This window comes from Lycium barbarum, chromosome 7, assembly GCF_019175385.1.
Source record: "Lycium barbarum isolate Lr01 chromosome 7, ASM1917538v2, whole genome shotgun sequence".
NCBI classification, from domain to species: Eukaryota; Viridiplantae; Streptophyta; class Magnoliopsida; order Solanales; family Solanaceae; genus Lycium; species Lycium barbarum.
Window position 1 is genome coordinate 16,547,492 of NC_083343.1, and position 72,089 is coordinate 16,619,580.

Here is a 72,089-nt window from a genome sequence, read left to right on the forward strand (position 1 = left end):
ATATTCCCCTTACATATAAGGTATTTAGGTTCAAATTTATGATATCCGGGTATAATTGTTTTTTAATACATAAGAATAGTATTTTTTCTATAGAAAAAGACAGATTTTTTTTAATGATTTGGGTGAATAGGTTTTATTCATGCTTTACTCACATGTGGACCGGGTCAATCCGTTTAATATATTTTTAGAACATCTTTACCTAATTCTTTTTATTATTAGGCATAAAATTGGACCGTTTTGATTTTTTCAAGAAAGGGATTCTTTATACTTTTTGCACGTTTTGCCTTTTAGGAAAATGAATTGTACTTATGGCCCAACCCACCCAAGAGGGCTTATGTTTCAAAAGGTAAGATTTTTGACTTTAAAATCCATTTTTTGTTTTTTAGGCCCAAAATACTTTACTTGATCTATTTAAAACGTGGGCATTGGCCCAGAAAATTTTAACCATGGGTTTATTATTTAGAGAAAATCGATTGGGTCTTGACCCAAAGAAACGGTTTTGTGTTTTTAAAGGGACAAAACTGCGTGGGCTCTGGCCCAAATGTATCTTATTTTAGCCATTTAAAATATGGGCCTTAGTCTCGTTTTCTTAACCACGGATTTATATTAAAAAAAACCAAACAAATTTTTGTTTAGCCCAAATAGTGGCTTCTATAATTTTTTTTTTCAAAAGACCAAATTAAATGGGCTCTGGCCCAAAGAATGTTTCAATGAACATTTGTTTTTCTTCAGAAAAAACTCAGGTGGCTTTGGCCCAGAAATATCATTTTTACCAACTCAAAACCCAGAAAAAGAGACATGCTTCAATAGTTTGAAAAAAACAATTTTTTTGCCTAATTTCTCATCCTCTTAATTTTACACAATACGTCGTACCATTATTACTTTTACAAAACCTCTTTAGTTTGTCATTTATTAAGACCAAAAGGAGTTGTTTTCTATTTTAAATCTTCCAAAAATCAGTACGCATTTTCTTTTCCAGAATTTAAAAAAAAAAAATAAAATTGGGAGCTAGAGTCAATCTAAACGACATATGCACCGTTTTTCCTAAGATGCCTAATTCGCAATATAAATGATTCCAATAATGTTTGTGGTTTTTTTTTACAAATACAAATACAATACAAGAAGCACTTAAGTGAGATAAAGAAGACATAAATATAATAAGGAAAGTAAATTGGGGTGTACCAAACCCCAACCATTTTCACCCATGGTTGGGTCATGCCATTTTAACCCATGACTGGGCCTTCACTATATTAGCTTCCCATTCCTTTCTTTTAAACTCAACGAAACTTGAAAGAATTTTCCCTATTGGGCTGATCCAATAGGGTGACTGGACCTTGGCCCAAGTGGCCATGCAGTAGAGAGGGGAAAGAAACAAAAGACTCCAGTTAGTTTAAATTTTACTGTTTCTGTCATACATATACTACACACACATAATACACAACACACTATTCATTTACTGGTCCTATTATATACATAAATATACACATGTACAGGCAATATATCCTATTTATTCATAAGCCCATATAATGTGCATATGTGCTTTCCATGTCTTTAAACTCAAACCCTAAACCTGGTTGATGGGAAGGCCAAGTCATTACCCCCCCCCCCTTTTATTCTTGATGCCGCACAAGTTCCAAGAGGTTTCACAAACCTCCAACATGGCTGGTCACCAGGGAAGGCTTAAACTAGACCCTCCTTTCACCTAAACTGCCTCTCAACCAACAATAACCATGGAGGACACAGATCCACATACACACACATGGCTTGGAATAAATAGGATAGGCACAATATACATGTATATAGAACAATTATAAGTCAGCAAGAACAGATGAGAACTAGGAGAGAAGAGATCAATAGACTCAGCAGGCCAATTAATCTCATGAACCAAAGCCAAGACATCAAGTATGACTTAAACATGGAAAAAGAAAGCAATCCGCACGGGCAAAGTATGGCTAAGAATGAACTTAAACCAAGTAATCACAACACTGACAATCACATAGGGGCAACACAATTCTTAATAGTATTGAATCAAGGAGATGTGGTAAAGTATAAAGACACACAAGGATAGGGTAAATCAGCTTCTTGACATCGCACAACCAAACAGATTTGGCATTCATAAAGTACATGTAAAACTATTTAAGCAAATCCTCAAATGAGCCTAGACATTTTATGCATAGTTCAAGTAAAGGTTTTTGTCACTTTTTAGGAATTATATTCTAAAGTCTAGGTGATCCTCCTAGAGAATAAACAGAAGGAACCAAACTATAATCCTAACAAGTATGATATGGCAAATCCAAGTAGGTGGAAATCAAAGCTCTTTTTATTGAACAACCATCTACTAGTATGGTGTTGCATTACTCCCAGCAGAATCCAGTTTGAGACATAAGCAAAAATAAAATCCAAGCAAGGATCAACTGTGGAAAATTCCAAAGAACTTTCAAGTCTTAATGGTTCTATGTAGAGGACACAACCTTAGTTACAACAACAACATTTTTCACGCACAATTTAAGCAGGTAGAAGGGCCAAAAGTCCCATGGATGCACATAAGATTTACATTTTTTAAGTTCAGAGTTTGAAATTCTTTTAGATCTTTTCTCCTTACCCTATTCTATTGCAGAAAGATCCAAGTTGATTTTAAAGGAATGCACATAACTTAGACATGTTCACAAACAATGGCCTATTCCTGGTTTTCATTCTTTCAAAACTGGACAAGTATATCATATCCTTAGCTGATTTCTGATGCTGCATAAAGAAGAAAACACATCTATCCATTATGACTAAGTTCAGTTTTTATCTTCTACTTGGGCTTTAGACTAATGGACTCAAAACACATCTCAAAAATGGAGAACATGACATGTTGTCCAAAGTATCACAAAGAAGGGGTCAAATATACCCCTCAGACTGTACTGCCACCTTAAATGGATGCAAACCACTGGTTTCCTTATTTTTAAGGTATTATTATGACATAGGAAACAGGTAGAGAACATGCCATCTTTCAAACACAAGTTGGACTCAAATCAATATACATAGAATTCACATAAAGGTCCTGGTTATGAGCTTAACTTAACCAAATATCAAAGAATCTGTTATATCTTATCATGTTATCTTCATAGAACTTTTCTTTCCTTTTTTGAAAAGTCTTTTCCTCTTTCCAGTTTTAATGCAATCTTTCAAATTATCATATATCATCTAAACTAGTCAAACCACTTCCCTTAAGACACATCAAAACAGACACAACAAGACCAGGTTTATTAATCTGAGTGAACAATTGATAAATGCACAAGAAACTCATTTTTTAAGATCCATTTTAACTTAATAAAATGGCAACGAAACACCAAATGTGCAAAGGCAAGAGGTTACACCCTATAGGCTTATGAAGAATGCGATGACAAGCTCTTAATTGGGAAGAAAGATACTATGGGTCAAGTAATGCTTGACTCTTTCTCAATCCTCTCCTAAGATGCCTTTAAAAGACTTTCCCATTTAGCCAAGTGGTTTTCAACCCCCACATCTACACTTATGGTTCCTTTTATTACCCTTTAGCATATACCAAAAGAATGACTGAACAGTTCACAGGTCAAAGCCAAATATTTTTTTAAGGTTTCAACCACATATTTCCCTCTTCTTCTATCCTTTTATCCTCTTCTTTTCCTTAGACTAGAATTATAAGATTTTTCCTATTTGTTTTCATGTTTAGCCTAGACAGTCAAGGACCATAAGTTATTATCACTATATCCTTCACTTATGCACACAAAAAAGCAAAATAGAATTCATGTCTCAAAACAAAAGCCTCAGTCTCCAAGCTGTTCAAGACTAGACAAATCAAAACCAAATTGCTTCATTTCACCCTTCTTTTAATACTTAAAACTTGTTAAGTTTTAACACTTAGGATCATCTACCAAATGAAGACCTATACATGAACGAAATACAACATAGATGCAAGAGTATGGCATATCAGTCCACTTTCATAACAAGTTTACCTCACTAGTTAGATAAAATAACTAATGAGGATAGGGCTAACAACAGGAGATCAAAGATAGCAGAACAGACTCCCCCCCCCCCCCCCCCCCCCCAGGACAACTACTTCCTTCTATTTTTATACCTTCCAATTCCAACATGATCACTAACCAAATTACAAGTTAATGACCATCTTACTAACTAGTTAGGATAATTAGATTAATCCTAATTAAACTTCAAATGAGGACTTAGTCTTACAGTTCCTAGAGTTGACCCTTTATTTTCATTTTTCCTTTTTACCAAACTCTGAACTTTTAAGAGTAGACCATTTTCAGATGTAAGACTTGTGACATGAACTACACAAAACAAGTTATGGACTCTATGTGTTTAAGCAGCAAGTTCTAACAAGAAAACTAAAGCCTTGATCAAACCAAAGAATAGAACAGATTTCACACTCAAGCACTTAGTCACATTAGTTCTAGGATTTGCTACAAATCATAGACAATTAGTGCACACTCTGGCTTACATTAGATGATAACATAACCATAGGTATTGCCATTAACAGTCTACTAATCCACAAACTCAAACTGAACCTTATTCCCTTTTTATCTGAATATTAATTGATAAGCAAGCCAACCATTAATTAATCCTAGCTTTACTCTACTTCATGTGAGTAAGATCATTTAAGAAGGAGGGAAAAGGAAAAATGGAATAACCTACTGTTGTATCTTCAAAGGATCAGCAAACAGATTTAACTTACACCTAAGTATTTATTTATTTCAAAAGAAGAGAACACACCAGGAGTTGTACCTAAACCAATTTGTTAAGTTCAAGCATTCATAGATAAGATGACTTTGATAAGGGACTTTACTTCACTAGTGAGGGTAGTTCATGACTGATTAGCAAAAAATATGTGGTTTCTAACTATAAACACAAGCACACATTACAAGTAAGCTATCCATATTCATCTAAATCAACACACAAACTGCCATATCTCGTTTAAACAACACCTAGGATTTGAGTAGAGGGAAATAAGTTGAACTTTACTACATTGGTTCTACTTAGGATTATGGTTCACAGACTAACATGACTTCAAGAGGGAAAGAAAAGAAAAGTGGATTTTTTCAAAGTACTCCAAACACACCCCTTCAAAGTAAGCATGGAACATTAGAATCACATGAATAAACGAACCAATAGGAAGTCCAAACAGCCTACTTCACCATGAGTTTCAACATAACATTCACACTAGTTCTATTGTGCTATTGTGTTTGCCTCAAGTAGATCCATAAGTTAAGCACACAATCAAGTAGGGCAACCATTAACAATAAGAACCAACATTAACAAGCATCAAACCACAAGCCAACTTAACTAATATAAATACACTTAGACTAGGCAAAACTCTAAATAACAAGAATAAAAATGAATTAAAATTTACCTTTTATGTGCGCAGCCAAGAAAAGAACGAATTTGGGAGCTTTGTGCTTCAAACCTCAACAACTTAGCCACACAAAAAATAAAATGAAGTAAGGAAAAATATTTTAACTGAGAAAACCCCATCTATTTCAGTCAAAGTTTTAAATTTTTTACTAAGAAGCTTTTTTGAAAAATCGAAACTTTCCAACTTCTTTTACTTTCAAATTTTCCTCTATTTCTCTATCTACTATTTTTTCCTTGTTTTTCCGACCTCTGTTTTTGTGAGAGTGGGGTTCTATTTATAGAACCCCAAAAATTCAATCAAAACTAACAACAAACAATGTGGGATAAATCTCTTCCAAACCAAATACTCAGTAAACAAAAAACCAACGACCCAGATCTAATGATTTAGCAACACATGTGGTCAGATCTGACCTTTCTTAGGTAGATCTGTACCCATAAACATGAACCAATAGAAAAATGGGAGAAATAATAAACAAAATAACTTGAAAGCAAAAGAAAATCATGAGTTTTGACTGAAAAATTTGAAAAATAAGTAAAGCAAGGATTTATTACCATATTCGGGTAGAAAGAACACGAAATCAGGTGTAACAATTAATGCTTTCACCACAATAACCATGCAATAGTTGTATATGTCAGCCATGCTCTGTAAACATGCCATTTTTGGCGAAGAGAGGCAACGGAAAGTCAAAGCGGCGCTAGGGTTTCACGGAAATAGAAGAGAGAGAAGCGGGGGAAGGGGAGGGGGGGTTTTTTGCAAAAAGGAAAAAATGAAACAAAGGGTGGGGAGTATACCCTCTTAACCATTTAAGAATTGGGCCGGGTCTCAGCCTGGTCTTAGGCTGGACTCGGTCCAAATTCTGAATATTAAAAAGGCCCAAGTGTTTATGTATACACCAAGTGTGTGTGTATATATTTATACACACCTATTTATATATAAAAAATAGAAATTAAAAGGGTTAAATAGTTAATTACTTAAATTATTTAAATTACTCAAACTTCATGGATTAAAAAGAAATAAAGTATTTGCAAAATTTCATTTTCTTGATAATTTTAAATAATTAAAAACCCTTTTTCTCTCTTTCTCTTTTTTAAAAAAATAAATAAATTTAACAAAATCTCATAAAATATCATGATAATACTCATTAATTTCTAAATAAATTTATGATGCATGAAAATCCCTTTTATTAATTTAAGGGAGTGAAATATTGACTTGGACAATTTATAAAAATCATTTAAATCTTTCAAGATCATTTTATTCATTATCCGGGGACTCTGAATGATTGAAATAAATTACGGGAGGTCAAAAATTAGGTGTCAACACCAAGCCAAACTAAGACAATCTTTTTGGGACGGAGGGAGTAGTATTTAATTTAGTTTCCCTCTCAAAAATTTATTTAGAAGCACTGCATGTGGATGATTTCCAACGATTCATTTAATTAGCCATTGAAAAAGGAATCGGTATGACAGAGATGAAATTAAAAGTATGTACAGAACCAACAAACTTAAAAATGAACTTTTTCCCTCCACCGAGAATTCCTATTCAATTTACTTTGCTTCTCAAGAAATTCAATAGAAACAATGCATGTGGTCAAAGATGAGTTCTAACAATTCATTCAATTAGCCATTGGAAAAATGATTAGGTTTGAAAGAGATTGAATTAGTTTCCTTAGAAATATATATAATATGCTACTAACAAATCGTTTTAGTTTCCTTGTAAAAAAAATCAATTGCAACAATTCATGCTTGAACAATTTGAATTCATGTGTTGATTTTGAACTGCGATTGGAATTTTCTTTCTTAGTTTGTTTTTCAATAATAAAAAAAAAAATGGAGGATATGGTACTATTATAAGAATAATTGTCTAAAACTCCTGCTATTATATATATATATATATAAAAAAAAAAAAAACTACTTAAGCTACTACTATTATAAAAAAAACTACTATAATTGTTGCATAAATGTGGATAATGTTGCATAAAATTAGAGAATTAAAACTACAGACAGAAAGGACTGACGGAGGATACATGTTACTATAATATGCACACTTGCTTAAAACTACTACTACTAGTAAAAATTAATCAATGACGGCGGGATCTTGCACTGTTCGTTCATCCCAATCAACAAGGAAGCATACACCCCCTTGATCATTTTGAACCAACCAAAATCTAAGGACAAACCCTCTCCTTCTTCGACCACAATGAACCAGAGTTACATGCCACATTAATCCACGACAGCATAGAATTGTAAACTCTGGTGATGGAGGAAGGTGTTCATACATACTTGAAGGAATATACTGCAAAAACATTAAGGTATTATTATAATAAAATATGAACAAAGAAAGGTAAAGGTTAGAGTAAGATTCAAAAAAATTAACATACTAAATCATCATGGTTGATGTAAGAATCTGTCATACGCACTTCAAACGATCGCACTTCAAACAATTGGTTGTTCATATTTTTGTTCTTCTTTTTTGTGTGTGAGAGCTTAGTATTCATACATAAAATTGGATTGGAACTCCGTATATATATACATGCCCAACATAGTAGTCGAAATTTAATTTACCCTCCAATTCATTTTAGATTCTTGCTCAACAAATACAATAAAAAAAATTCATGTTGTCAGGGGTTGCATCATTAATGAAACTTTTGATTAAGAAAAATAAGAATCGGATAGAAAAACAGAATGGTGACAAAAGAAACAACACCTTGCAGAACGTTCTATCAACATCAGACTGTGCTCCGTCCGCTCAAATAAATAGAGTAGTTTCGGAAGCAGAGGAATGCGGAAAAGAAACCAAATTTCAATTTCAATGAAGAAAATTTGATTGAATGCTCAAAAGCCCAGTTCCAGACCCTAGGTTAAATTACCAAATTCCTTAATAAAAACAAGGTAAAAGAAATTCGGTACAATTAGTGACATGCATGAACAATTTCTTGCTACGGAGTAGAAATTTCATTGAAGAAGACAGGGCCCAAATACGAGACTGCAGTCCGCAATAGGAAAAGCGGGGTGTGGTGGTTTCCCAAAAGTAATAGAAATAGTAGGTATTCCTCCGAAACCATCAGGGTCTATTTCAATGGCAACCGAATTCAAGAAATCAGCAGTATATATAACACGGAGCAGGAATTTTATCGTTTTGATTTAGGGGATTCCTTTCCGGAAACACTTCGTCCGAATTAAGGGGAATATTACGACCTTGAGTCCCAAGCTTCGGAAACTCTGCCGTTTGAGATGCTACATGACAAAGAGGATCGTACTATTCATTATACTACTTATTCCATCGTTAGGGATCGAACAGTAATCGTTTTCTACTAACTCCATAAAGGTTCTATGATGTTTTATGATTTCCTTACGGATGAGGTGCGTTATGATGCCAGTTGCAATGGAAAATTATTAATCTAGGAGTAAACTCGAAGAAAATGACAGCTAAAATAGCTACCATCTATAGCTGGTTACAACTAGCTACAGCTACTATAACTTCCTCAACAACCTGTGACTAACTCTAACTACTTGCCACCTCAGCCTAACTGATTCTGCAGATGCCAACAACTTGCTATTCTTGTATCACGTTATGTGGAAGATCATCCCAACTTGCGGTTGTTTTTGCGCCTTCCCATTCCCAAAGGGTTACCCGTACTAGTCTATATTGTCAATATTACCAAGCCGATCGTATGTGACTCAATTTTGTATTGGTTCAACAATGACCTGTGCTTATATGGGTATGATTATTATCATAAAAGATGGTTTCAATCCAATAGCCTTCGACAAGAACTAAAATGACCAGTTTCACTGTATGTTCCTCATATGCTTCATTGTCCAATTATGATTGACCTGTCTAATGGAACATTTCTAGCGATCGCTCATCTTGGTATTAGTGAATCGGGAATGGCAACCCTTACAGTTCAAAAATCGGCAGACTCTCTAAAGGTGAAATTGAAACTCTCCAAAAGTGTACCTGTTGAGAGTTCAAACAACATCCACCCCCTGGATGGGATGGCTATGTAAGTGCACTTTGTTATTCATGCTTTACCCCTTTTATTAGTAGCATATATTCTTAGTCTGAATTGGTTTGTTCTTTTTTGCTTCTCATAATTCTGATCTCAGGTCTTTCTTACTCTCTCATGTCTTATAAGAGATAATAATCCTTGTTGTATGCGCTTATCGTGGTTGTCTACCTTATGGAATTCATCTAGCTCTCAGGACATAGGTACAAGGTTAATGCAGGGGACGGTCTGCCACCGTTCATTTATATCATGTAATCTGCATATACATGAAAAAAGCCCCCCGTTCTACTACATGGATGGGTAGCACGAGAGGAGCTGTCATTATTATCTCCTACTTTTGCGGAGCAGATGATCTCCTAAATTCTGTTCATGTCTTGTCGCTCCTCACATTCCTCTTGTTCTTTCTGGTCATCCTGATCCTGTCTACCTATCTACGCCTATTGCCTCGGCCAATAATTCTTTGTCAAAGCCTCTGAAGACATTTCCAGATAGAAATTGTGCCCTGCCTAAGCGACCATCTTGATATCCCTGCAGATGTTGTCCTTGTTGTGGGTTTCCAGCTTGAAAACCTTTTTTTTTTATTTATTTATTAACAAGCACTATGGTTCTATAGGATCTTTTGTATGCTCTCTGAACCCAATTTTCTAAGGTACCCTCGAAGTTTGATCAAGTCTTTTGGCACTGTCTTCCAAAACAACAAAAACCTCCTCATTTCATTCGCTGCAGACCTGGTGAGCAGCTCCCGCAGAATAGGCAATGATGTCACCCAATCTTAACTGTCCAATCCTCTTATGGCGATTTGGGAATCTTGAACCTGCACCTCTTTCTTACTGAAATTGCTGGTTCAGGACATCGAGAATACATGATGCAATGAAATCCCCGACCGGAACATTACTCGACACAAAGCTATAGGAAGTTACAAAAATAGAAGATGGAGAAGTCTCTGAAAAGTATAACAAAGCTAAGAAGGAAGTGCCTAGCATTGTTACTGAAAGAGATCACTTTGCTGGTTAAACGGGATCTTTTCCTATGGGAGCAAATCAAGCTAAGTAGTTGCGATTTTCTAGAATATTTAAAAGATTCTAACATATTCTAACAGTACAAATACAAAAGTAATCAATTATGTAATTTTTGCTGCAAATTAATTCTTTTAGTGGTTTATTAGTTGAAAATGAGAGCTTAGTTATGTAATCCATGTCAATGGCCTTGTTGAAATTTATATATTGATGAAGTTTCTATGAAACATAGACGTAGACGTATCGAACAAACAACAGTATGCTGTATGCTTTACGCAGAAGATGGCCATTGTCATCTTAAAACTTCTAGGAAAAATTAGAATGTTAACAGAATCAATATATTCATCAAGTAAAACATCTCATGAGGTAAAAAGAGAAACTGAAAGGGAATTTGGAGGTGAGGAAATTTACATGATTTGGAAGTTTGATAAATTGTGGTTCTAAATGCTCCCTCTCTGCAATTGGCATCTTAGTTCTTCACCTCTCCTCACCTTTTTCCATTTTCCGTCTCTCTTTGTTAGATATTTGTATTTTTAACCTCTAACAATATAGCTATTTTATCATTTTATGAGCGGGGGGCAGGACAAATCAATGCCATAGTTCAAATGCATGTGTTCATTGTGAAGTAGACAACTTCGGAAATAGGATGGTTTACAAAAACTGTGGTTAGCGTTAAACAGAGCGTGCTTAACGCTATCACCCATTTGCATCAGTTTTAAAATCTTTGAAAAAAGCTTCATAGCATAATTTACGGCAGTGACAACTGTGCACAGGTAAATAGATGGTACGGAACATATTTTCTAATTTTTTTTTTCTTATTTTGAGAAGTCAAAACAGCCTTGTTAACCATATGGCTGGATTTACAAGCTAACCTCTATCAAGTAAAAAACTTTACATGTTCTGAGATCCTCAAAACCCTACACATACTACTGGTATGTTCTTCTGCTTGTTTTTATTTCCAGGAAGCAACTATGTTTCGATGAGTACATTTATCATTTGTCCCCTTGCATATTCACTGAATTTGCCCGCTTTGCCTCGTAAATCTTCCACAGCAGCCTTTATTTTGTCTTTTGCAAGCATGCTGCAGTGCAGTTTAACGGGCAGAAGAGAAATGCTTTGCCATCTACGTGCTTATTATTTATTTATAACTATTCTATCTCTTTATCCTTTAATCCTCCATATGTTTCCCTTTCAACTATGTAGTGGCTACAATGGAAGAAGTAATAGCACATTTACATCGAAAGGTCTTGAAACAAGCATTAATATTCTTTCTGACGACCTTGATCTTGAGTTTCATGAAGCACGCACTTTTGGCATGTGCCTACTGTTGTTCATTCTTTTAGAGATTGATATGTTGAGAGAGTATGTAGAGAACCTCGAATGTTAGATTAGTCCATTTCGCTCGTCTAAATGGTTTTTTAGTTTCAACAAAAAATTAGAGAGAATGAGCACACACAAGAGCGAAATGGATTGTAAGGATTCATATGACCGACCCATACGAGCTTGAGATTTAGTCATCTTTGTCACTCATATTTGTCTTTTTCGTTCTTGAATGCATGAATAATTGATTTAGTTGATGAAAACTCAATACAGAACTTGAGTGGAAAAACTGAGAACAATTTTCTCTGTTACGTTATTTTGTACATTGGGTGATTACTTTATGCCTTTCATCTTTTGCGATTCTTTACACTCCCTTTTTATCTATGATTTAACTGTCTACTTTGGGAGGGGGAAAAGGGGGACAAAGAAACATAATTCGCCTAGTATAGAGGCAGTTTTCAAATTCCTTAATAATGCTTTGATTTTGGATGTCCTTCTCAAAAGAATGCTTTGACTTCGGTTATGATTTTTAGCTTAAATGGGAAAAAGGTAAGTAGTATGAGATTCTCTTTCACCTGCTTCTTTTTCCTTACCATCTCACCAATTAGTTCGTGATGAGTTTGTCATACTGACAGCTTTTTCATTTTTCACTTATTGTGTTGAAGTTTGAAGAATGAAGAAGGGGAGTCTATACTTGGAAAAAGCAAACATACAATGGAGAAGACTAATGGTAAGACGTTTGTTCGATAATCGCATTTTTTATTTGCTTTTTGTTTGGAGGAATAGTTTTATTTCAGTGGTTTCCCCCTTACCTCGTGAAGTTAAATATGAAGCTACTTCAAAGTGCATCCATTTGAATTGTTGTTATACCTCCGATTTACCAACTTTTTGTTATCCTGCTATTTCATTTAGACCAGTCCCCAAGATGCCTTTTGTTATCTGGCATTTAGAAGGGTTTCTTCTTCTTCCTTTTTTTTTTTTTTTGGGTGGGGTGGGTTTTGGTGTGTGTGTGGGGGGGGGGGGGGGGGGTGCAGCTACTACTTTCTAGAGTCTTGAAATTGCAATGAGTTCTTATTTGTAGTTTTTTAAGTATCATTTATTAATCTTTTATGCGGCGGGAATATATCTCTGACCTTTCTTTTTTGTTGCCGGAACTTTGTTTTAGGTTCATGTTGTGCAATTTAACGTCTACAAGCTTTGTACTTCAGCTTTGTAACTCTTTTCATCTGGAACCAAGATTTTTACATAATGATAACACGCCCTTGAAGCACTTAGAGTGCAACTTGCACGGTCAGAAATGGTAGCACTACAGTAATGAGAACTATGGTGTCACATAGTACAAAAGGAAAAGAAGAAACAAGAGCTTAGAATAGAACAGCATGAAACCATGCTCTATATTTTTTTTCTTTTTGTTTCCAATTGTTAATAGCTTCTTCGTGGTCTTTGTAGATTTATACAGTTCTTAAATAAAACTAGTGGATATTTGAGTCTCTGCATTGTCTGGATCCTCAACTCCAATTTTCAGTTCTACATCTTCCAGATCATTAGAACTCACTAAAGTTGAAGCTGGAAGTTCCTTTTTTGTATTTTGCCATCTTCGCATTCCTCGAATATTGCCTTTGGTGACTTCATGCCTTCTGCTTGTTATCTGGAGTACATTTTTATGTTCTTTTCATGCTGAATAGAGCATCTGTTTTGTACTCAAGAAAGAAAATGGCATCGATTCATCCCTTTTTAGCCAGGCAATCTTTGAGTTGAGAATTTTCACGTCTAGCTAAGTCTCTTGCAGCCTCTGCTTCATTGATAGACTGCTTTAAGATGTCTCTCAATCTGTAGTTTTCTTCCCTTGTTGCTTTAAGAGACTCGTTTAGCTTACTGGTCTTGTGTAGAGCAAGATTTCGTTCTTCTTCAAATTCTTTTATACACGTGATGAAGCTCATTTCTTTCCCATTCCAAGCCAAAAGTGACTCCTCTGCCTCTAATTTCAATCTGTTTGTTGTGTTCCTATATAGTTCTGTTTCCTTTTTCGCTTTATCCAAAAACATTTTGTATCTGGCCTTAGTGCTTTTGATCATCTCTTTGATTTCATTATTCAAAGCATTGGCGTTTGATGATGCAATCTTCTCATTCTCTTTTGCCAGTTCGGGTTCAAACCTGAGATTTTCCATTTCCTTATCTATCGAATTGGAAATCTCCCCATTGCAAGAATGATTAAGATAACCGCCATTTTGCTTGGAACAAGTGTCTAAAGTTTCAATCTTTTCATGAAGAGTCGCTATCTCAAACTTAGATTCTTCGAGTTTAATCTTGATTTGTTCAAACTGCCTAGTCTTTGATAACCAAGCATCAAATATTTTGGACTCCGATAACTTCATGTTCTTCGATTCATCTTCTAATTCTTGAACTCTTCTTCTAAAATTAGACAACCAAGCTGTCACGCGTATCTTGTATGCTTTTACATGATTAAATCCCTCTTTCACTTTTCCTAAACTAGAATCTTTCTCTAGTAACTTGAGCTCCCATTTCTTCGCCTTTTCGAGCTCTAACTTCAAGGAATTGATATTCTTGTCTTTCATCTTCAATTCTTCTTGTTTGTTACTAAGCAATTCCTTCAAAGTCTTAACTTCTACGTAGTATTCTCTTGATTTCATCTCACTAAGTTCATTAATGGCTCTGTTCTTTTCTTCTTCAACTAATCCTAATTGCTCTCTTTTATCTCTCAGCTCCTCCTCAAGTTTCGCCATTTGTTCTTGCATAACAAGTCTATTGGTCTTATTCTACACACACAAAAACAAATAAAAAAATAAAAAAATTAATGTTTTGGACAAACCTGTTATGTATATTAATTTAAAAAGATATCACTTCCCAAAAACGGAAAAATCAAGAATTTATTTGCATAAATTCCTCGAGTAAAGGGTAGTCCAGTGCACTAAGCCCCCCCTATACGCGGGGTTCAGGGAATGGCCGGACCACAAGGGTCTATTATACGCAGCCTTTACCTTGCATTTCTGCAAGAAGCTGTTTCCACGGCTTAAATCCGTGACCTACACGTCACATGGCAGCAACTTTGTCAGTTATGCCAGGCTCCCCTTCCATAATTCCCTCGAGTATACCTTAAAATTTTTAATTGAAAATATTACTCCCTCAGTACAGTAAAGAATCGGAGGTTTGAAGTTTGGGAGTCAATTCATCCTTTTTGTGTGCGTTTGCCACAATTCTGAGCTAGTTGAAGCTGGTTATATCAATTCTCCATGCGTGTGAATTAAATATCAATCTTTTTTTACATAACATTTTTGCAAATTTAGGACCTAGAGTAAAAACTATTTGATAGATGAAGTATCAAAGATGAGATAAAATGGTTATAATACCTTAACATATGACTTTTTTTCAAGAGAAACAAGTGCATTATTATGAATTTGTGATCCCAAAGCATCACATCTGCAAAGCTTGGATGCAGAAATTGTTCTTGAAAATATTGAAGAATGTCTCCTCTTTCCATATTCAATGGATCCACCTCTACAATTCCTCCAAAAACATCAAAGATTTAGTCTTTATGATCATGTAAATTCATATAATCTATAAACAGGACACAACACAAACGTATGAATCAATAATTTTAGGACATAAAAGTAATTACAAATAAAATTCATGAAGACATACTATAAATCCATGGGAGATAAGTGTTCAACCCCGAAACAGAAAACGTCAGTTGATATTTTTTTCTATCTAAGCTTTGGAGGGCGGAAAATAAGAGGTACCTTGACTTGGAACTTAACATCATATGTATATGTTTGGAATGACTATTCATTGAAGATTCTTGATCTTGCCAAAAATCAGAAAATATATCACAATTTCCACTTTATGTTTGCTATGAATTACAGATAGGGGGTTTATATTTGCAACTCTGCTGTAACGGCCAAAATCCATATACTGCAACATATAAATAACATTAAATGTTGAAGAGACAATATGTAATTTAATAACATGACTTCCTTTTCACACAAATGAAAAGTTTTAACCTTGTATATCTAATATAAGTAAATAAATGTCTCACCTTTCTAATAAGTCTTGAAGATGACGTGATCACACAAATCTATATATAATATAAAGCTAGCAATAAACAAGGTGATGTGGCACCTCTCTTTGGCCAAGGATTCTATTTATCTTTTTTCTCCTTTTTTCTTCATTCTTTGGTCTATTATTATAATTAAGAATGACAATGAAAAACTGCAAGAAATGTATTGTATTAAAAATCTACATCCATAACCCCCCGTTGTTAAATGTGTTTAATTACACCTCTTTATAGGTGGTTATGTCTTTTCAAGTCTATAACCTTCCATTGTGTGATGTTTTATATATTGGAACTTTCTTTTCGTTTCCTCACTGCATTGCATCTTCCTAATGTAAAAAGAAAGGCCTTGCGGGGTGTCATTATTTTGGACTTTAATCTTCGTCAGCTAAAGCATGAAACAAGATGCTTAGACATTGTTTCTCAACGACTGATGAGAAGTTTGGATATTGTTTCTCGCTTAGTATCGATTATTGCAGTCGGGAGCATAAATGGTTATATATAAGGGTATGTAAATATAGGGACATATATGTGATTTTTTTTCTTCTGTGCTTTTTGATGATGGACAATTTTGATTAATATCAGCTTGATATTTTCTTTTTCTCTGGGCAATGTGAATACTAGATTGAATAGATGACCTTTTAGGTTTATGATGAGTATTGTTTTTCTTCTGACATGTAATGAAATCTCAATTGGATGATATAGTAGTATATATATACTTATTGTCATGGTGAGTTTGATAACCATTTGATATCTTTTTCCATCCGATATTTTGTAGATACTGATTTTGTTAATTTACTTTCATACATAGAAGCTTGAATAGATGATAATTCTTTTGGTGCTATTGTTATGACGGAGATCTTAGTGATATTCTTTTTCCTGGTATTTTGTAGAAACTGAATTCTGTCATTTTATGGATCAGGCTGTCCCTTTTTTTTTTTTTTCTTCTTTCATTCTATTTTTTTTTTAAACTATTCGAAAGAAACGAGAAAATATGGATCTTATGAAATATAAGTGACTACAATTCATATTCAGAAGCAAAATACAATTGAAAAGGCATTAGAAGGAGAAGAAAAAATTGGCAACATTTATTTTCTGATTCTGCTTATTCAAGTTCATTGTATAATTGTTTAAATGATTTTTTTTAGAATATAATTAATGAGGAATGTTACAAATTTCTTCCGATAGAGAATTTTATAAATGATGTTAAAATAACAATAACAACATACCCAGAGAAATTCCACCAAGACCAAGTGAGGTCTGGAGATGGTAGAGTGTACACAGACCTTACCCTTATCTCTTGGAAGGTAGAGAGGTTGTTTCCGGTAGACCCTCGGCACAAGGGCATATATGATGTTAAAAGATCATGAAAAACATTTTATTAGGAAATAATTAGTTTTTTCATATATTTATTATAAGACATTAAAATTTAATAACAATAATTTTAGATAACTTCATGACCACTCAGCGGGCATACAGTTACACTAATCTAATATATAATTTTGCGAATGAGGAAGGTGATGTATTTTGATCAGGAATCCTATTTGTATTTTTTTAAAAAAATATTTCCCTTATTCTTTTCATTTAACTCATGACACTACATTAAAGAAATAATTGTTTCTTAAAACTTCTATTAAAGGATCCAAACGTTTCAATCATAATAATTCATTAATTTGTATAGAAAATAACTGCTTCTACTAAACTCCTATTAGAGATAATCGAACAGGCTCGATCACTTCTTCCATGTTTATCTCTAAAATGAGAAGTGTTGAGATAAATAGTAAATTCACCAATAGCTGTTGAGGTTCTTTTTTTATTGATTGACTTCCTCTTTGTATTTATTGTTTGCCAGGTTTTGTATTTCTTTCTCCAATTTTCTGCAAGCGTTATTTTTTAGTTCATTGCCTATCTCTAATTCTGGAAGTTGACTTTTGCACATGCATGCCCGTAATTTAAGACATTTATTTCTTATTCTGAATGTTATTTTTTATGCATGCGTAATCTGAGAAAGCAATCTTACATACTTTAATTTCATTGATAAAATAGAAGCTTATGAACTAATAGAGGTTGTGTTTGTAAAAATCTCCAACTCTCCATTCAATTTTTTTTTTGAGACAATTGCATTGTTGCTACTGAGTTGCAGGTAGTGAAGTTTTAACATTGTTGATGCTAAAGAAACTATAATACGGTATTATGGGTACTGGCCATATTTACTTCTTAATCAGTCGTTCCTCTGAATAAATATAAACTTCCGTTACCCATATCATTATTATCTTGCTCTGTAGCTTATCGACAAGACTTCATTTGTTTGTGTGTGTTGTAGGCTTGCGATACACATTTCCTTAGTAGATGGTACTTCTCCTAAAAAAATAATGAAATATTTTTTGTGAGATTGTTGTTGTTGTCGTCGTCTTTTATTTTTGTTTGAAGTGATAATATATTTCAATATTTGAATGTGAGAAGAAAAAAAGTTAGTCCGTAAATTTAATGAGATTTTTTGCAACCGCGCGTAGCGCGGACAAATTCACTAGTTAAATAGTAAGATACCTCCTGCTTCTTTCACTACTATATTGTTCCTAGCCAATGCCTCCTTTGGCATGAAAGATCAAATGATATTTTATTTCCTACGAATTTTTCAAACAATTTTACTATATGTAGAGCATGCTTAGTGCAACGTCTAACTTTGTCTAGGGGCCGACAAGCATGATTTTTTTGTTGGAAAAATTATGTAATGTAACTGATTATGATCTAGAATTACACTTTATAGTGGTATTTTTAAATAATTATAAAAATACATCCCGTTGCTTAATTAGCTGCTAGTGCATTGATAGACGCTCCATTTTCACTAAAAAGTGTCAACTAGCACTCGACGTGGTTAATTTTGTACATAATCTAATTAGAACTTTTATTAGTGATTTTAATTAGATGGATAAACGTTAAGGCGAATTAAAACCTAAATTAGGGTTAAAATTAAAACTAAATGAGTAAAAATGGTCAGCCTCGGTTTTCCCCCTATTAAACTTCAATTTCAGTGTGAATTATAATTTAGCTTCTGATTTTGGTAAAAGAACCTAGGTTTCTATAAAATTTTAGGGTTATAAAGAAGGAGAAAGGTGAATAAAATCTCAGATGGAGAAATGAAGAAGAAAGGGGAAGAAAACAAGAAGATAAAGGGGAAACAAAAAAGATTTTAAAAAAATTGGGTCAGCTCAATTAGCAGTTAGAGACGACAAGTTGATCCATTCTTATGGGGGTTTTCAGCAATAAGGTGTGTTTTAAACTTGTCGAGCAATTTTAAACATTTAGTCAACTCAACAATATAAGGTGTGTTTTAATATATAGGGAGTGATAATTTATGTGTGTAATGAAAACACTAGAAAGTTAGGATAGGTAACTTGCGAAAGTGTGATAGTTTAGGTGTGTTTTAACCTGTCCATTCAAATATTAATTGGTTGGATCATATTGTTTTATGCTTGTTTAAATCTATTTTTAATTATTTGAATATGAAATAACATGTTTAAAGTCCCAGGTCTCTACATAAATGGTTGGATCATATTGTTTGATGCTCGTTTAAATCTATTTTTAATTATTTGAATATGAAATAACATGCTTAAAGTCCAAGGTATCTACATAAATAAAAAATACTCCTTCAGTTAACACTAAACAATACTTCCTCTGGTCCATTTCACTTGTCCTCCTAAATAGTTGTCATTTTAGAAAGCAAAATATAATTAACTATTATTGGCTTCCGCCTTTGCCATTATGCAATAAATGTGTAGAGAGATTAATGTGGTGAAAAAGAGAGTATAACTTGAGATCAGACAATAAAACAGAATAGTTTAGTTAAATTACTCTTTTAGTTAATGTTTTCTTAAGTGACGTGCAAAAAACATATGTCAAGTAAAATGGATCGAAGGAACTATGTTACGAAATTAAAAAAAGGTGGTGGCACACCCATAAATGAACAAGAACTATATCCACCTCTAAAAAAAAAATCTACTGATCTATATAGCAAAAACTCGAATCGTACCCGTAAGGGTTGGTTGGGTGAGTGGTTTCTCACATGGGAGACCTGGGATCAATTCCCCTCACCAGCAGCCTTCTCAGTCAAAGCTCGTCGAACAAGGCTTGCCTAGTGCGGTTACATCTTCTGTGTGGTTTACGAGCTATTACACAGTGAGCAGGTTACCCAATGTGCACCGAAGGGTAGCAGCTGTGGGTTTCCCTGGGATTTTCAAAAACACTCGAATCATAACGCTATAAGTGAGCAAAAAGATACATCTTGAACCAAAATAAAAAGTCTGTTGAATATCAATACGAAATAAGTGCAGTAAGCTGAAGGTGTATTTTTTATGTAACTATAAAAATGGATAATTCTTATTCTCTTCAATTCGATGAACAATGGCGCTAGTTTTTAGAATTTGGGTATCCAGCCACTTTGTTTTATTTCTTAAAATATTATTTAGTGAATAAAACAAGTAATGTAAGATTCGGGTGGTATTTTAACAAAAATATCTTGGATTTTAAAATATAATTAGTCACGGTGAAATAAAAAATAATTGAATGAGCATAAAACAAAAGGATCCAAGTCATTTACTATAATTCTATTGTACATGTGGATGGCTTACATCCGTTACTTGATTGAACATTGAACAACATACCCAGTGTAATCTCATAAAAGTGGGGTTTGACCTTACCTCTATCTTAGGAGGTAGAGAGGTTGTTTCTGGTAGACCCTCGATACAAGGACAAGCAATTCAAAACAGTATCAAAAAGGAAATAACGAAAGCGAAAAAGTCATGATAGAGCCGTAAAAAAAGAAACAATAACTACCACAAATAAATAAGATAATGGAAATACAAGGAAGAACTTAATTGAACATTAATGGAGAGAAATTTTTACTGGAGATAATCCTTTCCCCACAAGGTGGAGAGAAAACTTCTTCCATTAATATGTTCTCAATTATGTGCACTGCTGCAATAGTGCAATGGCTAGTCTTACATCAACAACAACAACAACCATGATAAAGATTTGAAATGTCATCGGCTAACTAAAATGAGAATAAGCAGCCAAAAAAGAAAACAGTATGGTAGAAACCTTTGCACATCGAAGAAAGTAAACAGTATGGCAGAAACCCGATGCACTGAGCTTTCACTATGCATGGGGTCTGGGGAAGAGTATAAATAGCAAAAAGGAAGAAGGGGATAAATTTGGGTTTCTACAATAATACGTTTAAAGAGTTTGAACATCTCCGATTCATAGGTATTCAGTAACACAAATTTTTCAGTAATCATTCATAAAGCTCCAGAAGAAGACTGCTTCCTCTCAAGAAGAAGCAGCCAGGCAACTACTTTACCGATTCAGATTTATACAAAAGTAAAAACAGCTAAGCCTAGAGAGCAATTTATCCTATTCTGCCTCACTTTCAGCTCTTTTACGTTTCTCCCCCCTCGCTCTCATTGCTTTCAAAGCATCAAAAACCTCCTTCATTGTTGGTCTTTCATTTGGATCGTAAACCATGCACTTGGATATCAGTTTTGTGATCTCCCATGCAGTTGCATCATCAACTGTTTTGAAGCTTTCATCAACCAATTTTTTTTCGCCGCGTTCAACCAGATAATTAATTTTGTATTCATACTCCTTTTTAGTTACCAGCTCCAGCAGTAGAAGGGCAAATATGTAAACATCAGATTTCATCGTACGCTTACCTGTTATTGATCCAGAAAATATAAGAACAGAACTGCTTTTACTAGAGAGAAGAAGATAAATTATGTAAAAGTATGCATATAATACAAACAACAAACATAATGTAATAATGTAAAAGTATGCATATAATACAAACAACAAATATGATGAAATTCAACAGTCATTATGGCATATATGACCCAAAATGGTAATGGTGGTGGCATTTTTGAGCCCAATTATTAAAGAGTGGCATGAATGAGCCTTTTCTGATAGTTCGATGGCATATTTGAGTCTTATCAGTTATTCTTAACTCAAACTTCTTCATTAGCGCTTTTCTGTTCCAGCCAAAATGATAAAAATACGAGGTTCTTGCTAGAGTTCCCAGACAAGAGGTGTGGGATTACACTGGGTATGTTGTTGTTGGTAGAGTCAACCGAGGACTTAATTAATTACACATTAAAGAAAAACACTTACGAAGAATGCATCACAAGACGTCTTCAGTAAAAGTAAAAGAAAACGTTATCAGAACTTAGTGTTGATCAAGGATATATACCTAGATAACAAACTCAAACCATCATCAACTTGTAAGAGAGACAAGATGCTAGAGATGCTTCAATTTAATAGAAATCACCAAAGAGAGAAAGTATTTCAAGGATGTGAGACAACCACTCCTCCATGACTCAAGTAACAGATACATTTTCATGCTTATGTTTTAGCTAGCCCTTTTAACTATCTTCGGTTCACCTGAACTATTAGTGTCTTCCCCTCAGCTGCATAACCAACAGTAGGCTCACGGAAATATTCCAGTTAGGGATTGTCTTGTCAACAACTACACCTAACTTGCACATTTTTGAGGTATAGAGGAGAAAGAAAAAAAGAAAAAAAAAATGCAAGGAAATGGAAAGGAAAATGACGGGCTTTACTCAAGGAAACTAGACCTCAAACAACACAGTAGACGAAACGTTGCATATCACGCATTACATTTGCTTTAAGTTTCTCGCTCTGACCTAAATCCACCTCTCCTACACCAAGCAATCACGAAGCCAACATCTTTACCCCTTCTACAACCTCTCAAGTCTCAACCTCTCAAGTCTCAAACAGAGAACAACCACTTAATACAAAGTATTCTATCAAACCCGGTGGTTCTGAAAGATATCAGAGAATCAATCTCCAGCAAAGAATCAAATCAAGGGCTTGAAAACACCAGAGGATCGATTGCCGACAAAGACGCACAACAGAGCACTCAAAGGATTGACACCGACAAGGATTTAATCCCCGGCAAAGAACCAAAACAGAGCAACCCAGATAGCCCTCAAAGAACCAACACCACCAATCCAGCCACTAGCTAACCCAAAATCTCAACAAATTTCGATCCTCCAAGACCCAAAACATTTAGCTTCTCAAAATCAACAGATATCTACCAACAACAGCAACATAGAAAAGCCCGGTAACAAAAATCAAAATAACACCAATCAAGAACAACAGAAACGAGCCCTCAACAATGAAAAAAACAAACCGCAAACCCCCTCAAAAGCTACTTTCGCAGCTTCAGTTCAAACCTGTCTAGCAACTACTACTAACCTCTCCCATTGATATACAACAAGGTACACACCTCGGTAAGCCAGCGGTTTTCTTTAATGCTGATGACTATTTTGTTAACTTCGCAACGGATTGTAGAATGACGATTGTCGGCAAATTCATGAATGGATAACCAAACATGGAAGAGTTAAGAAAACTGTTTGTTGCTCAATTTCAACTCAAAGGAACCATTAAGATAGCTTATGATGACTATAGAACAGTTTATCTTGATTTCAACAATAAGACCGATTTTAATCACATCTACACTTCAAAACCCTTTATTTTATTTTATTTATTTTATTTTGATAAGTAAAGATTTTACTAAGAAAATACCAAGTTGGTACAGAAAAAAGTACAGGACCTAGCAGCAAACTCTTTTTTTTTCATACTACATATTATCTCCTAGCAAGTGTAAAAACTCCAAATAATTCTCCATCCTATCTCTAGTACTATTATTACACCAAAAGTACAGATTTTTTATGCATTTGTTTTGTACTCTAGAAATCTGTAACTTCTTCCCATCAAAGCATGCCTTGTTTCTTTCCAGCCATAAGGTCCACATTATGCAATTGGGAATAGTTCTCCATGCTGGTTTTAGGCTCTTTTTAACCTCCTAAGATTGCCATACTTCCAACAAGCTACTAATTTTCTCTGGTAACACCAAAGATATGCCCATTATGCTAAAGAAAAGTTCCCAACATTGCCTTGAAAATCTGCAATGCAAGAAAAGATGGTCAACGGTTTCCTCCTCTGAATTGCAGAAATAGCATCTACTACATAAGGAAAAACCTCTCCTTTGTAAATAAAAAGCTGCTTTTGTAGGTGCTTTGGTTTTTCAAATCTTCCATGGCCAGTTGGGGCTTCCATGACTAAACTGTTGCAACAATATTCTGTAGCAGTTATTGACTGAGAATGCCTTATCCCTGCTATTGACCCAGACTAGTCTGTTTGCTCTGTCTTGTTCTACTGAGCATGAGTTCAGTTGTTGAAGAAGTTGGTAAAAACTGTCTATTTCCCAATCATTTAGGTTTCTTCTAAAAGTAACACTCCATCCAGTTGCTGAATTAAAATCTACAATACAACCCTCTTTAATCAAAGCACAGTCGAACAAATCTGGAAACCTGCTCTCGAAGCTCTCATTTCCACACCAAGTGTCCATCCAAAATTTAATCCTCCTACCATTTCCCACTTCCAATCTAATGAACTGTAGAAATTCATCCCATCAACCACTAATCATCTTCCAGATTGGTCCTTACACCATGAAAGTCTTGAAATGGACCCCTGATTTCAAGCCAGGTGTCAAGCCCAAATGAGAAACTTCAATTGTGCCAATTTAGATCCTTATATACAAACTACCATGGCACTTATTCAAATGGGACATCATCTTTAGAATGGTTCAACCAATACGCAATGCAATTGCCCCTGATCAAGCTACGTTTTCCAAATCTAGAGGCAATGTTGCCAAACTTAAAGTTAAAGTAAATCTCCTAAAAGCTAAAGTAGATTCAATCTGGCTTGGATTCAAAGGGCCAAATGGCACAGAAGATGGCAAATGGCTTGAGGTTGAATATGAAGGAATGCCTTCTTATTGTCAGTACCGTAAAATGCAAGGTCATAAGGAAAAGGATTGTGGGAACAAAAATGCTGATGAACAGATCCAAAATGTGAGGACCCACAGCAGGTGTTAACACATACATGCAACTGTGAACCCCTGTGCCAGCCCCTTGCGACTGGACACACATGCTTGACATGACATACTCAGGTATTGTATGAGCAAGAGACACAGACGATCCGATATACGCTGCAGCGCCTCGAACCCGCGACCTTGCAGTCACATTCCTTTCGCCTTTTACCAATTGAGCTGCAGCTCAATTGGTGAGAGGTGTCTCCTTTGGGAGAACAAAAGGGGAGAGGTCACGGGTTCGATACCAGCCGCTGCAGCGTATATCGGATCGTCTGTGTCTCTTGCTCATACAATACCTGAGTATGTCATGTCAAGCATGTGTGTCCAGTCGCAAGGGGCTGGCACAGGGGTTCACAGTTGCATGTATGTGTTAACACCTGCTGTGGGTCCTCACAAAAAAAGCGTCTTTTTGTCGAGGATCCGAAGGTGTTAACACATACATGCAACGGGTTGCCCTCTCATGACATGCATGACTTGGACTACTGGGGATATTTGTGAAAGGGTTCTTAGCCAGCTCGAGAATACACGCCGCAGCGCCTCGAACCCGCGACCTTGCAGTCACATTCCTTTCGCCTTTTACCAATTGAGCTGCAGCTCAATTGGTGAGAGGTGTCTCCTTTGGGAGAACAAAAGGGGAGAGGTCACGGGTTCGATACCAGCCGCTGCAGCGTATATCGGATCGTCTGTGTCTCTTGCTCATACAATACCTGAGTATGTCATGTCAAGCATGTGTGTCCAGTCGCAAGGGGCTGGCACAGGGGTTCACAGTTGCATGTATGTGTTAACACCTGCTGTGGGTCCTCACACAAAACAAAAAAGAGAAGCAGCTGAAAAAACAAGAACTACAAACACAACCAGACAGGATGAAGATGGTTTTCAGGAAGTGGATAAGAAGAAAATCGGAAGAAGAAGAACTGGTATTATGATACAGGAGCTAGATCCTACAGCCACAACAAAACTCCCGGAAGTACAAGGTAAGAAAAAATGGATAGTCAATAGAAGGAGAAGCTTCCAGCAGGCTCAAATCAAAAACCCAAAGCCAATGCAAAGGAAGCCAGCAGGGACAACAAAGTTTTAGGATCAAGCAGTAAGCATCAAGGAAAGCAACAAGACAAACAAGTGAAGCAGAAACAAGAAAGAAAGATTAAAAAACAGTACACTGGCAGGACCAAAGAGCTCATACAGAGGACAACTTATCAGCATCCACACAAGAACTTATTGCTGATCACATACAACACAGTTCACCCAATAGTCAAGACCCCAAAGAATAACAACAAAAAAAAAAGCCTACCACTCATAGACCCTCTCAATACCAATCCAGCAAAAAACACTAAAACCTCCAAATTCCCAAAAAAGTCAGCTCCAAAGCCAACCAAATCCAACAGAACTTCAGCACCCCAAAGAGTCCCAACACAAACAATAATCACCACCGTCCACACAATCAATCAAAAGATATCAATAGCAATGAAAAACCAAAGCCTTTCAGAATCAGAAGAGATAGAAAGCAGCTTTGATGAACCAGTGGAAAGCAATGATGATAAACAAATTGGTGATGAAGACAGTACCGAAGAAGAAGGAAATATCAGTGAAGAAGATTATGAGACTGTAGAGGAGAACTCTACCTACAGTGATCTTGAAGCTGCACAACTTGTTAAAACTTTTAGTCCAACTCATGAGAACAATGAAGTGGAACAAGCTTTTGATGAAATGGCTGATAACATGAAATTGTCACCAAGAGGAATGTAGTATTCAAGAGGTGGAGGAGGAAACAGAGGCATACTAAGAGGAGGAAGGCATACTACTCAACACACTGTGACAAGGTCACAGGTCAAAAATTCAAAAAATAATCAGTGTTAATGATTAAGTCCATTATATGGAATGTGAGAGGCATCAATACACTTAGTGCCTTTGATAGGCTCAAGCAACACAGGAGAAGACATAAAATTCCATTCATGGCGCTGATGGAACCATTTTGCAGAAGATCCAAGATTGATAAATTTAAAAGGTGGTTGGGATATCACTTCTCCTTTTCCAATTGCAACAATCAAATTTGGATCTTTTGTGATCAACAATTTGATTGTTCTATTATACAAGACACAGAGCAGCAGGTTACTTGTTTTTGAAAACTAATTTTTTCTTTTGAAAACTGCAGCAGGTTACTTGTTGCATTACACATTATTTGGAAAGTGGCAAAGGGAGATATCTCTATGTGGTGGGATAATTGGACTTGTATTGGTCCTCTTGCAGAACTGTTCCCAAACAATAGATTATCCAAACAAATTAAAGTTTCTGACTTCCGGGATTAAGGAAAATGGAATCTTAACAAGCTCTCTGACATTTTGCACAATAACATGGTTCAGATCATCAGTCAAACTGAAATTCATGATGATACAGCTGATCTTCCTATAAGAAGTCCCAATCAGAATGGACTCTTCACTACCAAATCACCTTTGGCAAATACTGAAAGAAAAAGAACAACACCCTCACCTCAGACAGAATTGGGCACTGCAAAGTTCCTTATAAAATTTCATTTTTTATGACTAGAGTGCTATCCAACAAGCTCCCTAGAGGAGAAGCCATTCAAAAATTCAAAATCCATGGCCTTTCTAAATGCATATGCTGTCGAAATGGAAATATTGAGAACGTTGATCATATATTCAGTGAAGGGGAGCTAGCTAGTAAAGTTTAGGAATATTTCTCTGGCATTTGTGGTATCAGCAGCAGGCATGGAACCATCAGAAACACTCTTATATACTTGGTGGATCTCTAAAACCAGAAACAAAGAGCACTCTTGCCTAATTCAGGTCCTTCCCTCTCTTATCTGCTGGCGCTGGGAGATATGGAAATCAAGATGCAGTGACATTTATGAAGGAATCAGGAACAACTATGTTAGGGTCATCTATCAAGTTATCCACATGGAAAGAAGGGTCCTGGCTACACAATTTCCTACTTTGCAACTAAATGATTAATGGACCACTGCTTGCCAATAGATTGAACAGCTTAAACCAAGGATGGACATCAGATGTCTTAGATGGAAATATCCTAGCCCAGGATGGTTCAAATTAAACACAGATGGCTGTAGTAAAGGCAATCCAGGCAGCTCAGGGGGAGGGGGTATTATCAGAAATGATCAGGAAAAGTTCATCATGTCCTACACTGAATATTACGGAAATTGCTCCAGCAATGAGGCTGAAGCAAAAGCTATCCTTACTGGGACTAAATGGTGCAAGCAGAATGGATACTATAACAACTACGTTAGGGTCATCTATCAGGTTATCCACATGGCAAGAAGGGTCCTGGCTACACAGTTTCCTACTTTGCAACTAAATGATTAATGGACCACTGCTTGCTAACATATTGAACAGCTTAAACCAAGGATGGACATCAGATGTCTTAGATGGAAATATCCTAGCCCAGGATGGTTCAAGTTAAACACAGATGGCTGTAGTAAAGGCAATCCAGGCAGCTCAGCAGGCAATCCAGGCAGCTCAGGGGGAGGGAGTATTCTCAGAAATTATCAGGAAAAGTTCATCATGTCCTACACTGAATATTACGGAAATTGCTCCAACAATGAAGCTGAAGCTAACCTTATTGGGACTAAATGGTGCAAGCAGAATGGATACTATAACGTTATTATAGAATCACATTATATGACCATCATTAAGATGGTCAATGACACCAACACAATCCACTGGCTTATTGCTCCTATTATGAAGAAGATCAAGCAGTTAAATAAGCATGTCACATTCAGATTTCAACACTGTTATAGGGAAGTTAACAGCATTGCAGACTACCTGGCCAACAAGAGGGAGGAGGACAAGAGCAACACATTCTTCATACAGGATTTGACTCAACCTCTGAGAGTCAAAAATTGGACGAAGAATGATATCGTAAGACTCCCAACTTTCAGAACCAAAGCTCACAAGATGTTTTTTATTATTGATAATGGTTAAGATATATTCGGTAGTGTTCACTTTTTGTTCAAGAAATCATTCACTATGAATGATTAATCACCAATGTATGCTCATAGCTCATAGGGGCGAATGATTAATCACCAATGTATGCTCATAGCTCATAGGGGCTCTCTTTTGTAGTAACTCAGGGAGGTCTGGACAATTTCCCAGCCTCCACTTTTTGAATATCCTTTTTGGAGATTAATGCAATAGTTGAGCGTACACTCAACTCCACCAATATGGTGGTCGAATGAAAATAAAATAAAAGCCTATAAAAAAATCTTTGATCTATAGCATGAAAGCATCAGAGAGAGAGATGATGAAGTCTGAGAAAACATGCCTTTTATAGCCTCTGGAGCTTCCCTGCCGATAAAAAATTCAACCGGAATTTTAGAATCCTCGTTCACATGATTAGAAACGAAGCCAAAGTCAAATACTTTTATATTCACTTCCTGCAGCCAAACAATTGTAATAACTTGTTAAAAAGCTTCAGATATCTATGAGAAATAGGAAGTCAGAGAAGACGATCAAGGGCTCAAACTCAACCTCATCTATCATAATGCAGGACGCAATAATACTGCCAACTGCAATCCTCTTTTCATGCAACCATGACAAGAGATCAGCAAGTTGAGTTGCCACGTTTATCCGCAAGTCCCACCCAAAGTCATCTGACGAACAAGAAATAAAAAAAGAGTATGTTAAAAGCACAAAAGTTAATGTGAACAGTCATTCAACATGGCACTTGAGGTAATTTATATACCGTTCAGAAACACATCAGACAAGCGACAGGTAACATTTTCATCATAGACAACTGCAAGCCTCTTGTCACAACAGAATGCATACAATTTCGCCAAATTTTTATGTGTATTTGCTTTTTCATCCATGAATAACTCGATCTCATCACAAAATTTAGGTAGACGTTCAAAATGTCCATCACGGTAAGGAAGGAGAAGATCACATGTCTTTACAACCACCGGCCGTTCTTCATATCCTTCACGAATGGTGCCACGGAACAATCTTCCAGATAAAGTCTCCAAGCTGAAACGCTTGAAATCAGTAATCTGTTGCAACTCGGAGTAGCTGCAAAGCTTCACCCCACCAGCTTTCATTGGCTTAATTGAGAAGTCGAAGCTGCATTTTGGCAACCAGAGAAGAAAGAATAACATTGTGGCTCAAGCAAAATGGCACATCGAAATCTAGAGCGGAGCAGTCTTCTAGTGCCCTAAGCATCGATATACCCAATGAAATCCCACAATGTGGGGTCTGGGGAGGGTACTTACCTCTACCTTAAAGGTAGAGAGATTGTTTCCGATAAACCATCGGCTCAAGAAAAACAGTTAAAAGCAATTCGGAAAAGGAAGTAACGGAAATGAAAAAGTCATGGCAAAATACTATAGAAAGCATTACGTACTCCCTTTGTCCCAAATAATAATCAATAACGTAAATTCATTCTTAAGAGTTAAAAAAAACCTTTTGAATTGGTCGCAAGTGTCGAGAAAGCGTTGTAGCATTTGAAGATGGCCACTTTCAGGTATTAATTTCAAAGGGTAACGCCAATCAGGAGACTCATCCAGGTTGAAAGGTTGATGAAAATATGGCATAACACCCCATTCATCCACCACTTTCTTTCTGATCATCTCAATGTCACTCATCTCCTCGTTTGTCATCTTCTCCGGGACACACACAGATAAATATTTACTTGCACCGGACGTTTAACTATTTCAAAATTCACGATCTGGCATGTACAGAATGAAAGCTTCGTTCTCGATTCTACGAAAAAATTTGTGAGCCTTTCATTTGCTTTCTCTCCATTGATTTTCCCATAATGTATCCTTATTTTTTCTGATGATCATTTAACGTCTAATCAAATAAGATATATCTTGGTTATAACAAATCAATGTAACTTGCTAATACTGTGGTTTAACCATAGTAACATAATGTTATTGTATATTCATACACCATGCATGCATTCATAAAGAATAAGTTTTTACCGGCACACGGGAGCAAAGAAACAGAACCCAAAGGGAGAAAATCCCTAAATTTGCCCAAAAACTAACATATCTACGGTAAAATTGGGGCTTTGCGTGACACTTACATAAGGCTTCCACGTGTACGCCCATGTAAAATAATTAAAAGAACCATCCGTTTGTATACTTGACCTGCATTTGTTAACTTAACCCCTCTCTCCACGAAGTTTTTATAACCCCTTTTTAAGATAATGTCCAAGAAGAGAATGTTTTCCACGTTCTCTGCTCCTTTTTTTTTTTCGTGGATTGTCCCTATTTCGGGGTGATCTTTAATTTTTGTCCCTCAAATAGGCGATTTTTAATTTTCCTCTCCGCTTCTTATTTAACGAAAATTTATGGGTTAAAATATTCTTATTTATGATCTAATTTCGCAAGGTATAAGTTGGTAGAACTTTTACCTTATCCGGCATAACTTATGTAGAGATTAAGTTATCCAGCATAAATTGTGTAATATATAATTGGATCAGCATAAGTTTAGAGAACTTTTCTGTAGGCACGAAGTTATGCCTTGTAAGGCATAACTTATGTTATATAATGATGCGAAAATATAAACTCATGCCGGTCGAATTAGATACTACACAATTATGCCTATAACTTACATAACTTATGCCAGATAACTTCATTCCTACCGAACTTATGCTGGCTGAAGTTTTGCGTTGCGAAATTAGGTCATAAATAAGGGCAATTTGCACGAGTTCCCTTCATTGGGGTCGGTCTTTAATTTTTTCCTCTCAAATTGTTGGACTTTAATTTTTGTCCTTCGCCTAAAATACCTTGAAGTTCTGAGTTCGAATTTCGGTTTAGTCATAAAAAAAAAAAAAAAAAAAAATAGCAAGGCAAGACTTTGCAAACATTCTGCCTCATGCGCAGACTTTGCCTTGAGGCATACCTAATAGTTTGTCTCCGGCAAACTTTGTCTTATAAGGCAAACTTTTAGTTATGTCTCAAGGCAGAGTGTCGCATGAGGCAGATCTTTTGGAAAGTCTTGCCTTGCGAAAAAAAAATTGATTGAGCGGGGGTTCGAATCTAAAACCTCAAGATATTTTCAGTTACCTTTTTAAGTGAAGGGCAAAAATTAAAGACCACTCCAAAATAAGGGCAATCCGCCCAAAAAAATGATTTGAAGACAGTTATTAGGATTAAATAGCACTTTTTTTTTTCAGGATTAAATAGCACTTCATTCTTCGTCTATATTGAAAAAATGGTCACCATCATTAAATTTCAATTTAAAAACTAAAAAGTCATTGTTTGTAAATTTTATCCTAATTGTTAGTTGTTGAGCATAGTCCAAGAGGTGTACTCTCTTCTTTTGGGCCTGTGATTAGTCTTTCTCTTTTCTTTTTCCTTTTTCTTCGTATTCGAGAAAAATTAATAACGTTCACATTTATCTTTAATGTGACAAAATCCTTGCACGTATGAGTTGATGGTGAAGGTGCTCAAAGGGTGTGGTCGAACTTTTATTTCTAGTATAATCGCATACAAATGAAAACATTCTTAAATTGTTTTATTCTTTTTTATTTTTTTTGTTTCTATGGATAACGGGTTTTGTTTTCAATTAGAAAATATAAAATAAGAATATAACTGTTTTTCTTGAAAGAATAGGTATATATGAACATTTGGGGTGTACATGGACCGGGTTGGTTCGGATTTTTTAAACACCAAACCAAACCAATTGCGTCGGGTTTTAAAATTTATACACCAAACCAAACCAATAAAATTCGGATTTTTCAATCTCGGGTTGTTCGGTTTTCTTGGGTTTTTCGGGTTGTTTGGTTTTCTCAGTTTTTTTAGGGTTTTTTTCGGAATAGTCTTGATACAAAATATATAACTTTTACTTCAAATATTTCTTTAGTCCTAGTAAGATACAATTATATAATTAAGGTGTTTCTTAAGAAAATAACACAAAATGTGAGAAGAGTGATGATATTGTATTAAAATATTCAACAAAAGCTAATATAATCGATTAAAATAAATATTGCTAATTAACAAGCCATAAAAGAAAATGACCATAATCTAAAAATACTAAGTCATGCTAAAATAAGTATTACTTACATGACAAAGAAAAAAACTTAAGTTATGTATTTTTACTCTGTAAATCAATTATGCAAAGCTAAAGAATAGATATCCAACATTATTGTCATTCCTAGTGGTAAATTGAATTTCTTTTGTTAGGATTAGTATTGAGTTGGTTTTGGTTTGAACTTTATTTGAGTTACTAACATCCATAGGATATAAAACTTATTGACATTCAAAATTCTAAGTTCAAGCTTCAATAATATGATAATAGATAAAAAATTACGAAAAAATTTAAGAAATATTTATAAATTACTTTACAAATAAATATTTTTATGTATAAAATGTTTTAAAAATTGAATACATGTAATGTCGGGTTGGTTTGGTTCGATTTGACTTTTTTTAGTTAAAATCAAACCAAACCAATTATGGTCAGGTTTTTTTTTCCAACACCAAACCATTAGTCGGATTTTTTTCTCGGTTTGGTGCGGTTTATCGGTTTACTTTGTACACCCCTAATGAACATATATGTGAAGCTAAGTTTAGTTTTGTCAGTGAGATCACTTTGTGCGGCATCACAGAAATTATTTTATTTGTCAAACAAAATTATTCAATTTTCTAGTGCATGAATTTTATTTCTTTGAAAAAAGTAAAATATTGAGAAAAGTACGGTAGAATTTTTAACTTTATCATGGTTTCGTCCCTCATGCCATGTTTGCAACAATTCTTAAACCTTAAGTAGCTAGCAATTTTGCATCAATCTACAATTTGTCTCTTATGAAAGGAAAATTAATTACTAACTGAAGTATTTATTATGTGTACAATTTGGGTCAAATTACATATTACACCTGATTGTCATTTTCTATTAAATTTGTTGAAAATCCTCCAGATTTATGAATAAATCATATTGTTATACAGATTTATTTATAAAGGACTATAATTAAATAAGATGCAAGTATGATAATCAGGATTATAATTGTTCCCATTTTATATGTCGGAATGTCCAACGTGCATATTGAAACACTCCTGAGAATACTCATGTAGATGACTAAGATATTAATATTGACATAACAATTAATTTTGCACTATTTACAACTAAAACCATATGAGGATGGCGTTTCCCTTATCTCAACGGAGGCGACATTGTGTGAATTGTTTTCGTTTGACTAAAACTTGATAGTGTTTACCCCGAATTTAGGTAACAAATGAATTTGTAAGTGAGGTATAGAATATGTGGATAATTTTTAATCTATTTTGGGTTGATATGAAATATAAACGGATTCGTATGCTATAATATGTATATGTGGGTATATGTGTTGATGCCTTGAATGAGTATGTTGATATTATAGATTAAAGTAAATATATATGTGTATATGGCACTATATTGTATTGGATGGATGAATTAAGCCAAAGAACACTGCAAATCTGGACCAAAATTTGTGTGAGAGAGAGAGAGAGAGAGAGCTTCACTATAATTTCTATTATAATATTCTAGATCTGAAAAAAGCCAACCCCCAAAAGTAGGATAACGTCCTCTATTTATAGTTTTGCCTCATGGGCCTCAAATACAGTACAAAGCCTTTTAAAATAAAGAAACCCTAAAAGGATAAGGTGGGACCGTACGGTCTCACACCCGTACGGTTGTCAGTACAAAATGACAGAACGGTCTTGACGCGTGGCAGTACCGCAACAGGTCAATCGGACCAACGACCACGTTCAGTTCAGACATGAAGAAACCGGACTAACGACCACGTGAGCTTGACTTGGAGAAACTGGTCTAACGGCCACATTGAGTTTGGTTTGGAGAGACCGGATTAACGGATACACTTCTCTTATCTCAGGTAAGTCGCATCCGATGCAATTCCCCCGGTCTGAAGAAAAGACCGAACATACTCATGTTCATTTGGTCCTACCCTCAGCCCCTAGTCACACCGATCTTGCATTGACCCGGTTTTTACCGTATACAAATAGTCCCCACACTTTCCGGACCGTAGTTTTATCGGAGTAACGGGAAGTGGATAAGTCACAAAACCTGTGGTTTCACAAGCTCCTTCTTATCTTTTAATTTTGGCGGGAACAGTTATGTCACGCCCCTCTGACATCGGCCATGTGTCTCGTCCCGAATGGCCGACCTCGGGAACCGCCGTAACGCACGTCGCTTCATATTATGTCTCATTAATTGTGAGACACGAGTCACCGTCCGGTTGGTGGCTCTCTGTAACCGCTACAGTTCCCACGCCTATATAAGGCCCTTAACCACTTCACTTTTCCCCATTTTCATTCCTTCACCATTCTTACTTCTTCACTTCATTTTTCTTGCTCACCAGGTCCTTCCAATTCATCATTTCCTGCTCATTTGATCATTTCTCCACTCCACTTCTTATTCATTTGATCGTCACGAACCAAACTTGCTAACTTCTTCATTTGATCGAAGGTGCACCCTTGCTACCTTTTTTCATTCGTCACTTTGCATCCTTTTGCTTCTTCCGTCCTTCTTACACTTCCTCCATTGTTCCCTTTTCTGAATTTTACCTCTCCCACTTCATTCTCAAATCTTCTCTTTCATACTTTCCAAATGTCTGCCAACACCGAAACTACTTCCCAGGATGTTCCCTCGGTTTCTTCTCAGGGAGAAGAGCTTGCCTCAAAACCAAGGGAAAGACTTCCGTGAATCGACTGCCTTGGACATAGTACCGACCAAACTCAACTACAACAAAGAATTTGACGTCGAGAAGCCTTCTCCGATGGCAGATAAAGGTTTCGACGTAAGGCGATACCTTTCGTCTATCACGGAGGATATTCTCGACCAGGTCCTGGCTGACTGCGGATGGGATAACCGTCCGGTGCAAGTGTACGCCCCTGGGCCTAACGAGTCTATCACCAATCATAGAGAAGGTTTCTTATATGTTTACACCTATCCATTGACGCTCAAACTCGACCCTCCTATTGACCCGATTATTTTAGAGATGTTCCAGACGTACAATGTGACCTTAGCCCAAATTGGTCCGATTATCTGGAGGACTATGGCCTGCTTTCGGTTATTGGCCAACAACGTCAACAGGGAATTCACGATGGCGCATTTCATCCGGTTATATTCCCCGAGGCTCTTCCGAGGGGGGTATGAAAGCTCGCCAAGCGAGGTCAGAACCCGATCTTTTCCAAGATGGACGAAGACAGAGATCGAGGGTGGTTAGAATGCTATGTCCGGGTAAGGACCGCAGACATTATTCCGACTGAGTACATGCCTTTTTCGGAGAGGTGGAACGATAGGCGTAAGTTTCTCAGTTCTCCCTTCAATAATTATTCTTCCTTCATGCCTTGTCAACACTTGCTCCCTTGCATTCATGTGATTTCTCCTCTTTTCTTTTTACCAGCTGTGGCATGGATACCTCCGGCCGTCCGGAACATGATCGAATGGGTTGGAGCAATTATCGGTCAACACACTCATGAACAACGGACATAGGGGGACCAGTCGCGTGGCCGATAGGTTGCCCAAAATCACGGTAATCTTCTCCTCGATTTGGTATATATTGCATCCTCTCATTTTTTCCTTTCTTTTTATAACCCCTTCGGTATTCAGGTTTACCCAACGGCTCGGTGAAGCCAAGACCGGAACAAACAGCAGAGCCTGTTGCACCGGTTCCTGAATTCGATTCGGCAGGGGCATCTCATCTCACTGCTGATGCCTGCAAGAGGCGGAGACATCCCTCGGACAAAGGGGAGAAACCAACGAAAAGGGCAAGGAGCGTTGTTCGGACTCTGAGGGATAAATCGGAGCCCGACTTTCTTATTTAAAGGGTCGGTATGGGCCCCTCTATCGGCTCTGTTCCGGAGGAGGAAGCCACCATTCCGCCCTTCCCTACAGCTATAGAAGGACCCTCCGTTCCGGCTCAGCACACAGGTGGGGAAGAAGTTCTTTTTCCAACTCCTCTAAGGTTGATGGAATTCATTAACATTTCAGGTGACACTTCCCTCGAGAAAATTCCCTTGCAAAGGCCTAGAAGATCAGGGCCATCTTCGAATATTGAGGCCGAACAAAGAGCAGAGTCGGCCCCTGATACCGAGGCTCCAACGGATACTAGCCCACTGCCCGGTGGTAACCCAGCTGCAACATCCGAGGCACCTGCTTCTACCGAGACCGCTGGGGCTGCTCTAACTTCTCCTGCGCCGAGGTCATATAACCTCGATGACATGTTCTCGGCTACCCCACCTGCAACCAGGGAAGCTACTAGTTTCGGACATCTCCCTATCATTCGAGCCACGAGGGCAGCTAGCCGGGCCGCCGCTAGTAGGTGTCTTTCCGGCCCCTAGCGTGGAACAGAGAAGGACAAGGTCGGCCATGGTCACTGTCCCTGAGGATTGCAGATTTTTGTCCCATCCTATAGGAGTAGCAAGCTATCTTAGGCCTCTCATTTCGGACTCGGATAAGAGAAAGATGACCGGAGTCCCCTGGCAGTGCCTCATTAACGAGGGCATGCACGCGGGTAACCGGGTAAGCTTATCATCCAATCTTTCCATAATTCAATGTGAACCTCAACTCTAGCTTTATCCAAGTTTAACTTTATTTGTTTCTTCTACAGAGTGTTGTGCTCGTGAATGAGGCCTTTATCCGTGCTCAGCAAGAGGTTGACGACTTAAAGGGCCAGCTGGATGCCCAGGATCGTGAAATGGAGAAGTTCCAACACCTTTTGCGAGAAAAAGAAGATCAATTGAACCGGGCCGCTGCCCTTTCCAACCTTCAACCTAAGCTCGAAGCGGCGAAGGCCGAAAACCTTAGTTTGAAGGCCGAGTTGGCCGAAATAGTTGAAAAGAACTGGCTCTTGGAAGCGGATAAGGCCGGCCTTAGCCAAGAAAATGCTCGTTTTTCTTCGAGGCTCGGTGAACTCGAGGCCACTATCTCTCAAATTCGAAGTGAGCTTGATTCGGTTAAGGCCGATGCCGTGAAGATGGCAGAAAGGCATCGGCTGCTTGAATCCGAGAACGTTAAGGATAAGGAGAAGTTGAGGGTAGTTGAACAGAAAGCCGAGGATCGGTCCCGGATATGTGACGAGCTCAAAAGAAAATTCGAGGAGGCAGCCAAGGCCAATGACATTCTTTAAGACCAAGCTTGAGTCGGCTACTCAAGTTTACCGAATTCTCGATGAAGAGAGGTCAGAGTTTTAGCTGAGGCCGCCTTGGAAGAGTCTCTTAAGGACGTGGAGGCTGCCGAGGCTCGTACTACGATTGTTGTTGAATATGAACAGTGAAAATCCCGGAGGATTACTCTTGAACAAGCTCAACAAGGGTTGGAGGACCTCCCGGCTATGATACTCAAAGCCAAAACAATTGAGGAGGGGGCTAAGAAAGCCCTCGACACTGAGTCCGAGGACTCTGAGTGAACAGTTTTCGAGAACTCCGGCTCCAGTCGTATCGAGTAGATCAAGACCTGCACCAGCCTTTATTTTTCTTTTGCCTTTTTGGCTTGTTTTTGTTTTTTAACTTTGTAGAAAGTTCAGATGTAAAACCCTTCGTATATGGAATGTGCATTTTTCTTTTGATTGTCTCTTTATTCTTTTATCCGAATGCTCGTTATGACTTTTGCCTTAATCACTTATCCCGTTAAAGAATAATCAAAGGCTTGCAGTCATTTTTTTCGGACTATGCCTAAGTGTTGGCTTTTCTCTTCGTTCAGTACATTTTTATCCGAGGATTTGATCGAATGATTTGCCCGTAGGACTTATTTATGCTTTGTGAATCCAGACGTCTCCGAATCACATTAGGCATTTTAGGGTCGATGTTTTCCGACCGCTTACTTATCATAGATTAGGTTCGGACACCGGAATCCCTGCCTTGTCAAATTTTGATATGGCAGTCCCCATCCGAGGGTGTTAAAAGATTTTGGCTTGGTTCAACGCGACCTTGTTGCCTTTGTCGAATTTCGACTGTAGTCTTCGGTGTAGGGTATTTTGATAAAATGATGCCAAATTTCGAAGGTAATCCCCGGTGTAGGGTATTTAATACGAGACACGTCCAAGATGAATTTTATATAATTTTCTTTATATTGCAAGTATTTGTACGTACATTGTTGCACCTCATTTTTACCAAAGGCTAAACAAAGCACAACTTATGGAGTTCTGAAATAGTTAATTATGTACAGAGTCGCCACCTAGCATTTAAGGTATACTAGGGTAGCTATAAATTATTAATATATGCAGCTTAACATGGTCTACGAAAATAAGTGAGATTCTAGGTAAGGGTTCAAATTATTCCGAAGGGAAGGTGTTAGGCATACTTCAGAATCCACAAATGTGGTTCCCGGCTGGACCAATTTAACTATACGAGGGATGTGTAAAAGGCTTTATTATTTACAAAAATTAATAGAATTTAGACTAAAGAATAATATGAATATTCACATAAATAATCATGCAATACGTATTTTATACATATGTGTTATAATAATTAAAAAAAAAGTTATGGGCAACTTAGAAGCTTGAGTATGTGACAAAGGTGTAAAAAATGGGCATGAAATTATTTTGCACTCGAAGTGAGTTAACTAATTTAACTAGCTAAGTATGTACGCCTAATCAATTAATTATGAGAGTATATTCTAAAGCCTAAATATTGAGGCAAATCACCCTATTTATTCACTTAAGTATGCTAAGCTATTGAATTAAAACTCTAGCAAAACGTGATAACTATAAGAATATTAGCTACGAAAATAATAACTGCCTAATATTAATTTGTCTAAAGCACATGAAATTTAAATCACCTAAGCAGATCATAAATAAATACCACTAACCTACACCCTAAAAAGTAAAGTTTCACTATATTTTATGCTTGCATAATTTAAGAATGTAAAAAAAAATATATAAACAAAGAATTTAAGAAGCTATTTGAACTTCTTTTGAGTGTCATCTTAAAAAAAATAACTTCAATACCTGCATGAGACTTAATAAAAAATGTCAGTAAGAGAATAAATAATTATCGGATGAATTAAAAATAATGAATAAACTTAAAATAAAAATCCGTCTTTGTACATGGAAGGCCTTGGAAATCGACGGAAATTTCTTCATCGGCCATTTGTCCAAGTTCTGCGTAGGTGGAATATTGCTTTGTAATTACTACTTTGGTAAATCAAATTATTTTAATTACCAAAAAACAAGTTTCATAAACTTTAGTCAGTTAGTCACAATGCATCTAAGTTAGTCACAATCCATCTAATTAACATACGCCTAATGAATAAACTTCGTCAAACAATTAACCGTTAGACGAATGTGACTTCATCCAAACAACTCTTTATTTTGTTAAACAAAAAATTAGCTTATTAAAAGAGAAACCTTTTGGAACGCAAAGCAACAATACTATGCTATTTGTTTCAACGATACTATGACCAAAAGAATTTTAAAAGAAACTAGATAAAATGTAAGGGCGATACAGGCAGCATAGACATAACATTATTCCTAGCTGCAAAGCGGTACCCTAAAAATTAGTATATGCACACTTTACATATTAAGAGTCTGGGCATATGCTTTCGCAGCCACATATCCTATTTCCAGGCGCAAAAAAAAAAAACCAACATAACATTTAGCAAAAATAATGTAAGATATTTCAAAGCAACAACAGTAACAGTGGGCTGTAGCCAAACGATAACAAAACAATCAAAACGAGCAAAACAGTAATGAATTTGTAGCAGCAAGAATTGTCGGACAATGACTGCAGCAATGACAAAGCAATGACGTTAGTGACGAAGTATCACTAACAACAAAAATAAACGGCAAAAGCTATAATAAAGAAAAAAAAAACAGTCCAACCAAGATTGAAATTAGCAGTTAATGAATGGATATACAGTAGCAAATGCTTTGAGCAGCGAGCAAGACAAAGTTCCACCGAAAATTCAAACTCATGCAATATCGTCCGTCTGCAACAACAATCGAATAGGGGTGGAAAACAGTAGCAAAACAAGGCAAAAACAGTCGCCACTAGCTTAAAAAATAGCAAGTGGAGCAACCAATTAAAGAGGTAGCCGGAGATGGCGTTTTCCGAATAGAATAAATTGCTTCGATGTTGAAGAACACCGGAGCAAGACGAAAAGGTTTAAATCCAACCACAAAAAGACCATGCCAAGTAGATCTGGGGTTTCAAACCACTAACAGCGGTTCGCCGGAGCTGGGCAGTAGCGGTGGTGTTAGTCGTTCTGGGTTTGCTACAGACGAGCTCGTGGTGGAGTGGGTGAGAGGAGAGGGAAATGGTGGTGTTGTGGGCTGGTGGTTGCGTTGGCTGGATAAGAAAAGGGATGGTCGGGGATGGCGGCATAGAGTGAGAGGAGTGAGGAGAGAGAGAGGAAAAAATGTTTTAGGTTTTAGAAGGGAGGAAAAAATCTGAGTGTTTGTGTGTGTGTGTAAATATATGTAGAAGATGAATACCTCTCATTTTTCTTATAATGCAAAATGGCCCCTGTTTTGTCCAAAGAATAGAAGATTGCACCCTTTTGTCTCCTCAATGCTTACCTTAATCCCTTTTTTTTTTAAAAATGATGAAACCTTGACTTGATCCGATTTTACTCTGCGTTAAAAAAAATTAATTACTCCGATTTTCTCTGCACTGTCAGACTGTACTAAAATATAGTTAATTAATACATGTATAAATAATAACGCAAGTATAAAATATAAACATTAATGTCTATGATATGAAAATGTATTGCTATAAAATTAAGAAACAATTATTAATTGCACAAAAAATGGTAGTATTACGCTGTACATGTGCAAAATAATGATTCTTAAAAAATGACAATAAATTGAGAAAATTCCTAAAATAAGGATAATCATCAATAAATTGTTGAAAAAAATGTAAAAATGTATCTCGTGCTCTTTAACGAATCAGGACCCCCCAAAACGTTAATTTTAAGCACGTCGAGCCAAAATTAGGTGTCAACATACATAGTACGAAGACTTCGTTTGTTTCCTTTTGTTTTTGGCGTAGCAAATACTAAATGGACACGATTCGTTCTGATCGTTTGGTCTTTACATCGAAACCTAATACAGAATGTCCCGAATTGGACAGAGATGTGAAATATAAAATTTCGAGGACTTCTCCAGGGTAGCACTTAACAGTATTCATCTGCTTTGTTGAGCTGCTCATTCTCTATTTTCCGGGGTAAGCCTCGATGTGGGTATGATAGTCCCCTAGTGTTTATCCGAGCTGCGTGATCGGGTAAGAACTATCAAGTCCCCACTCGAGGGTTATACCCCGAGTTCCTGGATACTTAGCCTCGTTTTCATCAAGTAACACGTTGTACTTGTTGCCTCATTAAAAACCTTATCGGAAAACCCACTTCGAGACAAAACCGTACTAAGGAAAAGAGTGCAACACGTGTTTTCAAACCTAACTTCATCCGGTACTCGACTTTCTGCAAAAAAGAAGATAGATTGACAATAAAAAATGATCACCAGGGTACGAATCCATACCTTAGCAGTAGTATCTCTTTAAATGAGCCACATTCCAATTATTGTGCAACCGCTGCCCGTCCATGGATTTCAACTAGTACGACCCTTTGCTCGTTATTCCTGTTATCTTGTATGGCCCTTCCCAGTTCGGACCCAACTTTCTGTCGTTGGGATTCTTGGTGTTCAAAGTAACCTTCCGAAGCACCAAATCCCCAACTTGGAAATGTCAAAAATTGGCCCTCCGGTTGTAGTACCTTTCCATTCTCTATTTCTGGGCTGCAATACGGACCAACTCATTTTCGCATAGTTTATCTGCGAGGTCGAATTTTATAGCCATGGCCTCCTCGTTTGACCCACCGGTGGCGCATCTGAATCGGAGGCTCGGTTTGCCAACTTCTACCGGGATGAGAGCTTCGGCCCCGTAAACCAACAAGAAAGGCGTTTCTCCCGTGCTTGATTTTGATGTGGTTCTGTAAGCCCACAATACCTCCGGTAGAACTTCCTTCCACTGATGTTTTAATGTTTCAAGCCTTTTCCTTAGATTTTGAATTATTGTTTTGTTCGTGGATTTCGCTCTGGTGATACGGAGTTGATATAATGTTCTTGATCTTCAACCCTTTGAGGAAATTATTGACCTTGCAGCTAACGAACTGAGGGCCGTTATCACAATTTATTTCGGCCGGGATGCCGAAACGACAGATAATATGGTCCCATATGAAGTTAATAACCTCCTTTTCTCTAATCCTTTCGAAGGCCTGCGCTTTAACCCATTTGGAGAAATAGTCAGTCATAAACATAGTGAAACGGGCCTTACCTAGTGCCTATGGTAAAGGACCAACGATGTCCATTCCCCACTTCATGAAAGGCCAAGGTGATATCACCGGGTGTACCAACTCTTCGGGCTGATGGATCATCAGGGCATGCCTTTGACACCCATCGCATTTCAGGATAAAATTCTTCGAGTCCTCCTCCACCCGGTTCCAATAATAATTGGATCTGATAATTTTTCGAACCAAGGCTTCTGTACCGGAGTGATTACCGCAGGTACCCTCGTGGACTTCTCTCATCACATAATCGATTTCTCTCATCACATAATCGATTTCTCCAGGACCCAAACACTTGGTCAAGGGTCCGAAGAAAGACCGTCGATACAATTGGTCATCTATTAAGCAGAACCGTGCTGCTTTGGTCCTTAGTGACCGTGATTCTTTTGGGTCACTCGGGAGCTTTCCATCTTGCAAGTAGTCGCTGTATTTGTTGTGCCAATCCTAAGTTAGACCCATCGTATTTATCTTAGCATGCCCATTTTCAACCATCGAATTCATCAACTGCACTATGGTACCGGGGTTGATTTCCTCCCCTTCGACTGAAGAGCCCAAATTTGCCAGTGCGTCGGCTTCGTTATTCTGCTCCGTGGGTATATGTTGCATGGTCGACTCTTTAAACCGGTGCAGTATCACCAGAGTTTTCTCCAAATACTTTTGCATTCGTTCATCCTTAACCTCGAAGACACCATTCACTTGGTTAACGACCAAAAGAGAGTCGCATTTTTCTTCGATTATTTCGGCCCCCAGACTCCGAGCTAATTCCGAACCTGCAATCATAGCCTCATACTTGGATTCATTATTAGTCAATTTAATAGTTCTAATCGACTGCCTAATGGCATCCCCGACAGGGGTTTTAAGGACAATGCCCAGCCTGGAACCTTTTAGGTTCGAGGCTCCATCCGTATGTAAAGACCAGATACCCGAAGCCTTTCCCGAGGTTAGCAGAAGCTCTTTCTCAACCTCGGGGATCATAGCGAGGGTAAAATCTGCCATAAAATCGGCCAAGATTTGAGACTTAATGGCCGTCCTAGGTTTATATTCGATATCATATCTGTTAATCTCTACGGCCCATTTAGTCAGTTTACCCGACAATTCCGGTTTATGCATGACATTCTTTAGAGGGTAAGTAGTTACTACGCATATCGGATGACATTGAAAGTAAGGTTTCAGCTTTCTTGAAGCACTTACCAATGCCAAAGCCAACTTTTCGAGGTGGGGATAACGGGTCTCCGTATCCCCTAAAGTTCTACTCACATAATATATAGGAAATTGCGTATATGCTTCTTCTCGGACCAAAGCACCACTTACCAACGGCTCATCTGCCTTCGGTGTGTGCAGCAGAGGCGGGCTGGACAAGTATGTTTTCAATTCCTGCAAAGCTTTTTCGCATTCTGGTGTCCAGACGAAGTCATTCTTCTTTCTCAGCAGTGAGAAGAAACAGTGACTTTTATCCGAAGACCTCGAAATGAAACGGCTCAGTGCGGCTATCCTTCCGGTGAGCCCCTGCACTCCCTTAACGTTGTTTACCACCTCAATATCCTAGATGGCTTTGATCTTGTCCGGGTTAATTTCAATTCCCCGGTTCGACACCATGAAACTCAAAAATTTACTGGATCGGACACCGAAGGCACAGTTCTCCGGGTTAAGCTTCATGTTGTATTTACAAAGTACATCAACGGTTTCCTGCAAATGCTTTAAATGGTCCTCTGTTTCCAGGGACTTGACTACCATGTCATCAATATAAACTTCCATTGTTTTCCCTATCTGTTCTTCGAACATTCCTTTAACTAGGCGTTGGTATATTGGATCGGTATTTTTTAATCCGAAGGGCATGGCATTGTAACAGTAAGTCCCGTACCGGGTAATAAAGGATGTTTTCTCTTGATCTTCCGGGTGCATCCGAATTTGGTTGTACCCGGAGTAAGCATTGAGAAAACTTAACATCTCATGCCCGGCCGTCGCATCGATCATTCTATCGATATGAGGCATCGAAAATGAATCCTTCGAGCATGCTTTGTTCAAATCCTTATAATCAACACATATTCTAAATTTATTACCTTTCTTCGGCACCACCACTATGTTAGCTAGCCAGTCCGAGTATTTACCTCCCGAATAGAGCCTATTTTTAAAAGCTTTGTTACCTTATCTTTTACGAAGGCGTATTTTGGCTCTGCCATGGGTCTCCTTTTCTGCTACACTGGGGAAAATCTTCCGTCGAGGCTGAGCTTATGAGTCATCACTTCCGGTGGCACACCTGTCATGTCTATATGGGATCATGTGAACTAATCGACATTAGCTTGAAAAAATTTAATTAACTTGTTCCTGAGCTCCGAGGTTAACCCCATGCCCAGGTATACATTTCTATCCAGTGGATATTCGAACAAGCTGACTTGCTCCAGCTCCTCCACGGTAGATTTGATCGCATCTGAGTCATCCGGTAATACGAACGATATGGGTATGCCGACCCTCTCTGCTCCACTGTCGAACCCGTACCCTTTAGTTGCTATTTGGTGTCCTTGCCTCCGACTGATTCATCATCTTTTAGATTCAAGTTTTTGGGAAAGAATGGCGCTTCTTCGATCTCGAACATCTCCCTTGCAGTGGGCTGTTCACCACGGATGGTTTTTATCCCTTCCGGGGTTGGGAATTTCAGCAGCTGATGTAGTGTTGATGGCACTGCCCTCATGCTATGAATCCACAGAAGACCAAGCAAAGCATTATACTTCATATCTCCTTCAATGACATAGAACAACGTCTGTTGAATGGTGCCATCAATGTTGACCGACAAAGGAATCTCCCCCTTCGTGGTTTCACTTGCCATATTGAACCTACTGAGTACTCGGGCTACCGGCACAATCTGGTCAAGTACCCTTAGTTTTTCAACCACTCTCCACCGGATGATGTTGGCCGAGCTACCTGGGTCAATCAAAATACGTTTAACTTGTGATTTAAAAATAAGAATAAAAATTACCAATACATCATTGGCGGTTGACTGATGCCCTCTGCATCCTCATTGCTAAAGGAGATGGAATCCTCGGGTACGTAATCCTGGCTGCGTTTCTCATGTACAACGAAAAACTTTGTTCGTTTCATCACCAGCCCTCAAGGAGCATCTGTTCCTCCGATTATCATATTGATTATATACTGAGGTTCCACCGGTTCAACCCGTTTTTGAGATTCCCTTTCCATGTAGTGGCTTTTAGTTCGTTCACTCAGGAATTCTCGAAGGTGGCCATTCTTCAATAAGCGAGCCACCTCCTCCCTTAGTTGGCGACAATCTTCAGTTCTGTGTCTATGGGTTCCATGATACTCACACACCACGCTCGGGTCCCATTGACCCGGGTCTGATCTCAGTGGTCTTGGCCATCTTACTTCTGCGATACGGCCAATAGCCGAGACAAGATCCGAGGTATTGATGTTGAAGTTGTACTACGATATCCTCGGTAAGTCTTTGTTGCTAGCTGAACCCCCGACATCGCTTCAAAATGATAGACCTCGACTGTTCGATGGGCGCTCAACCCGTTTATCACCCCGACCAGAGAAATGATCGGGGCCAACCCTTGATTTCTCCGATCTGAAGCCCGATTTCTTCTGTCACGACCTAACACCGTAGGCCGTGACTAGTGCCCGATCTGGGCACCCAAACACATCTATCAAATATTATCTCAAATTCTATCAACTCATTCTAGTATATGGCGGAAGCCGACAAGGCTTTATTTCAAATTTAGGTAATTTCCAGAAAAATTTCGGCAGAGTTTCCTTTGTTTTACGGACTATCCAATATACCCTGCACGCAGAAAATACCAACAAAAGCCACACAGGGCTAACCAAGCAATATATAAACATATGCGGACCGGCCGCCTCGGCGTATAGGATCGCCCAAACAACATATGCGGACCGGCCGCCTCGGCGTATGGGATCGCCCAAACGACATGTACATACATCCATACAGAAAGACCCTAACCCACAAACATGTCCACAGACCTCTAAACAGACCGACAGAATCACATGACGGGACAGGGCCCTGCCGTACCCATGAACGAATATATACAAATGTACTAACAAATATATACCAAAAGTATAAGCTCCGGAATGAGAGGAGCACTCCAAATAGCAGAAGGGGTGTCCTAAACAGGTGGATCACCAAACTGTGCGTCTGTACCTGCGGGCATGAAACGCAGCCCCCCGAAGAAAGGGGGTCAGTACGAAATATGTACTGAGTATGCAAAGCAGAAAATACAGAAAACAAATCTGAGGCATAACGAAGTAGAAGTACAGAACATAAGTATAAATCCAACATATCAAAATTTGTTTACTTTAAAAAAAAATATGTAAGTCATGCGTAGGGTACAGAAGAATATGGTCGCCCGCCCGTCGATGGCGCCATAACACAGCATAACACCAGAATGTTTCAAATCTCCGTATCCCCGTCACATATCACAACATAACGCCATACACAGCATAACACCAAATATATGTGGAACCCGACCCTCTTTTGCGAGTAGCTCGGTGAACCATAAACACAGCATAACTCCGGAGTATATCAAAGTGCGCACGATAACAGAACCGGCCCGGGAACCGGCGAAAGATATAACAGAACGCACGAGCAGAGTCATGAGTAACCATATGCATAAAATCATTATCATAGACTCAAATATAAGTAAATGACCATACTTGAAATTCAAAATGATAATCATACCAAATTCTTTCAAAAGTCGTCCGAATTACATAAAGGAAAGTCGCGGGACCCACGGACGGGTATTGACCCGAGTCGGGCCCGCCTATGAAAAATATACTCATCATATTCCATATAAGCTCCTACAAAAATATGGAAGTAATCCGAGCCTTGCCGTGAAAGATATGACGTTTATAGTTCGAAATTCTTTAAAACACCTTTTTATGCAAAGTTTGGAATTCAATTATTTCAAAGGCATAATGGTTCATATTTCATCAAATCATACATAAGAGTGCCAAGGAATATATAAGGATTATAACATGCTCGGATTTCGGATTTGGAATTTCCTTAAGGCTCTAATCTAGCCTTTGTAAAACTAAGACATGCCAAAAAGAAAGGAGGTTGCTTTACATACCTTGTACGCACTCCAAGCTAGCCAATCTAACGCTAATCCAAATCTACGACTCGGGCTCCCCAAGGTCTACAAATATGCCCATGAATATTCAATGTTAGCCATAGGCACTTAAGTAATTATTCATTCCAAACTAACTCTCAATTCTACAGAAAATTCAGCAGCATTTCCCCTGTAAATAGGTCATCCCGAGAATTTAACTCGCTCAAAAATCAACAACAACAACCACAATAACCAACCTAGTATCATTAATAATCAAACCGAAAGGCAAAACAACATTAGTAGCTCTCTTTTACACCATTCGACAAATTTCCAATTATTCAACTCAATGGCTTACTTTCAAACCACAATATCGTTCGTACATTCGATTATTAACCCAAACCCATACCAACAACATTCGAACATTCTAAACAATTCACATAATATTTCCAACAATCCACAATATATTTTTTTTTTCCAAAACAGCCCACAGTTCCAACATCAACATATGAAACTTATTTACACATTCAAATCCAAAACAGTCCACGAATTGGACTGCTTTCCTTCATCACACATAGCATTTCCTTTACACATCAAACCCACATGTTTACAATGCAAACAATACACCACAATGTCCATAACAATCAACAACTAAAGCATCAATTAAATCAGTCCACTAATTTTCCTAAATCAGCCCCTACACGGCTTCAATACCAAATATACAAAATTCCAAAATTTTCATTCCTTTCAAACACACTACAACATTCAAACCATCCTTAATACATGTACAAGAAATTCAAACATTACTTCACATAAGCCCTTCACACGGCTAACTTTAAATTTCAACAACAACATTCAATACCAACATGCACCATTTTATACCTATTCACAATGCATCCAACTCATTCTAAATGTAAAAGAAATAACCAATTCTTACCTTGAATACTTGGCTTCAATTTGTGTCTTAAATTCCTATGCTTATTCTTGCTTCTCCACCTCCTTCTCCTTGTCTTCTCCTTAGAATTTTTATTAGCAACAAACTGATTTTTTTTTTTTAATCATCAACCTGGCCGTGCACAACCATGGATGTGTTTACTAGTTCTTGGTAGCTGATTTTTTTTTTTTTTGTTTTTATAAATGACTTAAAAGATGTCATTTGCACTATGCCCTATTCCCTATATATTCTTTCCAAGGGTGTTACACGTACACCCTTCTTTTGTGACTCACATTGCACTATGTTTTGTTACTTTTCAAATTTTTGGTACTTTTTTTTTTTTTTTTTTTTTTATAAATTCGGGTGGGGCCCACATGGCCCTTTAGGCTTAATTAATGAAGTGATCAATTTTTTTTTTTTAATCCCACTTAATAATCTAATCATGGTTAATTTACCCCTAATCTCCAATAATATTTTTATACCAATAAAATTTATAAGCAACTTGTGCATTGAAACAAAATCGGGAATTAAAAGTCTCTACCTCGCGCCTTAAAATAATCTTGTCTTAACTTGTCGCGTTTATTTTAAAACGTCTCAATGTATGGAAATATGGGTTATAACATTTTCGAATGAGAGTATGGCCGGTATCTATCCCTCGATGATCGGACCTCCAACTCGTAAGTTTTTCTCGACCTTTCAGAGCTTTTGCTCATATTTACGTGTCCCGGGGGAGCTCGAGTTGGTCATCCTCTACCCGAATCTTTGATTCTTACCTGTTATGAACATCTGCCTAGGTCACAGCCTTATATTCTACTAAGTTTTCTCTCAGTTTGAATGAGGTCGTCGAGCTCCGAGGATTAAGCCCTTTGGTAAAGGCCTGTGCAGCCTATTCCTCCGGAACCGGAGGGAGTTCCATTTGTTCCCTTTGGAAACGGTTCATAAATTCTCGTAGTAATTCATCATTCCTTTGGGCTATGCGGAAGATGTCCGTTTTCTAAGCCTGTGCCTTTTAGCCCTGGCATGGGCCTTTATGAACACATCTGCGAGCATTTTGAAAGAAGTAATTAAATGCTCGGGCAAATGGTCATACCAGGTCAGCGCACCTTTTGATAGTGTTTCCCTAATTTTTTTTAGCAAAACGGACTCAATTTCATCCTTTTCGACATCGTTGCCTTTTATGGCACAGGTGTACGAAGTCATGTGCTCCTGTGGGTCTGTGGTACCGTCGTATTTCTGAATATCCATCATCTTGAACCTTTTCGGGATCAACTTCGGAGCCGCATTTGGAGGGAAGGGCCTTTGGATGTACCTCTTCGAATCCGGCCTCTTTAGGATCGGCGAAGCCCCCCAGGATCTGATCCACCCGAGAGTTATACGTTTCCACACTCTTCTCCGTTGAATCTACCCGCTTTGCCAAGGTCTCAAGTATCTTCAGAACTTCGGTGGATGAACCGGCTCCTGATCCGTTACTCTCGACTATCTGTGTTTCATCCCTTCTTGGTTCGGTGACGCCTTTTGACCTTTCCGGGGCTGCCGTACCTTTTTTGGTTTGCAGCTGAGCTATTGCAATTCCCTGTTCGGCAATGGCGGTTCCCTATTCCTGCAACATTTCTAAAATTAAACGTAAGTTTATCTCATCCGGAGTATGCGGTGCTTTCCGGCTTTGGGCTCGGGATAAAGTAATTGAGTTATGAGTATTTAAGGGATCAGTGGCCGGTAGGGTGGCATTCTCCTGGTTCACGGTGTTCTGCCGGTTGAGGTCTTCCCTCGAATCAACAGAGTTTGGGTCGATTGGATCTGCTGGTAGGCTCTGTAACCCACTGCTCTCATTTTCGGCCACAATCTCGTTGTTTTTGACATGACCAGACTGTCCGCTGCTTGCCATTTGTCTGTTTATTGATATTAGCAGAATATTCTGTAATCAAACGGGTATAAGGTAGAAGCAAAGATTAAAAAACCACTATTATCCTAGCCCCACGGTGGGCGCCAAACTGTTTACCCCGAATTTAGGTAAAAATTGAATTTGTAAGTGAGGTATAGGATATGTGGATAACTTTTAATCTATTTTGGGTTGATACGAAATATATACGGATTCGTATGCTATAATATGTATATGTGGGTATATGTGTTGATACCTTGAATGAGTATGTTAATATTATAGATTGAACTAAATATACATGTGTATATGGCACTATATTGTATTGGATGGATGAATTAAGACAAAGAACACTGCAGATCCGGACCAAAATTAGTGAGAGAGAGAGAGAGAGAGCTTCAATATAATTTCTATTACAATATTCTAGATCTGAAAAAAGCCAACCCCCAAAAGTAGGGTGATGTCCTCTATTTATAGTTTTGCCTCATGGGCCTCAAATACAATACAAAGCCTTTTAAAATAAAGAAACCCTAAAAGGATAAGGTGGGACCGTACGGTCTGACACCCGTACGGTTGTCAGTACAAAATGGCAGAACGGTCTTGACGCGTGGCAGTACCACAACAGGTCAACCGGACCAATGGCCACGTTCAGTTCGGACATGAAGAAACCAGACTAACGGCCACGTGAGCTTGACTTGGAGAAACCGGTCCAACGGCCACGTTGAGTTTGGTTTGGAGAGACCGGACTAACGGATACACTTCTCTTATCTCGGGTAAGCCGCATCCGGTGCAATTCCCCCGGTCTGAAGAAAAGACCGAACATACTCGTGTTTATTTGGTCCTACCCTCGGCCCCCGATCACACCGGTCTTGCATTGACCCGGTTTTTACCGTATACAGATAGGATGAATTACCCAATATTTGAACAAAAGTTTGAGTACCTGTATATTAGTCGAGGTCTGAATAAACTAAACCCAAACAACATAATCATCTACACAAAAAGAATTATTTTATAATCGCTTGTGAAAGAAATTATTAGATGGTGTCCAATATAATGCGACAGTAAAATAATAATAATAATAGCGAAAAAGGAAATAACTATCTCCAAATAGAATAAAACGTCAATTACTTTCAAATTTGTTTGCATCAACAGTATTATTTATTCTTACAAACCTATCTTATCATGGCGCGTGTGGGAGTCAAGGAAAAGGTGAGCTCGGGCTATAAATTCTCCCCAACTCATAGTATGGATGTGCTACTTGAAAGTCGTCCTCCTCGTGCAAAATTCATCAGATAGAGCAGGTTTTGCTCTGATTTCTTTTTCTTTTCTTAAAAATGTCGAGTTCTCACCCTACGTCGCTCCAATGCCCTTTTTGTAACCAAATCATTTGCACTTATCAAGAATTAATGAATCATTTTTTATCTCACCTGATACCGCCACAACAAGAGATACACATAGCAGAAGGTTCAAGTAGATCTAATTTATCATCACAATAATACTTGACCTACCAGCGCAACATTTAAGATCGATGAGAAATGTGTCCCGAGAACCGCCACCATATCGTCACCGTTCAACTAGAGGTAACAGAGGTGGTCATCAACACATGAAGGCAAATCTTGAGGCACAAATGCAGTTGTCAACAAGAAGGAATCATGTCAGGGTTTCAAATTCAACAGATGTAAACCCGAATGGAGTTCCTTCTGAGTTCACAAGACCTTTCATAAATCGGTTGGATGTTCCTATAGGGCATACATTTTATGTTGATAACGAAAATAATGAGTTGGATCTAAACTTAAGGCTTTGAGGCCAAAAGTACCCATGCCCAGAGGTTGAAGTTCTTTTTTTTTCATCTGTTTTCTGTATTAGTCCAAGTGGTAGTTGTTCAAATGAGTTTATAGATAGTCTTATTTTTCTTTTATTTTTATTAGTTTTACTCTCCTTTCAGAGTGTAATTCACCTTGAGAAATAGAAAGTTCAGATTTTAATTTAGCCTTTCTTGCAATCAAAAAATATTTTTTATCATCACAAACACATACGGTAATACATGAATAAACTAAAAATTAGTACAAAGTATAATGGTACTTATTAATTATTCAATACTTTCGCACAATTAGATATTTTTTTCTAAAATAATTAAAGTGCAATTTCATCCCGTGCCAGTTGCTAGTGCCTCAAAGTCCCCTTACAAATATTCCTTGTTTCATTTATTTCAATAAGCCGACAAGTTTTTAGATATTATAGAGGACTTAATCATTTTTTGAATATTTCTAAAGTTGCCCTAGATTTTCTCGATTTTCGAATATATATATATCTAATGGAACAAAATTAGATGTCAAAAGCATATAATTTGACTGTTGAAAAGTGAAAAAAAAAAACCCCAAACCCCTATTGTCAAAATCTCACATTGGATTTCATGCAGATTCATTTAATCTGGTGAAATATCAATTACTTCATCCGTTACAATTTGTTTGTCTTACTTTTCTTTTTAATTTGTTTTAAAAAGCATGCCTCTTTTCTTTTTTAGCAACTCTTTAATTTCAATTTTCTAAATGACATGTTTAAGACCATAAGATTAAACGACATTTTGGTATATTCTACATATCTTTAGTTTAACACAACAAGATTCAAAAATCTTATTTACTTTTTTAAACTCCTTGTTAAGTCAAAACCAGACAAACAATTTGAAACGGAGGGAGCATCATATAACACAGAATATTTTAGTATGCAATTGGTGCAAGTTCTTCTTAAATTAGTATTTTTAAATATAAAATTGTGAGACTTGCTTCGACTGAGAACCTTTAAACATTTCGAGGTAATTATGGGAACCAAACTTACATGAGACTATCATGTCAAGGCCACCTGAAGCCCCTTCCTCCAGCACCCTCACCTGGGTGATGTTTCAACCCGTGGACGCCTTACATTTCTATTTGTTTGCTCATACATTTCAAAAACTTTATTTGCATTATTTTTGCCTTTAATGATCTTTCATATATGTTCCAGAATATTTACACACAAATTTTCTTTTAAGTATTAGACTATAACTTAAAAATAAATATAGTTGAGTTAAACAATAAAAATAAGAAAAACTACATATTTTTAAAAAATGATGAACGTTAATCATTTTGGTTAAATTATTAACAATATCGTGTGTCTCTCTAGTACAAGTATTAGCTTGGCTAAAGTTATAAGCGGTTTCCAAAACTTTTTTTTTTCTTTGACACCTCAACATACCCTTTTTTTTTTCCTATTAGACACTCTAACCTTAACCAATATGTACCTTTTAAACACAAAATCACCATTGATCCAAAAAATATAGTGCGTGCAACTCGCTCTCGGATAGGGTGGCACAAGGACGAATGAAACAACGGCACATGACATGGGGGCCCAAAATAAATAAATAAATAAATATATATATATATATATATATAAACAATTGAGTAGAAAATAATAAGATAACCTATTTAGAAAATAAAAGAATATATTTTTTGTATGAAAAAATCCTTGGCATGGAGCTCTTTCCATGAACAGGCCCCTATACGGCGCAATGTCGGAATAGTCGAACTCCAATACTGATACCGACGCCGTATGGAAAAACCCCAAAAAACTTATGTCATTCAAAGAAATGGAAAATATTATTTTTTATAACCCACCCGCCCCCACCCAACATCCCCTTTCCTTCTTGAGTCTGGAATCAAAATGACCCAAAAAAAAAACCTTTTGAACCAAAATACCCAAAAAAAAAAAAACCTTTTGAACCAAAATACCCCTCCCTCCCCCCCCCCCCCCCCCAAAAAAAAAAAAAAGGTGACATAAATACCTTTAGCGTAGTATTTTTACTGCGCTAAAGCACTTAACCGTGATGGAGCCGTTAAGTGCTTTAGCGCAGTAAAATATTGCGCTAAACCAAATTGTCTCTCCCCTATAGCGCAATATTTTACTGCGCTATAGGAGTCCACCATTTTCCCAAAACAACCACTTATTACATTTTCAGACTTTTTTACGTAGTTTAGCCGTATATTAATCATGTTTTGAGACTCCGGAACTTTAATATTTTATATAGAACCCTACTTATATTTGTACGATTAATAAGGTAGGCTCAATATTTCAAGGATACGTAAAAGTTTGGATTGTCGTTTTAGTGGTTGAAAAATGCTCGAAATCCTTTTTTGTTTGAAGACTTGTAGTCATTAGGTTTACGTTATTTATCTTTTAGGGTTTCGTGTTATTTTTAAATTAATGCTTAACTTTATTTCGAATGTGTCACGTTTTTTTATTATTATCAATTTAGAATGTGAAACTATAAACAATAATAAAGACTAAGATAATATTTATAAATATAAATAGATATGCAAACAATATATAATATTTACGATAAACTGTACAACACTAATGTATATACACTATCGTGGATGGGTCCCACATGTGGTATCCTTGAAACTATCCTTAGGCCTAAGGCTCATACCATCCCCACCGCCCTTGCCATCATCTCCATCGCCCTTTTTCCTCTTAATAACCAGGCGCTCCAAGTCATGATCATCTCATCTTCCCTTGGCCTGTGCGCCCTTGACTAGAATGTGCTTCTTCTTGGGATCTGATCCCGCTAGCACGGGCAGAACCTCATGCTGACCTGGGTCTGGAAACTCGACCTCTTCCTCGTCGGGAGTCGCCACCGCAGGCGTTGAAGGGTGAACCTGAAAAGTATATAATAATTAGTACCATTTCTTATTTATATTGAATACATTAACGTTTGTTGAATAATCAAACCTATGTATCAACGGGCGCCTGAGATGAGTCTAGTGCAGAATATGAGGTAGTCTTCTGGACGAGATGTTGTTCGAAGTCCAAATAAAGGTTATAAAAATTAAATAAATATTTACCTTATATTGAATAAAATTGATTTTAAGTAAAAATCTTACCTGCGCCTCGGTAGTCTCATGAGAAGACACCTCTGCCTCGGCAGGCTGATGAGGAGGCTCCTGAATGCGCCTATCTTGTGGACCCACTGGCGTCGAATCCTAAAATATGAAAAAAATGAAATAATAAGTAACATACATATTTAAAATAAGTACTTTAAATAATCAAATATGTATTTTAAATATTGACATTGTATTGAAGAAAACTAATTTTAATAAAAAGCTTACCTGTGGCTCGATAGTCACATGGAAAGACACCGTTGGCTCGGCAGGCCCATGAGAAAATGCCTGAGTGGGTGGCTTTGCTAGACCCGCTGGCGCCGAATCCCAAAATATAAAATATTACTAAATAATAAGTAACATATATATTTAAAATAAGTAATTTAAATGAACAAATAATTATTTTAAATACTAACCGGGATCAAAAACTCATTGAAGTCAAGAATCCTGGCTCCCACTAAATTCCTCATAGGCCACCCATCAGCTAATGAAGCGTGTAACGCCGCCCAATCGATGTTATCACGCTCCTCCATGTATGCATTTTGGCTTGGCTGTGATGAAGATACAGGTATTTCAGCAAGTAGAAGCGCCGGCGTAAACGTAGATGAGTCCCCAGGTGAGCTGCCACCGGCCTGGAATGGTTGCGGATGGACTAGAAAGGGAACGTCCTCTGGAATGGGATCGGCCTCATCTACCAGATGGTGTCCTCCACCACTAGGTCCTCTAGCAGCAGCACCGCGTCCTCTACGCGAACGGCGTCATCTGGCAGCACGATGTCCTCTGGCAGCATGGCCTCCTCCTCTGGGAGCACCTGGTCCTCCTCCTAGCGCTGGCTGATACTCAGCCTTTGGAACAGGCTCCTGCATGCGCCTAATCTCTCCTGCCTGCCAGATACCATCCTCAGATATCCGTACCATCTCCGACGCAAGCCCCGCAAGCTCGGGGTAAGGCATATGCTCTAACCCCAACATGCGTAATCGTTGTACGGCCTCCAGCTACATTTGTGTTCAACAGTAAAAAAAAAAAGTTATTTTTTAAAACGTAACAGTTAATGCAATTAAATAAATCTAAATACGATAAACTTACCAATGCCTCGTACTGTCCCGCGAGTGCTGAGTATCCTACATCCCTAGCGGGACGCAAAGTTGGGTTGCTGATCAATCGGCGTGTGATCTGATGATACCAGCGCATGTAATCCTCAATAGGAGTCAAATGGCCGACCACCGCTAAAGTGCCCAACCTGTTCTCCCAACGGTGGATCTGGACAGCCATGAAAGCCAGAAAATCATCATCAACGGCAGCCCAATCGTCCAACTGGTAGTGTCGGAGCTCATGACGGACGTCAGGGGGTATACTCTGTGTATGCCCAAACTGTCGTAAGACACGCTAGGGCATGTGGTCCTCTACGATGTCCAGGTGTATCAATGGACATCGCGACCTCCAAACCCCCTGACCTGCCTGCAAAAGGCCAGCAAACCATCTAATATAGCAGCATACGACGTCCATATAAATAGCTGCATAACATATAAATACAAATCAGTGATCACCAAGTAGAAAAGACGTTTAATTAAATTAATAATTTAAACTTAAATAGTTTTATCGCATCATCCGTCATGTGATCAATCTGGTCCCGGAATGGAAGAATATTGTGGTGCGTATCCACATCCCAGTCAAAACCCGCTTTCCACCTCCTCGCATAAGGCATGTCAATCTCGAGGTGATGCCTAAGTACGGGCTGAAAAGGCAGCATCCTCTACCACACCCGTAACTGTAAGCGATATTAGAACATACGATTTTTTAGTCGTCGTTTCAAGAGGTTTGTTTACATTAAAGGAACGCATACTTAAAATATTACCTGGAAAAGAGCAAAAAATCCACACACATCGCTGATAGCACCAATAGACACTCGGCATATGCTTTTGTAAAGATACGCCAAAACAGCACCGCCCCAACTGTAGTCTCCAAAGCGGTCCAGATGCTCCAAGAAAACCAAATATCGTAAACTAACAAAGGCACCCGATGAGTTCGAGAACAAGATGCCCCCGAATATAATAAGCAGGTACAAACGGGCATGACGATCAATAACGTCCTACTGGGTACCGTCCTCAACAGGAGGCAGAGCCTCCAAATAAGTGCAGAGTGCACTAATTTGAACCCGACATCTGGCCCTCACCACTAGGCACGAAGTGGGTGAGCCTAGTCAACTCTGTCACCCATGTACTACCATGAGGAGGCTCGTACCGAGTGTATAATGGCTCTCCATCTACCCGCAATCCAAAGAGGACCTCTACATCCTGAAGTGTAATCGTGGCCTCATCGGTGCCAAGATGGAAGGTATGTGTCTCCGGCCTCCACCGCTCAACCATGGCTGTAATGAGCGCCCAATCATACTGTACCCGACCAACAGACACGCAGCGATAGATGTCGCCCTGAAACAATATCTCTAAGATGCGAGTGTGTGGGGGGCGCTCGCGTAAAAGAGTCCACGCTCTCTGCAGCCTACGGGGACGGAGCCTAGTCGATAACCCTATATTACCAACTCATAAAAACTCTGACCTATGATTGCCTTGCAAAGACAATACTGATCTATCAGCGGGCCCCAGGTGAACAGTGGGCCCCGGATGATCATCAGGCCCAGGGTGATCATCGGGCCCAAGGGGAACATTCGGATCCATGAAAGAGTCTGGTCTGTACAAACTAAATTAGTCATTATTCTTGAAATGAAAGATAAATTATATTAACTAATTAATAATTTGTAGGGAATATGTGAATTATGTTGTATTATATCTTGTGAATAATTAACATGGGATAAATAATTTCAAAAATAAATAAAATAACAATGGCATAATTAACATAATAGGAGATTACTATATTTTGGGGGTATGAGGTCTCTATGTACGTGCGTTGCACGAATATTTCTTGTCGATTTTTATAATATTATTTATATTCTATTGATAAGCAATTTGGAAAAAAAATATCTACTTATTATCTTGAATACAATATTTATTTTGAATGTATAAATCTTTTATTAGATAGTCTTTTCCAAAAATTATTTTCACTCTCCAACCAAATATTGGAATAAAAATAATTATTTTCAACATAACTTTCGTCATATTAAATGTGCAGTAAATTTAATATGTGATAGTAAGGACACATATATGATGGCAAAGACGTCACACCGGGCTTGCCTAGTGCGGGTTACCTCTTCTGTGTGGTTTGCGAGCTATTACACAGAAGCTGGGCTTACCCTGTGCGCACCCGAAGAGTAGCGGCTGCGGGTTCCCATGTCATAAAAAAAAAAAAAGACTTTCAAGTTAATTAGTTTTGACTTATGTGATGGCAAAGACTTTTAAGTTAATTAGTTTGAGAATCAAAATTCAGCAGTAATATTTGTTTAGAACTCTATTTTGAATATGTGATATATTTTTAGTTGACCAAATAGCCAACACAATTATGATAAAATTACACTAAAATAGTATATTCGTCGACCACATATTTTCCTACAAACTTTACATTTTTATTGTTAACTTATGTATTTATGAAAAGAAGAACTTTAACTATTGTTTTTTAGATAATCTTTTTTTATTTAACATATATATTCATGCTTTTAAAATAATATAGATTTAACAATTCATAATCATTTACAACTTGTTTGGATGGTTGTTACCTATTGTATTATATTGTGTCGTTAGTTTAAATACAATGTGTGCTTTGATTGTTACTGAAATTTTATTGTATCGTATCGTTAAATACATTGTTATGTAACGACGAAAGGTCCTATTTTATGTAACGACTGATTTGGTCCTATACAGTACAACATAATACGATACATTATGAAACAATACATAACAATCATCTAACAAAGTGTTAACAAAATAATAATTCCTTAACAATCAACTTCTTTCAATTCATAACCAATATTTAAGAACTAATTAATTTGTAATCAATATTTAACAAATAATCAATTAACAAAATAATAATTCATTAACAATTAACAATTCATCAACAATTAACAATTCATAAACAATTAACAAATTAACAACTCATAAACATATAACAACTTAACAATTCATAAACATTTAACAAATTAACAATTCATACACATTTAACAATTAATGAATTTGCCAAAAAAACAGGGAACAGTGGCAAAAGCCACTGCCCAGCCGATCAAACCAAAAAAAAAAAAAACGAAATTTGACCTTTTTTTTTTTTTTTGGAAATTAAGGACGACTAAATGTTAAACATGCGTACAATCTGATGTATATAACAAATTAATAACAAATGTTCATAGTAGAAAACCTTGATCGAAGATTTTTTGTAGAGTTGTGTTAATCGAGTTGTACGCCGCTTTTTCCCACAATTCGAGCTTAGAATCTTGCTCCTTGACTTGAATATACCAAGAATCTAAACTTTCCCGACGAAAATTAATAGAAACCGACGTTTTTTTTAAGTGGGGACCACCTTAAATTGCCTCCAATGGCGTTTTTAAAATTTTTTAACGCCACTGGAGGGACCAGTGGTGGAGCCGATCGGGTTTTATGGTGGATTCCTATAGCGCAGTAAAATACTGCGCTATAGGAGAGAGACAGTTTGGTTTAGCGCAACATTTTACAGCGCTAAAGCACTTAACGGCTCTGTCACGATTAAGTGTTTTAGCGCAGTAAAATACTACGCTAAAGGTATTTATGTCACCTTTTTTGTGTTGGAGTATTTTGATTCAAAAAGTTTTTTTGGGGGTCATTTTGATTCCGGACTATTCCTTCTTCCCCATAGAATCGCCCCTATTTCTGTTCCAAGACTTTCCCCTCCCTTCTTTTCTTCTCCCTTTCTTCTTCCTCCACCATTGAAGCCTACTGTCTGGCCATGCCTCCAGGTCACACCACCGTTGAAATTCTGGCCAACACCCTTTGAGATTCTTGCTGATACAAATTCATCAATAGAGGCTGAGAATGCACCATAAAGCTATTCAATGATTTTTAGTGAAGAATGGGATATAACGGAAGTGAATGATTGCTAAAAATGGTGGTCACGATAGACTTGAAAGGGGGGAATTATTTTTAAAAGGAAATAAATGAGAATAAAAAAAGGAATTCTTTTTTTCAAAAGAGAACAAGAAAAAGAATATTCAAATAGTGACGCTCACTCAGTAGCAAGTGTATATCCCTTCTTGCGCAATATCAGCGTAGGTGCGTTTAATAGGCACATATTTATAAACGTAGGGGTGTCTAATAAGAAAAAAGGTATGTTGAAGTGTTAAAATGAAAGATGTAGATAAGTTTAATGGGGTCACTTATGAATTTAGCCTGTTTGCTTTGTTATGAAATTATAAACCGAGCAGATTTGATTGTTATATCATGATAGAGATATTTGACGTTCTTACATGCATTGATTGGCTGGCCTTACATGACAATACCTGATGATATAATTACTTATACCGCGTATTATACATGCTAGTTGATTAATTAATATTGATATCAGACTTTTTGGTCTATCAGATCTCTAGTAACCGTGAGGGCCTACGGATGTTCAATCTATCGGATCTCTAGTATCCCCAAGGCCCATGGATGTTTGATCTATCTGATCCCTAGTATCCGTATGGACCCATGAATATTCGGTCTAAATGGATCCCGAGTACTCGTAAGGACCCATATGATTCGGTCTAGTGGACTTGCCTTCCGAAACCCATGATTGAACACATGATGTTATTGACTTGTACCTACGTGTTACATGTATTATCTTTTGTTTCAGCAGAGAGAGAGTGTGTGTATGTCTATGTGTGTGTGTCTATTAGTCAATTATATATATAAAAAAAATATTTCAGTCTGAGGTTTAAGTCTGACGAGAACAATATTCTACGACTAGCAATTCATTTATTTTCAAACCGAACAATTTACTAGCTGTTGTTTAATTGACTAATCCTTTATATTGGAATGGGTGAAGGATCAAATGATTTGATAAATCCTCATGAGTACATGAATCGAGAGAAATTTGAATCGGAGCTCTGGATTTTTGTTCATCCTTTGCCGTAATAATATCTCGGGGTTGCAGCGATATCTCGGTGTATCTACTCTATGACCATTAACTAAAATATGTCGATAGCTAACTAATTGACGGGCTGCTGGAATAGTCGAAGCCATACCCAATCAAAAAAGGATGTTATCCAAACGCATTTCAAGGATATATATATCCTTTGGTTGCTTCCATGATTATTCTTGTAAGACTTGCTCTACGGGGTATAACAGCGAGTCGGGTCGATGATTTTGCTGGATTATATGCTCGTCGTTGTTGATTTTTTGTTGTCTGCAAACTCTTATACTAACGGGGGTTACTGATCGGTTTGATCTTGTTCGAGGCCTTGTTGGAGTTCAGCTAAGGTGAGCCAATCACATTAGTTGTGGTGACATGGTGACACTTCAAGCTAGATGTTTTCTTTTGTCTATTTGGGGCTATGACCCAACTTATATATTCGGTGTCTTGTAGTGCTCCTTGACAATCTATTTGGGATATAGGTGGCTTAGCAGCCTCGTACTGTTGGATTTTCGTTGCTTACTTTAATTGAACTATTGACTTAATCGCGTGCTTTTCAGTTATTATGCTTTACTTCGAGTATGAATGTGATGATTGAAAACAAGGTATGCTGGGTGGTAGTGACTCCTCAGGTGTCAACCATGACCTGCGATTTTGTGTCGTGACAATATTTTGACAAGAAAACTTTTTTGATTCTTTGCATTTGAACTTGAAAGCAAAAGCAAAATAGCCTAGCTATACAGGAGCATGATATGTATAATCGAACTACTATAGTAAATTCAATTTCTTTTTATCTAATTAAGATTTCCCCAATTCTTAAACACGACTATAAGAAACGATTACAGAATTTTATACTCTGTTAAAAGCTCCATTAACAGCCATTACAAAGTTTCAAACCTTTGAATTCACAAAATGGAATTTTGTATAATTGTTATTTGTTTGGATTGGGTATTATTGCAAACATTGGGAATAACATTTGAAGTTTATATGTCAATTTTGAGAGAGTTGTGAAGATTAAAATTGGTTTTGGTTGAAATTTCAGATTGAAACTCGAAAAAGAAAAAAAACAAAAGAAAACATGACCCAAATAGATTACAGAGTTGTATACTCTATTAAAAGCTCCATTGACGGCCATTACAGAATTGCTTAAACATGAAATAACATTCTTAAAGTCCAAGGTATCTATATAAATAAAAAAATACTCCTTCAGTTAACACTAAACAATACCCCCTCCGGTCCATTTTACTTCTTGTCCTTATTAAAAATCGATAGTCCAAAATAGTTGGTATTTTAGAAAATCAAGATATAATTAATTAGCTATTAGTTTTCAATTACTCTATAGATGTGGAGACAGATTAATGTGGTTAAAGAGGGAGTAGTATTAACTTGAAATCAAACAATAAATAAGGATAATTTAGTTAAATTACTCTTTTAGTTAATGTTTTCTTAAGGAGTTTGCAAAAAAAAAAAAAAAAAAAGACAAGTAAAATGGACCGGAGGGAGTATTTTACGAAATTAAAAAAAGGTGGTGGTATATTAGTCGAGGTCTGAATAAATTAAACTCATACAACATAATCGTCTACTCAAAAGGAATTATTTTATACCCGATATATTGAGAAAGAAATTGCTAGATGGTATCCAATATAAAGCGGAAATAAAATAATAATAATTTCCAAAAAGGAAAATAAGTATCTCCGAATAGAATAAAACATCAATCACTTTTAAATTAGTTTGCAGAGTTGTCAGTCCTAGCATCAACGGTATTATTTATTCTAACAAACCTATCATATTATGTCACGTATAGAATCCAAAAGTAAAGGTGAGCTCGGTCTATAAATTCTTCCCAATTCACAACATTGATGTGCATAATTCAATTTCGTCCTCCTCATGTTAAATTAGTTAGATTGGAGAACTACAATTTTAGAAGAACTTTCAACTTTTGCTGACATTGATTTCTTTTTCTTTTCTTAAGAACGTCGAGTTCTCACCCTACACCTCTTCAATTGCCTTTGTGTAACCAAATCATTTGCACTTATCAAGAATTCATGAATCATGTCTATCTCACCCAATACAACTAGAACAAGAGATACATATAGCAGAAGGTTCAAGTAGATCCAGTCTATCATTACAACCAATAATACTTGACCTACCAGTGCGACATTTAAGATCGATGAGAAATGAGAGACGTGTCCCGACAACCACTATCACATCGTCACCGTTCAATTGGAGGTAACAGAGGTGGCCGTCGACGAATGCAGGCAAATCGTGAGGCACAAATGCAGTTGTCAACAAGAAAGAATCATGTCAGAGTGCCAAATTCAATCGATGTAAATCCGAATAAAGTTTCTTTTGAGTTCACAAGACCATTCATAAATCAGTTGGATGTTCCTATTGGGCATACATTTTATGTGGATAACGAAAATAATGAGTTGGACCTAAACTTAAGGATTTGAGGTCAAGAGTATCATGCCCAGAGGTCGAAGTTCTTTTTTTTTTTCTTCCAGTATTAGTCCAAGTGATAGCTGTTCTAATGAGATTTTAGATATTCTTATTTTTCTTTTAATTTCTTTTAGTTTTACTCTCTTTTCAGAGCGTTATTAGAAAGTGAAGATTTTAATTTAGCTTCTCTTGCAATCATAGAATTTTTTTTTTTTATCATCACAAGCTCATACGGTAATACATGAATAAACTAAAAGTTAGTATAAGCTATAGTGGTACTTATCATTCAATACTTTTGGACAGTTAGATATTTTTTTTCCCCCTAAAATAGTTGAATTGCAATTTCATGCGGTGCAAGCAGCAAGTGCCTCAAAATCACCTTACAATATTCCTTGTTTCTTTTATCTCAGTTAAGTCGATAAATTTTTAGATATTATAGATGACTAAATTATTTTCTGAATATTCTTAAAGTTGCTCCAGATTTTTATCAGTTTTCGAAAATAAAATGTATACATTTGAGACATTCACATAGAATCAAATATAATGTAGCATTTCAAATTTTAAAAATATCTAATGGAGCTAAATTAAATGTTTTAGTCAAAAGCATATAATTTGACCGTTGAAAAGTGAAAAAAATAAAAAATCAATATCCCAAACCCAGCTTGTTTTCAAAATTTCACATTGGATTACCTGCAGATTCACTTAATATGGTGAAATGTTAATTATCATATAACAGAGAGAATATTTTGGTACGCAATTGGTTCAAGTTCATACTAAATTAAATTTAGTACTTCAAAATATAAAATTGCGAGACTCACTTCAACTGAGAACCAGGAGCGACCTGATACAATTGGAGGCCTAAATCAAATTTTAATTAGAGAGGCTTAAAATCTAAGCAAATTTCATGTGCGTTTTATTTGAAATACATTTTTCTCAATTTCTTTAGATGCAAAATTATTACTTAAGATTTTGTCAATTTTAATGTTGAAAAACATCCTTCCACTGAGGCGATCATTACAAGAATTGTTAATATTATTCTATAAGCAATAAGTTGTAAGTTTTTAGATAAAAATAATAGAGTTAGAATAATTTGATAACTTGGTATACCCTTTTTTAATATGTTTTTTGCAATGCTTGAAAAGCTAAGAAGAAACAAAAACGAAAAAAAAAAAATTGCAATTCATGTTGTTTAACAATTTTCAATCATTTACTCTTATTTTTGACAGAGTGTCACTCTAACTTATTAGAGATTTGAAGAACGCGAGTACAAAAAAAGTTAAAGAGAATAAAATAATATGAGTGTTAGCGACCGGAATGTAGGAAAGCAAAACAATGTTTTCTTGATTTCTTCAATTTGAAAAAGGTTAAAGAAATAAAATAGTATATCTTTATAAAAAAATGTTGTACTTTTTCTCATAAATAATCAATTTTCTCCAGAAAAAATTAACATATAATTTATTCTTGATAAAATTTAGGCCCCCCGTAAATTATTGAAAAAAAATAATTAATAAAATTTCTCTCTCTACACCCATTCTCTCGGCGTACGTTAGTTAAACATGTGCCTCCGTGGTTTTACATGGCTAGAGGTCGAAGAAAGAAGGCGGCTGGCCGGGAAGACGTTCAAGCAGCTCCGGTGGGGAGGGGTAGAGGTATTGGGCGACCTAGACTCCACCCCATAGCTGAAATTGAAGATCAGGGCGATGATACTGCAAACCCCCAAACTCAAATTGAGATTGATAATGCTCCGATGACTGAATCGAAACAGAAACAAGTTGTGACGCCATTGACGACCCTAGGAGTGGCTAAAAGGTTGGATATGAGTATAAGTCCAGCCCTAAGTGCACCCTCTATAACTACTGCAACATCGCACAAGGCAAGCTCGAGCAAGACAGCACTAGAAGTGGTGGAGGTACTTGAGGAGAAAGAAAACCCACCCATCTGGACCTCTTTATTTGCAGGTAATCGTAGCTCTGATAATGGTATGAAACTTACATACATTCCTCCAGAGATAGTAGAAGGAAAGCCTATAGCTAAACTTGAAAAGGAGGAGATGAATGCAGAAATTACTAAATGGCAGAGTGCCCTAATAGTGTATATCATTAGGGAAACTCATGGATATAATTATATGCTGAAATTTATGAATCAAAATTGGAACAAAGTAGCTGAACCGGAAGTATTCCTTCATGATGAAGGGTACTATGTAGTCAAGTTTCAAACAATAGAGGACATGAAAGAAATTCTATACTCTGGCCCTTACACAATTAATAACAGACCCATGATACTAAAACCATGGAATGTTGATTTTGACCTTAGTAAAGAATTTCCCACTGAAATTCCCCTATGGATGACTTTGCATCATTTACCCATGAGTTGTTGGAGTTGTCAATCATTGAGCAGGATAGCTAGCCTCATTGGTAAACCAATTTTTGCTAATGAGTGTACTTCTAAACAAAAGAGAATTCCCTATGCCAGAATCCTGATAGAGCTCAACATCACTAGGCCTTTACCTGATGTAGTCTCAGTGAGTGAGCCAAGTGGTGTACAATTTGCAAAAAAAGTTACCTATGAATGGAAACCAGACTACTGCTCTAAATGTCTGAAGATAGGACATGCTTGCCCAGAAATTATAGAGACAGAGGAAACAGGGTACCAACCACCTAGGAGGAGAAGAAGACAACGAGACCTCAACACTTAAGAGCACTGCCGCCAATGGAACGACCTATAAGACCTCCAAGGGTGGTACGGGAATGGAGATCAAAGGAAAATACTACTAACAATATGGATATTGCTGTCCAACAAACTACTGGAAACCAAGATACTCAGAAAAACAACAGGAACATGAGCAATGCCTACTTGCAAATGTGCCAACAGTAGAACATGGTCAACCAAGTGCTAAAGGGACTGATCAGACTACACAAAATAGTAAGGGATCTCTAGAGAGGAGTTCAAGCCTAGAGTTGAGTTGTGCGAGGGAATTTCCTGCTCTAGGAACTAAACAACCAAGAAATAATTTGGGATCTCTGAGGATTGGAGAATTGGAGGTAGGCAACAATATGCTCCCTAATATAGGTGGGCAAAAAACATCCTCCTAATGACTTGGGTTGTGTGGAATGTAAGAGGGATTAATAAAAGATACAAGCAGAAAGAATTACAGCAGTTTCTCAAGAGTAAAAATATTAAACTAGCTGGCCTACTTGAAACTAGAGTCAAAGAGAATAGGAGTACAAGAGTATAACAAAATACTATACCAGGATGGGGGCTTCAATGCAATTATCAACATGCTATTAATGGAAGAATTTGGATACCTTTGGATAGTACTTCTTATACAGTTGATATAATTAAAGAGGAAGCTCAACTGCTGCATTGTTTAGTGAAGGGAAAAAGTGATAATTTTGAAACTTGCCTAACACTCATATATGGTTTTAATACTGTAGATCAGAGAAGGACATTATGGGATAGCCTATATGGAAACCCAGTTACAACTGCAGAAATATTGGATTTCACAAACTGTGTGCTCAATTTGCTTTTGAATGAACTTCCTTGGACAGGAGAATACTATACCTGGATTAACAAGCAGAAGGGCTCACACAGGATTTGCAGCAGGATAGACAGGGTGTTTGGTAATGATATATAGATGATGACTTGGGGTTCTGTATACACTGAGTATGGGTTACCTTTGTTCTCTGACCACTCTCCTATGATGATCACTATCAAGAACAATAAAATGAATATCAGATCCCTCTTCAGATTCTTCAATGTATGGTCTGAGCATCCACAATTTGTAGTGATAGTAAATGAGGTGTGGCAGAAGCAACTGGCAAATGGTAAAATGGAGGATATTTGGAAGAAGTTGAAAACATTGAAACCTGGCTTCAAGAAACTAAATACTATAGAATATAAGGGCATCACTCAGAAGATAGAGAGGACTAGAGAATATTTAATAACTATCCAGGAACAACTACAATTACAGTACTCAGATACATTGCTAGAAGAGGAAGTTAAAGTTGCTCAGACATTGGAGAAATGGTCTTTAACTGAGGAAAGCATCCTAAGACAAAAATCTAGGGTCAAATGGATCAAACTGGGAGATGAAAATAACAAGTATTTTTCTGTTGTCATGAAGGAAAGGGCAACAAGAAAGCAGATCTTAGAACTCACTTCTGCTAATAGGGACAAGATCACAACGCGTAATGGTATAAGGGATGAAATGGTACAATTCTACTATAAGCTAATAGGAACTGCAGCTCATTCCCTTCCAACAATCAACAAAGAGGTAATGAAGAATGGGCCAATTCTTACTCATGAACAACAACTGAGTCTGAGTGCTGAGGTGACTGAACAAGAGATACAAGCAGGGCTGTGGGCAATTAGTAAGGACAAGGCACTAGGAGTTGATGGATACAATTCTTGCTTCTTCAAGAAAGCATAGTCCCTAATCAAATCAAATGTTATTGGTGCAATTCAAGATTTCTTCAGAACAGGTAACCTTTACAAACGTGTAAATTATGCTGCTATAACCTTAGTACCTAAAGTGATAAACCCAACTAGTGCAAAGGATTTTAGACCCATAGCCTATTGTTCTGTCCTATATTAGATTATTTCAAAGGTTTTAGCAACTAGATTACAGAAGATGATTGCCAGTATCATTAGTGATGCCCAAGCAGATTTCATACCTGGAAGGAAAATTATTGATAACCTTATTTTGGCCCATGAAATTATCAAAGCATATAAAAGAAAGAATACTTCACCAAGGTGCATGATCAAAATAGATTCAACAAAAGCTTATGACTCTGTAGAATGGATCTTCTTAGAGCAGGTTATGGTGGAACTAGGATTTCCTAAAAAAATTCAAGATTGGATCCTTGCTTGTGTGAAAACTGTAAGTTACTCTATCATAGTAAATGGGGAACCATCACCACTATTTTCAGCAGCTAAGCGGTTGAGACAAGGAGACCCTATATCCCCTTTTTCATTTGCAATAGTCATGGAATACTTGAGTAGGTGTCTACATGGTCTGAAAAAGGAGAGGCAATTTAAATTTCACCCCAGATGTGCAAAACTGGGTATCACTCACCTCAGTTTTGCTGATGATCTGCTTTTGTTTGCAAAGGGTGACCTCTCTTCTATTACCTATGCACACAATTGTTTTAATCAGTTTGCTATGGCCGCAGGATTACAGGCCAACATGAGTAAAAGTTCAGTTTATTTTGGGGGCGTGGCACAATCAGTGAAGACTGAGATTTTCCATTTAGATACCTTGGAGTGCCCCTATATACTAAAAAAAATGACATTAATTCCATGGCAACCACTTATTGACAAAATGGTAGCAAAAATCTCTTCATGGACTGCAAAGAAGCTATCTTATGCTGGAAGAACTCAACTGGTGCAGGCTATATTATTTGGCATATAAGCATATTGGGCATAGATCTTTATAATTCCTACCAAAGTGCTTAAAACTGTGAAAGCCTATTGCAGAAGCTATATTTGTTCTGGGACAAATATCATTACAAGAAGGCATTAGTAGCTTGGGAGAAAATGTGTTCTCCCAAGATTATTGGTGGCCTAAATTTGATTAATCTGAGATTGTGGAATAAAGCAGCAATTGCTAAAAATCATTGGGATTTAGCACACAAAAATGATCAACTGTGGATAAGGTGGATTCACTCATACTACATTAAGGGAAAACAACTGGAGACTATGACAATACCAAAACAAGCCTCATGGATGGTAAGGAAGATCATTGAAGCAAGGCAAGAGATACCTCAAAGGCAACTAGTGATGCAGAATTCTAAGAGTATGATTAGACAAATATACTTGCAGCTTCTGGGACAACAGGAAAGAATATCATGGAAATCTCTTATGTTCAATAATGAAGCCAGTGCAAAAGCCAGATTCACAATGTGGCTACATTTTCATGGAAGGATGCTGACAAGTGATAGACTAGCAAAATGGGGCCTTAAGGTTGATCCAGTCTGTGTGTTGTGTCAATGGCACCAGGAGAGTAGAAACCATTTATTTGTTGAATGTGTCTTTACTAAAGTAGTTTGGGACAGGCTACTGGGGTTGATGAAAAGTAAACCATACAGAGCTACAACTTGGGCACAATATTTCTAATGGGCCCTCAGCAATGCCAAAGGGAAATCACAATCTGCAACTGTATTCAAGATGGTGTTTTCCGAGACCATTCATAGTGTGTGGACTAAAAGAAATTTGCGCAATTTTTAGAAGAGAAGCAGGAGTACTGAAGACATTGCCAGGATGGTGGCTTGCATTTGCAACTTTAGAGCTAAAAACAGAACAAGGAATATGCTGCAGAATCTTCAGTTTTGACTAACTTTTACAAATAAGTGCAGTAAGATGAAGGTGTATTTTTTATGTAACTACAAAAGTTGATAATTCTTATTCTCGGGATATTTTTAAAAATATACAGCTTTTGACAGTATTTATGCCACGTAGCCCAATATACAATATTATACAACATTATACAATATTATACAGCCTTATATCAGGAGGAAAAACATTATACATAATGTATCAACCTTTTGTAAAGTGTATAATAATGTATAGAAAGTGTTTATACACAAATATAGGCTAAATAAGGTGTTTATACACAAAGTTTAGGCTACATAGTTTAAATATCTTAAAAAATAGCTAGAGCCTAATTTTCCCTAAACAAAAGGATCCGAGTCATTTACTATAATTCTATTGTACACGGAGATGGCTTACATCCATTACTTAATTGAATATTAACGGATAGAATTTTACTGGAGATAATCCTTTCCCCACAAAGTGGAGAGAAAACGTCTTCCATTAATACGTTCTCAATTATGTGCACTACTGGAATAGTGCAAAGGCTAGTCTATAATAGCAATAATAAAGATTCGAAATCACATCGGCTAACTCAAATGAGAATAAGCAACCAAAAAAAAGAAAACTGTATGGTAGAAACCTTTGCACCTCGAATTAATTTGCACATCGAATTAACACAGAGAGTATACAGTAACAACAACATACCCAGTGTAATCCTTGGGAGATAGAGAGGTTGTTTCCGATATACCCTCAGCTCAAGGAAAAGTAAATGAAAGCAGATTGGAAAAAGAAGTCATGACAAATGAAAGCAGTGCAGAAAAACAAGTCATGGAAAAATACTATAGGAAGCATGTTAAATAATTTTGAAAAGGAACAGTAGCAACAAGCTAACAACAACATACCCAGTATAATCCCACCAGGTGGGGTCTGGAGAGGGTAGAGTATACTCAGACCTTACCCCTACATTGTGACAAGTAGAGAGGTTGTTTCCGATAGACCCCCAGCTCAAAGAGATTGTTCCTTTGAGAAGGAACAATAGCTACAACAAAAATAATACGAATAAAGAAGTACAAGAAGCAGAACATAGTAAAAGAAATCAAAAGACAGGGACTACAAGAGTACTACTAGAAAAAAGGAAAAAGGTTGCCTAAAAGAGTTGGAACATCTCTGATTCATAGGTATTCAGTAATACAAACTTTTCAGCAATTGTTCATAAAGTTCCAGAAAAAGAATGCTTCCTCTCTAGAAGAAGAAGCAGCCCAGCAACTACTTCACCAATTCAATTTTATACAAAAGTAAAAGTAGCTAAGCTAACAAAGTTCAAAACTTTCAACCCTTTCAACCCATCAAACCTTGCAAAACCCTGATCTTCTAACCTTTTTCTTTGATATTGGCATTTTAACAATTAATTTAGTATGTTTGTGTTGAATTGATTACTATGCTTTGTACTAAAATATCATTCTGATTGGAAATTCTCTAATTTTTGAAAATGTTTTCCTTCATGTTGCTTTGTTGTTTCTGTTGGTACTCATG

At 37.1% G+C, this 72,089-nt stretch overlaps 3 protein-coding genes and 2 long non-coding RNA genes across 5 annotated transcripts; 2 read left to right on the top strand and 3 right to left on the bottom strand.

Moving 5' to 3' along the window:
- Window positions 1-1,057: 1,057 nt before the first annotated feature.
- Window positions 1,058-6,142, bottom strand: LOC132603224 (uncharacterized). The gene is made up of 2 exons (XR_009568019.1): window positions 5,947-6,142; window positions 1,058-5,454 (listed from the first exon to the last, which is right to left on the bottom strand). It is a non-coding gene; the product is annotated as an uncharacterized LOC132603224 (long non-coding RNA).
- Window positions 6,143-21,000: 14,858 nt separating this feature from the next.
- LOC132603225 (uncharacterized) lies at window positions 21,001-30,810 on the bottom strand. Its single transcript, XM_060316176.1, has 5 exons — window positions 30,174-30,810; window positions 29,464-29,834; window positions 29,250-29,371; window positions 29,044-29,155; window positions 21,001-21,511 (listed from the first exon to the last, which is right to left on the bottom strand). Exons 1-5 carry the CDS (start codon window positions 30,368-30,370, stop codon window positions 21,213-21,215), a joined length of 1,101 nt encoding a protein of 366 aa, XP_060172159.1. The 5' UTR covers window positions 30,371-30,810; the 3' UTR covers window positions 21,001-21,212.
- A 6,600-nt stretch (window positions 30,811-37,410) lies between these two features.
- On the top strand, window positions 37,411-37,842 carry LOC132601336 (uncharacterized). The gene has a single exon (XM_060314434.1). The coding sequence runs from the start codon at window positions 37,411-37,413 to the stop codon at window positions 37,840-37,842; it is 432 nt and encodes a 143-aa protein (XP_060170417.1).
- Window positions 37,843-46,609: 8,767 nt separating this feature from the next.
- Window positions 46,610-49,723, bottom strand: LOC132602178 (uncharacterized). The gene is made up of 3 exons (XR_009567637.1): window positions 48,996-49,723; window positions 48,083-48,148; window positions 46,610-47,154 (listed from the first exon to the last, which is right to left on the bottom strand). It is a non-coding gene; the product is annotated as an uncharacterized LOC132602178 (long non-coding RNA).
- An 18,161-nt stretch (window positions 49,724-67,884) lies between these two features.
- On the top strand, window positions 67,885-68,676 carry LOC132601337 (uncharacterized). Its single transcript, XM_060314435.1, has one exon. The coding sequence runs from the start codon at window positions 67,885-67,887 to the stop codon at window positions 68,674-68,676; it is 792 nt and encodes a 263-aa protein (XP_060170418.1).
- Window positions 68,677-72,089: the final 3,413 nt, after the last annotated feature.

Bases quoted from the DNA above. Each gene is read 5' to 3' on its own strand.
- LOC132601336 (XM_060314434.1), top strand. From the start codon at position 37,411: ATGGAGAAGTTCCAACACCTTTTGCGAGAAAAAGAAGATCAATTGAAC.
- LOC132601337 (XM_060314435.1), top strand. From the start codon at position 67,885: ATGACTTGGGGTTCTGTATACACTGAGTATGGGTTACCTTTGTTCTCT.
- LOC132603225 (XM_060316176.1), bottom strand. From the start codon at position 30,370: ATGACAAACGAGGAGATGAGTGACATTGAGATGATCAGAAAGAAAGTG. The intron at 29,835-30,173 runs GTTTTTTTTAAC...GCCAAAATGCAG, and splicing joins ACTTGCGACCAATTCAAAAG to CTTCGACTTCTCAATTAAGC. The intron at 29,372-29,463 runs GTATATAAATTA...CTTGTTCGTCAG, and splicing joins GTCTGATGTGTTTCTGAACG to ATGACTTTGGGTGGGACTTG.